The 60,948-nt window shown below is 51.2% G+C and overlaps 1 protein-coding gene across 12 annotated transcripts; it reads left to right on the top strand.

Moving 5' to 3' along the window:
• The first annotated feature begins 12,516 nt into the window (after nucleotides 1-12,516).
• Nucleotides 12,517-60,146, top strand: ZBTB40 (zinc finger and BTB domain containing 40). 12 transcript variants are annotated; one of them, XM_065038192.1, is made up of 19 exons: nucleotides 12,520-12,652; nucleotides 19,610-19,758; nucleotides 21,507-22,295; nucleotides 22,925-23,055; nucleotides 30,498-30,693; nucleotides 31,216-31,358; nucleotides 37,644-37,836; nucleotides 41,608-41,744; nucleotides 42,171-42,360; nucleotides 43,627-43,760; nucleotides 44,715-44,883; nucleotides 50,950-51,357; nucleotides 51,776-51,982; nucleotides 52,718-52,882; nucleotides 53,314-53,531; nucleotides 54,396-54,558; nucleotides 55,336-55,422; nucleotides 56,390-56,610; nucleotides 57,132-60,146. In XM_065038192.1, exons 3-19 carry the CDS (start codon nucleotides 21,566-21,568, stop codon nucleotides 57,321-57,323), a joined length of 3,684 nt encoding a protein of 1,227 aa, XP_064894264.1. In that variant the 5' UTR covers nucleotides 12,520-12,652; nucleotides 19,610-19,758; nucleotides 21,507-21,565; the 3' UTR covers nucleotides 57,324-60,146. The 12 variants fall into 12 exon arrangements, 10 of the variants coding, with proteins under 10 accessions (XP_064894260.1, XP_064894262.1, XP_064894263.1 ...); XM_065038188.1 differs by lacking the exon at nucleotides 19,610-19,758 and having other exon boundaries at nucleotides 12,517-12,652; nucleotides 22,922-23,055; XM_065038190.1 differs by lacking the exon at nucleotides 19,610-19,758 and having other exon boundaries at nucleotides 12,517-12,652; nucleotides 22,922-23,055; nucleotides 53,317-53,531.
• The last annotated feature ends 802 nt before the right edge of the window (nucleotides 60,147-60,948 follow it).

Genomic DNA, 60,948 nt, shown 5'->3' on the forward strand with positions numbered 1-60,948 from the left:
TTTATTTGTAAATTTTCTGGTTTCCTGAAATTCTTACTGATGAGTGAATGAATAAAAACCAACTCTCTGCCATGTTTCATCTGCTTCAGCGTCTGCAAAGGCACAGACCGCAGACACAGCTGCATGGGGTAAGTTCATCTTGAGCACAACATCAAGCTAAGCATCTCCCCAACTTTTATGTTCACCCCACATCTCCTGCTCCTTCCTCCCTGACGCTTTTATGTCCCCACCCTCAAAAAGACCGGGTGGAGCTTGCCTGGGGCTCTTGAGCCTGTTGCCCCGAGTGGCAGCTCTGCAGTGAGGATCCTGGTGCAGGACACAGCTCCTGTCCAATGCAATCAGCTCAGAGAGCGCAGCAGGTAACAGGGCAGGACGGGGCAGCAGTAGCATGCAGGTCCCTGCTCTTTGCAGCAAACAGGTGTGCCAGCAGCAGAGAGAAACCACTCCAGAGTGCAGGACCATGGCACAAGGGCTGCAGTGAAGGGACTCACCCGACCAGCTGCCGCACGCTCCTGCAGGCTGAACCATGGCAGGCAAGCACAGACCTGGGGGTCTCTCCTCCCAGGGAAGGAGGTGACCTGCTGACCAGGATCACGACTCGTGCAGAGTCCCTTTGCCATGGGCACAGACCCCAGGGAGCAGTGGGCGAGGAGACGCCCGTCTGCCCTGTTCCACTGCTCCAAGACCCCTGCACAGATGCAGATCCAAGCCTGTCCCCGCGCAGACCCTGCACAGCATGAGCGGGACGCTGACCTCTCTCTCCCTGCGCAAGGCTGGACACCACGGTCTGTGCTTTGGGACCCGCTGACTCATGTGTCTGACTCACACGAAGGCTGAATTTCCATCGCCCCAAGTTACTCTGTTTTGTCAACCCCTGAGTCCCCCCACCCACGGGGATCTCTCCGTGGCAGGGAGGCTCTCAGCAGGAGAGCAGCAGCTTTACTGAGAGTCACAAAGTGGCTGAGAAATGACCAAGGGGTCCACAGTTTGGCTGCAGCATGTGCAGAACAGGGCCGGTGCGCATAGCTGTTGTCTCTACTTGCTGGGGCAGCACAAGGGAGCTGGGGGGGCCAATTCCAGCCTCCAGCGTCAGCCTCCAGAAGGAAGTTGCCCAGGACAAGCGCTGTCTGACCGCACACACCTGCAGGTACGTGGCCTCAGACCAGGGCTCTGGCCCCGCAGCCACCCGAGGAACGGCACGTGTGTGCTCTGCTCCGAGCTGGCCATGTGCATCGCCCGTGGAGCACCTGGCTGGTGCTGCCCCGCGCTGCAACGCGGCCTTTCTGCTTTCTCCTCCAGAATGGGGCTCATGGGGACACACGGAGCAATCTGTCTCCCTCCTCAGGAAGGGATGTGGAGCCTTGCCCAGGTGGGAAAAGGGGCTGTGAGATGCAGAGCTCAGGAGGAAAGACAAGAACAAGACTGTGCCAGCTCAGAGCTGCCTGGGAAGAGTGGCTCATCTCGCCTCATGATTTCTAGTGCACTCTGTGCTTCAAAACCCAAGTGCAGGAAGAGGATCCACCCCAGGGGTGTGGAGAGCAGGACTGGCCCTTCATTTGTCCCTGTTGGTCCCATGAATGGGGTCTCCTCAGCCCAGCTTTGCTCCCAGCCCATGCTGCGGCACTGCTGGAGCAGCAAACCCACTGCGTGGAGGAGGGCAGGCTGGCTCACATCCGGATGGTTTGAGTTAAGTGGTGGGGATCTCTGGGACGCTTGTTGTCCCCAGAACCTCCCCTGCCTGCCACAGCACCTGCCTGTCCATGCTTTCTTGCAGTTTTCTGGCCAAAATTCCCACCAGATCTCACTAAGATGGAGAAGCTCCGTTCTGTCCCCAGGGCTTGGCCCAGGCTGGGGGCTCTCCTGGGAGGGTGACCAAATGCTCACCAGCCATCTGGTCTGCTGTCCCCACTCCTGCCCTCCCCTGGAGAAGGTCAGTCTCAGGAAGAAATGTCCACACCTGCCAGGTCAGGGCAAACAGCAGAAGGTCTCCAAACTTCTATAGAGGGGAAGGCATCTGGTTCACAATTCCCTCCCCAGGTGACCCACATCAACAAGCAGGGGTTTCAGCTGCTTCTGCTAACCCACTATGGTCACCTCTGTCTTATCTGTACTATCTCCCAGCCAGGCCAGTCTTATCCACACAAACATTGGAGCAGTTGTTGCTACAGAGAAGATGTCCAGCATTGCCCTCTGAGGGATTATGTGGCCCTCAGGGTCCGGCAGCCTGGCAAGATCACGGTAGGTCATCCCCCTAGCTCCAAATAAGAGCCCTCCTCTTCATGGATGGGGAGTTTGGATAGTACGGTTGAATTTGAAACCACTTATCATGAGTCAACCACTTTCTTCTTCTGGAGGTTCTCCATCCCAGAAGATCAGGCCAGATCGAGGTCCCTGCTTTCCACCCAGATGTGTCCGCCCAGTGACCCTCCACATACAAGAGTGTCCCAGCCCACCAGAACACGCGTCACACTTCAACCTTTGCTGCTGGAGTAAAAGACCTCCCAAGATTGATTAGAAATGCTATCTCAGTCATATAACCCTCCAACAAACCTCCTGGAGCTTTTCAGGGCACTGGAAATGTTTTGCCACCCTATTTCTCAGGCCGCCCTCCACTTTTGGATGGTGCAGATACCTGGGAGGCACAGCGGAGGTGCTGGTGGTGGATTCTCAGATGGTGACTGTTTGTAGAACAGTGCACACAGTACAGCCGGCGCAGTGTCACTGCCACCCTGAGCCAGCTCTGCAGCTGCACAACCTGTCCCCAGTGTGTGGGGAAAGGGCTAAAACAGAGCGATAAAACCCTTTCCTTGCAAAGAGCTCTGTGCCAGACAGACCTTTTTCAGGTCTGCCCTGTCCAGAGAGACCCCAAAATAAACATCCCTGAGGCACCGAGCCCCAGGGGACAGAGGAGCAGCGAGCAGGACCAGGCTGGTGCTCAGCCCTGCGCACAGGGCAGCCACACAGACCCACGCTGTTGACAGAGCCAAAAATAACCCCAGCATCTCTATTTAACGCTCTTTAGAAAAACCTCCCTCTCTGAGATGGTGAGCTTCCCCAAAGACAGGATCGATATCTATAAATGCTGCGACTTTCGTGCCCCAGTGATTTACAGGGGAACCTGTCGGGCAGGGCTGCAGCCCCGGCCGGGTCTGTGTGTTGGTAGCATCATTTCTGCAGCTCCCCGGGGAGCAGGACGGGCCGGGGCAGCCGCAGGTCTGGGCTGTGTGGGGAGGCTGCAGAGCAGGGGCAGCTCACCCCAATGCTAAATTTTCTGCCCACGTGGAAACATGAATTTTCGAGGAAATTTGGTGCCAGTGCAGACCCAGTTGGGTTGCTGTTGGCTGGTGGTAAAGCTGTTTTCCCACATCAGAAAGGGCTGCGGCTCCTCTGTGGAACCAGAGGGAGCGTTGGGCACCCGTGGACGCAGATGTCTCCATCCTCCAGCGCCCAGGATTCAGATCAGCTTTCCTCTTCCAGGAGCCTGTCCTGGCCACATGGAGAAGAGCCTGGAGGCCAGTGCCTCAGCTTTCATGGACACCACCAAAGTTGGAACCAATAAGGAAAACTGCAAAGAAATAACCATTCTGGGTCAATGTGAACTGTGTTTTCCAGATTGCAACTTTCCAGACCACGAATCAGCCCGTGAACACAGCACTGGCCCAGCCTGATCAGACGGCCGTCCCGTCCCACCAGGCCGGCTGGCAGCCCCCCTGCCCCTCTCACCACAAACAGAGAAATACAGCACGTTTTCCTGGGTGACAAAGACAGTTTTAATAATTTCCTTTCCCTCATGCCTTCCCATCCCCTCCAGTGTTCCCATCCAGCTGACTGTGGACTGCTGTAGAAAGCAGATGGAGGTTACATTTAACCCCCAAGACATCTCCATGGCTTGATCTTTAGCAAAAATATGTCAGCAGATGGCAGGGACAACAGGCTGTGGCATGAGGATGGAGGGATGATTACCAGCAACTCCATAACCTGATTTTCCCTGATAGGAAAGCCTCCTCTGCAACACCACTTCCCAAAATGTCCTTCCTGGTGTTTCGACTGGGATATCCAAGGGATAGCATACGGGCTCTGCCTGCATCAGCTAGGGATAGGTCTCACCTTGCCAGATGCCACCTATCAAGACCTCTTCTACTCGGCCTTCATTGATCCCACCACAGGACAGGTTCCAGTCCCTCAGAAAGGACCTTTTCGAAGTGTTTGGGACACTATTCACAGTATCACAGAACATCAGGGACTGGAAGGGACCTCAAAAACTCATCCAGTGCAATCCCCCCATGGAGCAGGAACACCCAGATGAGGTTACACAGGAAGGTGTCCAGGCGGGTTGGAATGTCTGCACAGAAGGAGACTCCACAACCCCCTGGGCAGCCTGGGCCAGGCTCTGCCACCCTCACCAGGAACAAGTTTCTTCTCCTCTTTCACTGGAACCTCCTGTGTTCCAGTTTGCACCCATTGCCCCTTGTCCTGTCACTGATTGTCACCAGAAGAGCCTGGCTCCATCCTCCTGACACTCCCCCTTTCCATCTTGATCCCCAGGAATGAGTCCCCCCTCAGTCTCCTCTTGTCCAGCTCCAGAGCCCCAGCTCCCTCAGCCTTTCCTCACACGGGAGATGCTCCACTCCCTTCAGCATCTTGGTGGCTGCACTGGACTCTCTCCAGCAGTTCCCTGTCTTGCTGGAACTGAGGGGCCACAACTGGACACAATATTCCAGGTGTGGTCTCCCCAGGGCAGAGCAGAGGGGCAGAAGAACCTCTCTGACCTACTGACCACCCCCTTCTAACCCACCCCAGGTACCATTGGCTTCCTGGCCACAAGGGCCCAGTGCTGGCTCATGGTCACCCTGCTGTCCCCAGGACCCCCAGGTCCCTTTCTCCTACACTGCTCTCCAACAGGTCGTTCCCCAGTTTAGACTGGAACCTGGGGTTCTTCTGTGATGGAAGCCTAGAACCTTCCCATGCAGGTGCAGAGGGCACAGATCTACCTGCATGACTGAGTGATGGGAGAACATCAAGCCCTTCTCTGTTCTGCAGCTCAACGCTGTCGCCTGGAAGCAGCCCATGATTCAAACCATGGCACTACCCGGGGGGACGGCAGGTGTTTCTGTCCCTTGCTCCTCCAGCAGAAAAAGCCAAGTACGGTGGGGGGAAAGACGAGCTTGCTTTCTGCTCCCAGCCAGCAGCAGGCATGGGCGGGCAGCTGCCTGAGTGTGCTGAGCGCCAAAACAGGGCCTGGCAGGAGTCTCTGCCCCAGCAGGAACGTGGTCCATGCAGCAACTGGGCTGGGACGTGCAGACGGACACGTGCTACAGGGGACAGTTTGGAGGGAGAGCAGCTAAATCAGCAGGCGAGCGCATGGCTGGAGACCTGCCAGCACCTGCCACCTCTGGAAATAGCTCTTACAGAGAACCAGGTGACAGGCGTGGAGTCCCCTTCCCTTGCATTATTATGCAGCACACGATACACGAACATGTTGGCAGCGGTCAGTCTAGGGAGAGTTGCAGCAAGGGAGGGAATGAGATTAATAGGAAAACAAATCAGCACCTAGAAACGGAGCAAACGGACAACATGGAGGGACACAGACCACCGGGGATGCTGGATCACAGACAAACCCATGCACATGCACGGAAGGAAAAACAGGCTGTGAGCAGAGCTGGCCACCGGGAGCAGAGACAGGAAAATGAAAGGAAACCCCTTTATTATCTAAATGGGGCTATGATTTCTGGAAGAACAGACTCTTCAGCCCAGGAATGGTGTCTGAAGCACTACAACAGCTGAGAGAGGTGCTGATGGGTGCTGTCACCAGAAAAAATGAGAGTATGGAGATACTGCTTTTTACCTAAAGCCAAGACATGGAGAAGAAATAGATACTTGATTCTGGAGCACGGAACTCTGCATCAGCGTGGGCCTGTGGAGATATAAAGCGGAACATGTAGGGTGGATGCTGTGAGAAGCAGATCGAACACAGAAGAAAACAATCAATAACAAGTGGTAGCTGCTGGCATCTGACACGCTGGCTGAGAGCGATGTACAAAGGACACAAGGGGACAGGGTGGACAGGAACACGTGTGGCTCTGGGCAGCAGCGGAGGAACAGCTCTGTGCTCGGTGCCCAGTGCAGCCTGCAGCGTGCACATCCCGGAGCAGCGATCCTGTTGAGCCAGCAGCTCGGTGCTTTGCCCACAGAGCGTCTCTGGACAGGAAGGGGGCTGCACTCAGACAGAGAAGGAGCTGCTGACTGTGTCCTCTGGAAGGGGAGGAACTCACCAGCTCACCGCAGTGCACATGCTGAGCGATCCCCGGTCACCATGATGAAGCCCCTACTGACATGTTTTGGAAATCAGCTCTGAGAAAAAAAAGAGTTCAAGTTGAGCTGGGCTCACCTTGCACTGCACATGCCAATGGATCTGCAGCCTTTTAGCTTGTTACAGCACTGGCACGGCTGGAAGGAGAGGCTTGAGATGTTACAAAGATCCCAACAGAAACGGGTACTGAGACAGGACAATAATTTGTACAGCAAGGTTGGTGAGATCACAGAAAATCAATGTGACTCATGCCAGCAGCTCTTACCAGCAGGTGAGGGGTGAGTTCTGGGCCACAATTAGGGTGGGATTTTGCTTAAAAGAGGCCAGGCACTAATACCAGGGGACTGAGGAGCTGACATCATGGATAGATGCCTGGGCATGCTGAGTTGAGGATGAAGGCATGTCTGGAGCACTGCCAGGGCTGGAGAGTGATGCTCGGCTGAAGGCAAGTGCTGTGCCTCATCCTGAAAGAAATCTCTGCTGCCTCCTGAAACTCCAACCTGTCCGTGAAAACACTGGGAGAAACCTGATCACATTTAGTAACAGATCACAGATATACAACCACTGTGACAGCAACCACAGAGTCCAGGAACTAGATTTTCTAGAAGCCACTGAAGTCAGAATCTGATGGAGAAGGTGAAGACGCACTTTGGGAAGCCTGATGTTCTCAACATATTCTGCTCAGACACTGAAACACCACACTCAGCAAGAGTGGATACAGTCTGGCATCCTGTGGGAACCCGGACACAAGAAATCTTTCCCCACACACCACACAGAAGGCAGCAGGAATGGCAAATATCAAGATGGTCTCCTTTGGGAATTGTGGCAATAAAAAGTAACAAGGTCAATAGCCAAGGAAGCTGGTGAAACAGAAATGAGAAGAGAGCACTAAGAAGTAAGTGGGGGTGCTGGTGGGTCACCTCTTGAATGAAAATTGAGTTTGGCTGGAGAAACACAGCAGTGAAGTACTCCAAACCCACTTAGAGTTCTTGCTTCTCAGTGTGAATGTTCCCTTCCCCTAAAGACCTCACCAGACTCAGTTTTGAGAACAATTTACCTGGAATGACAGGGCAACCCACAGTCTCTGAGTACAACCCTGGAATGTGCTGGCAAAGGCAACAGAGGGGACAGAGACTCCTCTGCCGTGACACAGCTGCTCCGCGGGGAGGAGGGGGAAGGCCTGGGGTGGGAGGAAATCTGGAGTTCGGTACATGGAGCAAGCACTTTGCTTGGTAACTCCCAGCGTCTCCTCTGGGACAGCTTGGAGGGGTTGTGCATGGTGTTCCGCTCCATTAGTAATTACTTTATGCCAGCACATGTAAATAATTATTCTGGCACCGTTTCCCAGCTGAGTGCTGTGCGCAGTCCTTCTGAGCCGCTGTAGCATTGACCCCAGAGCACAGCCGGCTCTGCTGGCGCCCGTGGAGGCCGAAACCACGAGCGATGAGGTTTGTGTTCGCACACGGACAGGCTGCAAGCCCCTGTATCAACAGCACTTTGGAAACTTACAGTATATGTGCAGGTGAAGTGTATTTCCATGTGATCAAATTCATCGCTTCTCCTCAAGAACTGTCTGCGCAGCCCGCCCCTCTCCCTGAAATCAGACGCTCAAGAGAGAAGCTCTGGGGTTAAAAAGACAGAAGGGAGAAATGCTTACAGGCAAAGGAAGATAAAAGAAGTCTCCATCATTTGATGTTTTCTGCAAAAGATTTTGCCTGAGATGAGGCCTTCATGTCAAAGTTATAAACCCCTGTGAACAGTGTCCTTGCAAACTGAAGTGCCCCTGCACCGTATGACAGGAAACAAATCATTCACCCACAAATCTGCCATTTTCCAAACTGCAACAGTGCCCTCAAGTGCTCAAAGGAGAAGCTGCAAGCCAGGGATGGAGCTTGCGACCAGCCAGGCTGCGGAGCAGAGCCGAGATTATGAGGGGACAGATGTGTTTCTGTGGCCTTGACCTTGGCTCACTGCTGTCCCTGCCTGTGCGAATCCGAAATGGCTGCACCCCCTGCCTTACTTCTGTTCCCCTGCGTGGGCAGATCTGCACCATGTGATGGTGCAGCTGTCACCAAGAGATGCTCCAAGAGCATCCAAAGCAGATCCGTGGTCTGCGTTGCCTGGAAAAGATGCACATGTCAAAAGCTTGTGAAAACAGTGTGGTTTGGATGTGAGCACTGCAGTGATCCCACCCAGCCAGATGCCCCAGAGCCGTCCCTCCAGAAGATGTGACCTCCTCTGGAGAGGAAAACCAAGTCTCGGTGTTTCAGCTTCGGAGGGGAGGTTGTGTTTCAACCCATCTCCTCCCCTGCTGTGAGCTTTCCAAGCTTCACGGAGACAGTTTTGGCAGAGCAAGGCAGGACAGTCCTTGTTCCTTCAGTGGGTTACGTCTGAGCAAGAGGGGCTCTTTCAGGGAACAAGAGCTAAGGCCTGTCAGTGTCTGCAGGACCTCTGCCTGCTCCCAGTGAGACGGTGGGAGCTGGAGCCACTGTACATGCTCACCTGGGCTCCTCTGTGTGACACACAAGTGACTCCTGGCACGATGGTGTACGCAGAAACAGCTCACCTTGCTCAGGTCTTCTCCTGTGGGCTGCCTGGAGAGTCACCCGGTGGAGCTTTATCCTACAATCCTACACTCTGGGGAAACAAAACACTCAGACGGTACATCTCTGCTCACAGGATGCGCTGTATTAGAATGAAGATGTTTTCAAGGGACAACAGGGTGTTACTGTGATGGGAAATAATAAGGGTGTATTGGGACACTGTTCTTGTCCCCTATTTCCTTGACCTTGTCTTATTTGGGGATGCTATTCTTAGCCTGGATCATAGCATTGGTTTGCTATACAATGCGTGGCCCCAAGACCTGTTGAGTTAAGCAACAGAGTGGACATAAACAGGCAGATGGAGAAGGGAACTTCTCAATCTACTTTTGCTCTTGTCACCAGAGTATCGTGGGATTGTCCGCTCTGTACCTTCAGCCCTTGGAGGGAAGCCTGCCTGGCTTCTCTGAAGGCGTGTTTGCTGTTCTCTTCCATCACTTCTCATTATGCTGCTGTCCTGTTGTCTCCATACACCACTGTCCATCCCCTCCAAGGCAGGAGACACAGCTGCTCTCTCAGCCGGCTGCCATTGACCCCTCAGCCCACCTCAAACCACAGACGCTGCCAAGCAAACATGATTTTGTCTCCAGAGCTGGTTTCAGCAAAAAGCCACCCCCCTATCACCCCTTTCTGCACTACCTTGATCTGGGCAGCGACAGGCATTCAGCTTTTTCCTCTCTCTAGGCCTGGTGAAAAGCTGCTGTCACAGGTGCCTGCTCCGGGCATTGCCAGAAGTACCACAACACAAAGCCAAAGCTGACACTACACAGGCAGGATCACAAACATGGAACCAAAACCTTATACCCCACTAGACCCCTTTTAGCACCAGAGCCGCAAGTTGCTTCCCCAAGGACCAATTCTCAAGACACCAGCACCATCAGGACCCTTCTCTGCCATCCTAGACTTTGCGGGAAAGGTGCCGGAGAAGGCACCAACCGCAACACAGAGCTCCTGCGCTGCTGGGGGTCATCGCTGCCTCAGGCAGCGGGAGATGACACTGGCAGCAAGTGCAGGTCTGACCGTGGTGAGGACGGTCTTTCTGGTGCTGCGGGCAGCACTCGCTTCCCTTCGTCTCACCAAAGCTCCTTGGCAAGCGCCAGCCTCTCCCCGCGGCTGATGTGGAGCAGGTTCTCCATCTGACACAGCCTGGTCATCATCTCCAGGTGTCACAGAGCAACAGACCCCGGTGACTTATCAGGGCTTCAGCATCAAGTTGCCTTGATCATCACCAGCCTGGGGATAAAAACAACCAGAGCCGGGTCAAGAGCTTTTTCATGGGAGTCTCTTCAGCACACAGAGGAGCTCTCACGAGAAAACTGGTGGAGTGGGAACTGACAGCCATAACAGAGACAACCAGCTACAGAAAACCAGCAAAGGACCACAGTCCAAACAGGTTGCCCAGGAACCTCTCTCCACAGCTCCGCAAGAAAATGGCCTGGCCTGTTTTTCTCGCTTTCACCAAAAGTGACCTTGAAACCTGCTGCTGCGTTGCCATTTCTGTTCTAACAGCCAGAATAGCTGGCTGAGCTGCTCATGGCCGAGGATCCCAGCCAAAAGTCATTTCCCTGGCAAAGGCAGGGGCCCTACAGCAGTGCAGGTCTCATCGTGATGTTGCCGGTTTCTAATTAGCACTCATTTGTTTGCAAGCTGATCTGCCCAACCACATTCCGGCCCCAGCATTTCATCGGCAGCCCTGTGGAGAGGGCTCCACGGTCACCAGGACCCTCAGTCCCAGGCCCTGCCGGCCTGACGCTACCAGGTCACAAACAGCCCGGTCTCAAAGCTACATAGCCGAGGATATTATTGTCCCTACCTTCATGCATTTATCCCCAAATTAGCACTTATTCATGCAAATGAGTCAGCTCATTAGACCTCTCCCTCAATCCACCAGTAGATGGCAGCAGACAGTGCCCTGCCAAGCCTGGGAACACAAATGTCAGTGTGTGAATCTGCTGCTTCCCAGCGAGCTTTTTTTTTCATGCAAAATATGGCCAAAATCTTTCTGCTTCCACAATGACAGGAATCACACGAATCTTCCCCAGAGCTGTGGGCAGAGGAAGCAGCAGTTTTGAGGTGTTTATGTTGGCACTGTCCACCTGTTTAGCTTTGAACGCAGAGAACACCTGGCTGATGTAGCACAGGGGAGGGATCACATCTTTGCTGGCCAGGGTATGATCGTGACATAGCCGGCCAGCAGGGACACGCGGTGGTCTCGCTGCCCAATGGCAGGGGCAGTGTTGCTCACTGGGGCCATCTGGAAGTTCCCAGTGCCCGCTGAAACAAAATGCACACAGAGACCCTCTTGGAGCGATGGGCTGCGTCTGATTAATGACAGAACATAAACACAGCGAGGTCTGGCTGGGGAAGAACAACGCACGCCCTGGCTATGCCACAGATTGGGGTCTCCTCGCCTCAGCCCCAGAGCAGGTTGGCCTATTCCTGCCACATGCACACTAATGCACAGCACACACGCACGGGTCCATGAACAGCACAGTGCCCTTCAGCACCTGCTGGCTCTTTTGCCACTTGCATTTCCCAGACAGCCCAGGGGACGCTGCTGGGACTGCCAGCGACCCCCCAATTCACTTTCTAGGCCTGGTGGCCTCCCCAGCCTGGGGTGCTGGGCTACAGGTGAGGATGCCTTGCAGAGGACAACAACGGTGACAGGGCTGCCAGGAGAGCAGACATCATGCCAGCAGGTGCTGTGCTGCCAAAGGCCAGTGGCTGGGTAAGTGGCTGAAGGGGCAGAAGATCAGAACCCACTGCCAGGACTGTGCTATAGAATCATAGAATAGAATCATAGAATCATTTTGGTTGGAAGAGACCTTCAAGATCATTGAGCCCAAAGATAACCTAAATCTAGCAACAACCCATGTCCTGAGAACCTCATGTCCATCTGTCCAGCCCTCCAGGGATGGTGACTCCAGCACTGCCCTGGGCAGCCTGTTCCAATGCCCCACAGCCCTTTGGGGAAGAAATTGTTCCCAGATCCAACCTCAACCTCCCCTGGCGCAACTTGAGGCCGTTTCCTCTGCTCCTGGCGCTTGTTCCTGGGGAGCAGAGCCCGACCCCCCTGGCTCCAAGCTCCTTTCAGGCAGTTCAGAGATCAGAAGGTCTCCCCTCAGCTCCTGTTCTCCAGCTGAACCCCCCAGGTCCCTCAGCCGCTCCATCACACTTGTGCTCCAGCCCCTCACCAGCTCCGTTCCCTTCTCTCCACTCGCTCCAGCACCTCAAGGTCCACCTGCCTCAATCCCCCCCACGGCCAGACCGCCCGTGACCTCGTCTCTGTCAGGCCCAGCACAGCCCAGCTCCGCCCTCGCCCAGCCCACGGGCGGGTTGATCCAGCAGGTCCCTCGCAGACGCACCGGGCTGCGCACCCACGGCCCCGCGTGGGCACCGCCGCCCTCCTCAGGGAACGGGCCCGCGCTCTGCCACAGGGGGACGGTCGACTGACCGCGGGGCCCGGGAGGAGCCGCCAGGACCGGCCGCTCCCTCAGGGCGGCCGCACGGGGGGCGGAACTCGGGCGACTCGCGCGTGGGAAGGACACGCGCGCGCCATAACTGCGCATGCGCCGGTGCCCCCCCCCCGACTCTGCTCCTCCGTCACGTGACGCGGGAGCCGGCCCGCCGCCGCTTCAAGATGGCGGCGCCCGGCGCAGAGCGCTGAGGGGGTGGGGGAGGGGCGGCTGTTGTTGAAGCTTTATTGTTCCGCGCCGTGTCCGCCGCGCCGCGCCCAATAAAGGTAACCATGGCGACGGGGCCGCCGGCCGGGCCTGGGCCGCCATCGGGCCCTTCGCTGTGGCCCGGGGGGCTCGGCGGGCAGCTCCGCTCCCACTCTGCCGGGCCCGGCCTCCCTTCCCCACCTCGGGGCCAAACCCGCGCGGCGGGCCCGCCTGGGCCCGGGCCCTGTTCGTGTCGTCCCGGGGCAGCGGGACGGGAGCGGCTGTTCCCGCCCGCCGGGAGGGACCGGGCGGACAGGGAGGCGGAGGGAGCAAATAAATATTTATTGTTTGCGTTGTGATAAGAAATCAGTGGTATGATCCATTTTCCTGTGTGATCACCCGCACAGCAGAGGAGCAGGGAGGAGCAGGGCTGCCCCGTTCAGTAGCAGCCTGTTCCCAGGTCGTGTTAGATTTAATATGGAAATGTGCTGAGGTGAGTCTGGGTCGATAAAACCCACGTCCTCCCCAGAGACAGGCTTGTGGGTGAACCTTGGGGGTAATTTCTTCTCGTGTGGTGGAAAGAAAGGCTGGGGCACCTGATGTATTGGCTCAGATAGGACATAGGGCAGCATGGTTCTCTAGGTTTTTGGTTAAGAGATACCAAGTGTCTTGCATTTGAGGAGGAATCTGGGTTTCAAACCGCAGTCCAAGGACAGGGTGATGCAGGAACAGCATGTTGGAGTGCAGACCAGAACAAGGTCGTCTCCCAGCTGACCACCCTGCCTCTGTGCCTGTGCGTTTGCTCTTGTTTAATCCCTCTTTCCAGTATATTTTGAGTTGACTGCCGTGACATGCAGCTTAAAGAAGGTGCTGAAAACGTTGTTGCCCAGACTGTAGCTCAGTGGTTATAGAAGTCTTCCAGGAGATGGAGGAAGCAAGTTGGCTTCCTGGGGTGAGTGTTGTTAGGCTTTTACATCACTGTATCCTTCCCTGTGTGTTGTGAAGCAACTGTGCTCGTGTTTGAAGAGCTGTCGGTCCTTTGGCCTTAGTTGAGTTCTGGGGCTGTGGACGTGTCTCTAATGGCCTGAAGCAAGAGGGGACCGCACTGGAAGTCCAGGTGCCTCCTGACTTGCTGTCTCAATAGGCTGAGCTCAGAGGAGTTCTGTGTATTTCACTAACAAGTCTGGGGGAATTGGTCCCTGTCCTGGGCTGACCAGCTTTGAAAAGCATCATTGTATAGCTTTTTTTTTTTCCCTTTATGTTTGGATCATTTGTGCCTTTGGATCAAGTCACTTTATGGGTGCATTGTCCTTTTCCTGCGATCGTGTGTAGGGACAAATGTCTTCTACACTTCTGCTGACAGCAAAATAGACTGCAAAAGCTGGTCAAAGTAGTGGTGGTTTTTGTTTGTTTTAAAAGGGACTAATAAATTAAAACATGCAATCTTCTCTGATGTAAACCGGCCTGACAAACAAGAGTTCGGATGTCCAGCTTTTGATTTTGAGGATGTTATTAGAACCTGCAAAATACAATTAGCACTTTCAGTGCACTTGGGCACAGTGAGACATGGATGAGCAGCTGCTGGAGCAAACTTCGGCTGCTGTTTTGGGTTTGTGCTGGTTTTCCACTGCGTGATTTTGCTCTCTTGTTGGGGCGGCCCCATTCCAGGGGGGACAGGCAGCAGCCATTGCTTTGAAGAGTAATAGGAAACTTGTTGTTCAGAGTTGGAGCACACCTGTTCATTTTTCAATCTGTTCTATTTCCATTCAGAGCATCAGTGCAGCCAGCCAGCCAAAGTGTTTAGTGCTTTTTGAGCAGTATATTCTGCTGCCTTTAGAGACCGTGGAGCGCTGAATTTAGTCAAAGTGTTGCTTATTTTCCTCTGTTATCTGTCTGCACTGATGCTCTGAACTGAAATAAAATAGATTGAAAAACAAATTGGTGTGCGCTGGCTTCTGATACCGATTTCACATTATCCTCTGGGAGCGCTGCCTGCTCTGGTCCTTTGGAACACCCCAGAGAAAGGTAATGACTCCTCAGCCTCTTTCAACACTTCAAAAAGTGGATTGCTTTTGGTGGGAGAGGTAAGAAAATTGAATTGCAGTACATTATTTTCTCGCTTTCCAATAGCCCTCTTTGTAAGGTCATCATCTTAGGAACAAGAAAACGGGAAACTGGTAAACACACACAAAAAGTATTCAGATTTTGATTTATAGCTGTCACTGCCCTTAAATCCTCAGAGCTAAAGCCAGAGAGCTGCCTGTCACTTGGAGGCAGCTGTGGTACCTGAGGGACACGAGAGAATGAACCTCGGCTTTGTGTCCTGCTGCGGTTACCAGTTTACATGAGTCTTTTGAAATAAGCCTTGGAGTAAGTGCAGAGCGGGGGGTGGTGGGGGGAGCTCCTCTCACAGGGACAGGGACCCGTCCTGGGCTGGGACCCGCGCTTGTCAGTGACCGCTGCGGATTTGAGCTTGAACAGAAAGGCAAGAGCACAGGAACGGGAGGGTTGGGCTGCTCCTGTGGGACCCTCCATCAGCTCAAACAGAACTGGCATTTACTTAAGAAAGAAAACTCAGTTTCTTCCATTTTGCTTAGCTCCTGCTGTCCACTTAATTATTTTTCCTGCCTGTTTTGGTTCATTTTCTTTAGAGCTTGCCCAGACCTCGCTTTCCGCTGGTTTTGCGGCAGGTGTGCAGGTTGCTTTTGGCTGGCTCTGTTTTCCGGCTGTGCGTTGGGTTGGGCTGTGCTGGCAGCAGGGGGAGCACAAGGCTGTGGGTTGGTGTTCCCTTATTTCTTTTTTAACCTTTTTCTTTTTTAAAGCTAAAAAAAGCCTGCCCCATGTGCATCTGTCGAGGGTTTAGATTGCGGGGTGACAATAAAACCCTGGCAGATGTATTGTTAACCTCCTCTACCCCCCTTTCCCCTTTTACCCCTCCCTCTCCCCTCTTCCCACTCAGGACAGGCAATCAGGAGGGAAAGAAGGACAGAGAGAAGAGAGTTGGAAAAATTACAAACGTTTTACTAATGCTACTGATAAAATAGAGAAAATAATACAAAATATACAAAACCAATCTTGAAAGTCTCAGCAACTGCAGAGCCGGCAGCCGAAGTCCTGGACTGGACTCTGCAGCCAACCGGAGCTGGATTCAGTCTGTCACTGGCCTCAGTTTGCAGGGACGACTCACAAGGTCCTCTCCTAATGTCGGCCATAAGCAGAAGGAAAAAGAAGGCAAAAGGGACGAGATCCTCGTGATCTCCCACTTTTATATGAAGTATTCATGTGAATGGAATGTTATACACATTGGTCGGTTTCTTGGTCACCTGTTTCTCATTGCCCCTCTCACGAGATGTGAATCTGTCCTTATCAATAAGTTAGCATTCCTGTTTAATGTAGCTTAAATAAAAATATGAGATCCCCTCAAACTGGGGGTGTGAGAGGGGAGACATACATAGGGAAAAAGAAGAAATAGCTGGAATTGGGTAACGCATGATCATGTTTGCTATGTTTACCAAAATATGTATCTGGTTCTCCAGGAAAATGCAGCTAATATGAAGCTTTAGCTGACAGGCAAATTCACTAAAAGAGAAACTTGTTTTTTAACAAAACCAGGACAGCATCCTAATGAACAATTTCAGGCATGGAACACATCTCCACCTGGCCACTGAGTCACTACTAATCAATGCAGGACGCACCTTTGGGCATTATTTTATTAACGCCAGCAGGTGTGTTTGCCAGCACCTTGGAAAAGCCCTTAATTATGCCAGTGAGGGACATACAGAATCCTTTTGCTGAGGCCACAATGGCATTAGAAATTCTTTCTGTGCCTTGTGCTGTGCTTTCTGGTGGCACAAGGAGTGTGCAGCCCTCCTCGGAGCATCTTTGCAGCACCTGTCTCGGTGGCGTCTAATTGCTAAAGTGCTGGGTCCTAAATTTCAATTATCTTTCGATGAACCTAGCGACGTGGATGGCTTTTGAATCTGTTGAATCTGGATCAAAGTAATTCTATGAAAAATGAAGAGAAGTAATTTAATTTGGAAGCTGCTTTTCAGTTATGTAGGTAGAATTGGGTGTTTCTTTCCTCCTCTGTGAAGAAGCCTTGTTGCTATCAACACATCCTTTTCCTGTTCTAATGTAGCTTAAATAAAAGATGTGATCCCCTCAAACTGGGGGTATGAGAGGGGAGAAATGCCTAGGGAAAAAGAAGAAATAGCTGGAATTGGGTAATGCAGGATCGTTTTTGCTGCAGACCCATTCTGGATCTCCTGTGTTGGGCAGTTCAGAACAAGAAGGGGTTTCTTTGCTGCGGTGGGTGTCCTGGGAGCAGTCACTGCTGCGTAAGGACAACAGGGGGACATTTATCAACACGTGGTCAAGTGGGGCCTTGGGAATTTTAGGCACTTTTGAAAATTTGGCTCAAATGGATTGACCTTGCAGTCTCGCTGCGAGTCTGTGGAATGCAAACTCCTGAGCTGTCTTGGTGTTCTTCTGGGGGAGCTGGCAGGACGAGGCTTAAGATGACCCCTGATGTTCCTCAAAAGATTCATTCTGCAAAGCCTGTTTGTTGTGCAGCTCAGAGAAGTGAGTACCTCTGTGTCCTCTGTCCCCACTTCTGACTCCAGTGGGCCAATATTTTGGAATAAGGTGGCGCTTCTGCGGTTTGGGTGTCAGAGGCCCCAGAAGCAGCCACTTAAACCATGTTTTGCTTCAAATTTGAAATTCATAAGAAATCCCCAGTGCATCTGGCTCCAAAGAGGATGCAGAGAAGCAGCTTTAAGCTGAAAAAGTTACAAATGGCTTTTTCTGGCCAGTGGTGCTGGCGGAGGCAGGTGGCTCGTGCTCCGTGAGCACTCGGCACTGCTCAGGTGTTTGTTACCTGCTCTCAGAGATCCCCCGTTCGGCCCCGTCCCCCAGCCAGATCTCCCCAAAGCCATCTAGAAGGTGTCTGTGAGATGGAGCCAGACACATTCAGGTAAGAAACAAGACCTGGACAGGCTGGAGAGTTGGGCAGGGAAAGATTTAATGAAAAATAACAAGGGCAAGTGTAGAGTCTTGAATCTGGGCAGGAACAACCCCAGGTTCCAGTGTAAGTTGGGGAATGACCTATTAGAGAGCAGTGTAGGGGAAAGGGACCTGGGGGTCCTGGGGACAGCAGGGTGACCATGAGCCAGCACTGGGCCCTTGTGGCCAGGAAGCCAATGGTACCTGGGGTGGGTTAGAAGGGGGTGGTCAGTAGGTCAGAGAGGTTCTCCTGCCCCTCTGCTCTGCCCTGGGGAGACCACACCTGGAATGTTGTGTCCAGTTGTGGCCCCTCAGTTCCAGCAGGACAGGGAACTGCTGGAGAGAGTCCAGTGCAGCCACCAAGATGCTGAAGGGAGTGGAGCATCTCTCGTGTGAGGAAAGGCTGAGGGAGCTGGGGCTCTGGAGCTGGACAAGAGGAGACTGAGGGGGGACTCATTCCTGGGGATCAATATGGAAAGGGGGAGTGTCAGGAGGATGGAGCCAGGCTCTTCTGGTGACAACCAGTGACAGGACAAGGGACAATGGGTGCAAACTGGAACACAGGAGTTTCCACTTAAAGATGAGAAGAAACTTGTTGGGGGTGAGGGTGGCAGAGCCTGGCCCAGGCTGCCCAGGGGGGTTGTGGAGTCTCCTTCTGTGCAGACATTCCAACCCGCCTGGACACCTTCCTGTGTAACCTCATCTGGGTGTTCCTGCTCCATGGGGGGATTGCACTGGATGAGCTTTCCAGGTCCCTTCCAGCCCCTGACATTCTGTGACTCTGTGATGTCATTTAGCCGTTAGGATAACTGTGGCAGTGGAGGGTCCTCCTGCTAAAAATGGGTTCTTGTCATGACTGGACCCCTTGCTTTAGGTAAACCCAAGTTACTGAGTCTGGAGATCCAGGAGGCAGTGACGGATCAGAAATCAGATTGCCTGTGGTCGTCCCTTCTGGCCGTAAGCTTTGAATAAAAACCTGAAGTGTGTTCCAAGTAGGGGGCAATTGCCTTGAGGATGGCCTTGGCCATCCACTCCTTAAAAAATTCTGTTCTTTTTGACAGATCTTTGGCTCCCTATAATTAAAGAAGTAAAAACAAATATGTCTGGTCTGATTGCTCAGGACACATTTTCTGAGTCGCTGTAGTATAGGAGGTGCTGGCAAGCTGCTTGGGACTTTCCTGTTTTGAGCTGTCACGGGCAAATATATCTTATATCTTCTTGCCAGAAATAGAGGGAGCAGACGGTGCTGCTGCTGCTTCAGCTTGCCATGGTGGAAGCGATGGGTTTTCTGCAGAAGGCTCTTCATGGCAAAGTGAGCAGACATCTCTTCCAGGACATCAATGTTTCCTGCTTGTCCTTTTGTAGGAAGAGCCACAGCTATTATTATTTAACCAGTAGACACGGTTTCATCTCAGATACTGGAAGTCCTTCAGCTCCAGGGAAGGAGTGGGTAGACTAAAACTGCTGTTACATGGAACCTGGCAAAAGAAACGGGTCTTTCTTCTTCCACAACCAGCAGCTACTCTGCTGATGGCAGCTTGGTTACTCGTGGTTTTCAGTGGCGTGGGAGGAAAGCAGAGCCCACGTGTTCAGTGGGCTGGAAGTGCAGGTGGCCCTGTGTATGGGTGAGGGGCAGATCTCGTACCTGCCGAGCAGCAGAGATGTGCTGCAGAGCACACGGCCTTTGGCAGCGATGCACCTGGGGCTGCTGTGGCTCCTTGAAGCAGGATGGGGGGGTATCAGCGACTACTTTGGTTTCCCTGCCTTCCAGAAAAGGACCCACCTACCCTGTGCTCTCACTTTGAAGGTTTTCAGTGGGAGAACATGACACCTCTGCTTTGAGGTGGTGCCAAAATCATCTGTGATCTGATGATTGAAAAGTGAGTTCCATAGTACTTTGTCTTTCAAGCACGGGGGAGCTCTTGGCTGAGCAGGAGAGCTCTCGTGCACGGGTGGTATCATCCACTGGCCAGGTGCTCCGTGTCTGCAGCTTTGGTATGAAGTGATGTCTCCTGGCTTCTCCTCTCCCCCCGCAGCCTCCGCAGGCAGTGCCACGCAGGACACCCGAGGTCCCGCTTCCTGCGACATCTGAACTCCAGAGGGGTTGGCATCTTGCAGGAGCGAGGCACCAGCACGCAGACAACCTGCACACAGCGGCTGCTCACACCTCGCAATTTGGTGCAAGGTGGGAGTTGCTCCGAGCCCTCTTTTGCGCAAGGCAGAGCTTCAAGGTCATGTATGAGCATCGACTCATTAAAGCTCATGCCCCAATGATAGACAACATTACTTCTGTTCTCTATGAGAGAGTAAGAACCTGGGTGCAAAGATGTTAAGCAGTTGAAGGTCATGTAAATTGTGCCCATCCAGGTGTTCTTCCTTTAAGGCTCATGCTGTTTTGTTTCGGCATCATTGCCAGCACCAGTGTTGGGGATCCTAGTGTGTAAAAGGCAGTAACATCTTTATCTTGTCTAGTTTAGATAAAAACTCCAGATACCCCGCTGATAAAAATTCTGTTGGCAGATGGCCTATCTGTTCTCCCTCCTGCAACAGGGGAAGGAGGGGACAGGAGTTAAAAAGAGGCTCTGGTAGATGGGACTAGAGCTGTGGACTGTGCAAAAAATTACAGTTTGGGGCAAAAGACTTGTAAATGGATGAGTTAGGACGGCGATGTGCTGGGGAGGGAGGTGCTGAAGGCCCTGGGCTGCAAGCACATCTCTGTCTCCAGTGCTCATGCGCCTTTGCTGATATAGCAGTGATGTCAGGAGAAAACTAATGGGTCTCAAAGCACTTAGTGCTTTACAGGTAAACCCCAACACCTCAGATTCTGCTCTGTGTTTGGTAGCTGGTCCGAACAGGCTTCTGCACTGCGTCCCCCCCTGCCCTTTCATAACCAGCTGCTGAATTCAGCATCAGGGCTGATTTCAAGAGCGTTCACACCTCCTTGAACTCTACTAGGAGCACATCAGGGAGTTTCTTCTCCCTTTTTATAACTCCTGGGACTCAGTGCTCATTTCCAAGCTCTTCCTGAAGTGTTTAGGTTTGGACAGTATCTTCAGCTCTATTGCTGAATTTGGGGACTGCATGTTCAGAAGGTTCCGTCTGAGTATAAGGAAACCATGGCAAGGATCTTTCTGTTTGTAACTTGCAACTTAAAAGCAAAGATGCTTCCAGCAGAATTTTGGCTTTACTACCTGTGAGCCAAAGCCTGGATACCACTGACTCCCAAAGCCGTTTCTCATGGGATGTGATTTAGGGGCACTTTAATCTGTGTCCCCTTGGGCAGAAGCTGTGAACCTCTCCAGAAAGTCTTTTAAAGATAGGCAGGGATCAGAATTACCATGTTCTAGAAGGACAAGGAATTACTGGAGAGAGTCCAGTGAGAGCTACAAAGATGCTGAGGGCTCTGGAGCATCTTTGTGATGAGGAGACACTGAGAGAGCTGGGGCTGTTGAGCTGGAGAAGAGAAGCTGAGAGGGATCTGATCAGTGGATCAATATCTCACGGTGGGTGTCAGAGGATGGACCAGACTCTGTTCAGTGGTGCCCAACGCCAGGGTGAGGGGCAACGGGCACAGACTGAAACACAGGAGGCTCCATCTGGACATGAGCAGAAACTTGTTTGCTGGGAGGTGCCAGAGCCTGGCCCAGGCTGCCCAGAGCGGGTGTGGAGTCTCCTGCTCTGAGACATTCAAACCCCCTGGACCCACCTGTGTGATCTGCTCTGTGACCCTGCGCTGGCAGGGCTGGGCTGGGGATCTGCAGAGCTCCTGCCGCCCAACCAGCCTGGGCTGCTGTGATTCTGTTTGCTGTAACCGCTGATGTCCAGCATAGTAAGCTATGAAGAAGTGTAAACTGGAAAGTAATTTTTACATGCTCTTTCTGTCTTGTTACTGTTTGAGCGAAGTGCTAACAGCATCCTTTGCTTTTTCGCTAGCTGGGCTTTGTGGAAGGTGTGCAGAGCACGGCGGGAGGAGGCCAGTGGGTCCTGGCGCCATGGAGCTTCCTGGTTACAGCCGGCAGCTGCTGCAGCAGCTGTACCCGCTCTGCAGAGAGCAGCAGTTCTGCGACTGCGCCATCTTCATTGGGGATGTTCGTTTTGGAGCACACAAGGTGGTTCTGGCTGCTGCCAGCCTGCTTTTTAAATCCCTGTTGGACAGCACAGACACCATCTCCATCGACGCCTCTGTGGTGACCCCCGAGGAGTTTGCGCTCTTGCTGGAGATGATGTACAGTGGCAAACTCCCCCTGGGGAAACACAACTTCACCAAGGTAATCTCTGTGGCAGATAGTCTGCAGATGTTTGATGTGGCTGTTAGTTGCAAAAACCTGCTCAGGGACCTCATCAGCTGCTCGACTCAGGACCAGGTAGCGAGAGAAGTCTCCAGCCAGGCAGCAGACTCATCTGGAAACCCTGCAGAGACTAATAACCCGCCCCAGTCTGAAAAACCTGCTGAAGGAAGAACAGATATTCTCCTCCTTCAGAGGGTTTCCCCTTCTCCTGGACCTGCAGAAGCAGAAATGGAAGCAGATGTTTCTCCTACTGGCCAGGACCTTACCATGGGTCACACTTGGGTTCAGCAGGGTGCAATGGCCAGTGACTCCAGATCCCTCCGGGAGGATTCGGGGTCTCGTCCCGCTCAGCCTGCCCCTGCTGAGCAGGGTGACAGTGCAGAAGAGGAGCCTGATGAGCCTCTGGAGGAGAAAGGAGGAGCGAGAGACTTAGGTGAGACTTTACAGGGCTCAGCACAATGTTGCCTCTTATTTGTGACTGTGTTGACTCACGTTTTTCTGTGATGGGGAATATTTTCTTCTGTGTTTGTTCTTTTTCGTTTGCTCTGGGTTGGGAGCAGCACCAACACGCTCCCCTTTTCTGCAGGGACTTTCTTCCTTTGGCACATTGCAATACTCTCTTTGGCCTTTGCAGTTGCTTCGCTCCCACCGCTTCATCAGAGCCATAGTGAGCAAAACTTTTTTGCCCACCCATGTGATTGCATGTGCTGTAAATGAGACCTGTGTTAGTGCAGGACATGAGGTTGATAAAGCAAAATCTGTATGACAGCAAGTGAACAGAGTTGCCTACTAATGCTGCCTTATCCTTTAGACTCCTATTCAGCACGGGAGGAAAACAGAGGCTGTACTGGGTTTAAAATAAATGTTCCATTTATAACTAGTGTTGAATAAACTGTTGGTTTTCCCTCCAGGCTGCGTGATCCTTTGGAAGGGATTTGTGAGTCACAGTTTCCCTATTATAGCCAATGTGCTGGTTACAAACTGATGCCTTTCAATCACATCACGCTTTCTGTGAATCCCTTCAATTAGCAAATAACTCATCTTGTTTCTATCACACAGCAGCAGAGAGCAAAAGCTGTAAACTGGATTTCTTTCTTCGATATGAAAGCGATTTCTCTGAGGCCCTTTCTGATGCCCGAGCTGTGCTGAAGAGACTAGAAGAGTGTGGAGAAATTGATGCCTCTCAAAAGGAGGTAGGTATGTTTACTTGGGTAAATGATACAAGATTTATCTTCACCCTGCTGAGGACTAGAATAGTTTGTGTCCTGTGTAGGAAATTGTTTCATGGGAAACAGGGGCTCTGGTGCCTGGTTGTTTGAAGGGCAACACGTGCTCACCTGAACAATGCCCAGGAGAGAAGCTTCTATAAGAGCAAGCGGCTTGTGCGTGTAGGTAAAGATGTATATGTCCTGCTCTGAAGACATATTGGTTGTGTTGTATAAAGCTCCAGCGCTGATTTCTCTTCTCCTGTTTTATGGGCTTTTGCTTCAAGAACTGTATTGATTTGTAAATGAGTGGCATATGAGATCCCAAAATAGAGCTCCCGAGCACCCGGTGAGGCCTTGCGACTCCATCTGTTCCGCTCTGCGTGGGCCAGGCTGCTCGTGGGGAGTGCGATGGGTTCACGGCTGCTGCCCCACGGTGCTTTAAAAGCTGTCGTTGCTGCGAAATGGTGCTCGAGTTCCCATTGGAGGGGAAATTGGAGTCTGGTGCATGGTCAGTGCTGAAGGATACCCTGAACAACAGTAGCCAGATCCCAGCTGTTGTAGCGGCTCAAAGCTGCTGCAGAAACAGCAGGTGACATCTGTGTGGGTGCAGGAGGACACGGAGCTTGGAGGTGATTGCAGCAGGTCTGGGTGGCATCGTGCTGGCTGCAAACTGCTGCGTGATCGCAGGGCTGTCGAAAAAAGAGTGAGGATGGGGCTGTGCTTGCTCCCCTCACCCCAGCTGTTTCTGCTGCATGAACTGCCCCGTGTACCTTTTCTGTACCTGGAAAAATGAGAATGTGACTGTTTTATTGCCGTCTCCTCGGTGGCTCTGTGGTTTGCTGACCTTTGGAAGCTGAGAAGTGCTGTTCCATAGATCGGGGCTGCGATGTTTCTAGGTTCCCGTGTGCCTGCTGGCTGGGTTCGGGTCACTCGGTCCCTCCAGTACCACTGTGGCCATGGGACATGGCACATTTTGGCCATGATGGCATTGTATGACAGCAGAGAGGAGAATTTTCTTGAGCCAGGGAGTGCAAGTTTCTGTTGAGCCTGTAAATGTTTCCGGAGGAAAGCCCGTGTTCCCTTAGCTACTGACCCTGCTGATGGTGTTGAATGTTACATCTCTGGGGCTTTGGGAGGGAGATGTGGCTGCTTATTGTTTGCAGTAGCAAGCCCAAACCTGGCCGGGCTGACAATTGTCTGTGAGTTCATTGTTCTCAGCATGACTGCGCGCCTGAGAAGGATTAGGTGTTTGTAAGTTTGTTCGTTGTCCTTATCGGAAAAATACGTCAGGTTTAAGGTTTCACCTATTGTGCACCTTGGCATTGGAGCAGAGCTGGGGAGGGTGTTGTGTGATGAGGATGGGCGCTGCCAGGAGGGGTTTGACAGCTCCACGCGCCTGTGCCGGCACAAGCACCCGAGCACCCTGCCTTCCCTTGTCCTCTTGTGCTGCCCGCACGGTCGCAGGGCAGAGCAGCACCTGCAAAGTGTCCGGGCAGGCGTGCTGCCTCGCATCTGCTCTGCTTAACAGCCCCATTTTGTGTTGCTTTGCAGTAAGTGTTTCATGTTTCTTCAGCACCTCTGAGACCCAGCAGGTGAGGTTCGCAGACCCGTGTCTGGCCCTTTATGCTCCCGAACGAGCTGCTGCAGCAGGAGCCAAGGGAGAGGTTGTGGAGCTCAGAGTCGGTTTGGGTGTCTGACTGCAAAACGGCAGCTGGACAATTTTTCTGCAGCTATAAATAAACGCTGAATAAATGAGAAATAGATTTTCTTTAAGCCTTCGCGAAAAATCACTTCTCAGCTGTGACGAGCATGAAAAGTGTCAGCGCCAGGGCAGTGGGGGACAGACCAGTGCCTCTCGTGAGCAGGCTTGGCCAGATCTGTCCCCCTCTGAGCTCCCCATGGGGCAAGTGGGACCTATGTGCACCAGCACCGAACCTGGCTCTGTTTCCAGCAGGTGCAGTGGCTTTTTCTCACAAGGGCCCAGTGTGTTCTTCAGGGGAAACACAGCAGTGTGTTTTTAAAGTCAGGCTTAAAGTGCAAGTTCAGCTCCGAAGAGCCCAGCTTGGGATGTCTAATTAAGGCTGAGGTTGTGCCGGTGGTAGATGTCAATAGATTTTTTTTTTTTAATTTTTTTTTTCCGTGTCTCCCTCTGCTTTTTGTATCATATCATTTTGCCAATTATTTGCTTGAAGTCTCTGAGGTGCCTTGGGGCAAGTGACGGTGGGTCTGGAAGCGGGTGAGATGCTGTTTCTCTGCGCTGAGCAGCCTTGCTTGGTGCTTCTGCTCAGGAGCCTTTGCTGGTGGTTTATTGGGAAGCGGTGATGTGTTTGGGACAGCAAAGCCTGGGCAGTGTGGGGTTTTTTTTGGGTGTTTGGCGGGGTTTGTGAACCTGCCTGTCGCCACTGAGGCTGTCCTGGTGTTTGGGCTCCTCTAGTTTTGCTGGTATTTTGCCTTGGATGTAGCCCCTCTATTTCTGTTCCTTTGCTCATGTGCTCGTCCCTGCACAGGTGCCTTGTTCCTCATGGTGCTCCTGGCTGCTTCCCAGCGCTGTTGCTGCTTCATGTCCTGCTGCCTCCAGTGGAGACTTGTTAGGTTGTGGGGTTTTTCACAGAATCCCAGAATGTCAGGGGTTGAAGGGCCCTGGCAAGCTCATCCAGTGCAATCCCCCCATGGAGCAGGAACACCCAGATGAGGTTACACAGGAAGGTGTCCAGGCGGGTTGGAATGTCTGCACAGAAGGAGACTCCACAACCCCCCTGGGCAGCCTGGGCCAGGCTCTGCCACCCTCACCCCCCAAACAAGTTTCTTCTCATATTTCAGTGGAACCTCCTGTGTTCCAGTTTGCACCCATTGCCCCTTGTCCTGTCACTGGTTGTCACCAGAAGAGCCTGGCTCCATCCTCCTGACACTCCCCCTTTCCATCTTGATCCCCAGGAATGAGTCCCCCCTCAGTCTCCTCTTGTCCAGCTCCAGAGCCCCAGCTCCCTCAGCCTTTCCTCACACGGGAGATGCTCCACTCCCTTCAGCATCTTGGTGGCTGCGCTGGACTCTCTCCAGCAGTTCCCTGTCCTGCTGGAACTGAGGGGCCACAGCTGGACACAATATTCCAGGTGTGGTCTCCCCAGGGCAGAGCAGAGGGGCAGGAGAACCTCTCTGACCTACTGACCGCCTCAAGGAGATCTGCGGTTCAGGGCTTGCTTTGGAGACAATTGTTGCATCTCTCTAAGTCTGATGTTATGTTCTGCTCCTTGGGCTGAAAAATGTGGCCGCGTTGCTTTTCTGTTTAGGGAGATGTGATTTTTGAGGTTGTTTTTGTTTTAGAGTCTCTCTGTGTATCTCACATAAACTATTCCTATCTAATTTGGTTCTGGCCTGGATGAAACCAGCTTGGAAATGAGAACAAGACTGAAATTGCAGTAATTTGGGGAAGCGTAGAAGAGCTTTGCTGGTGTCAAGTCTTATCTTCCTGTGCTCTCTTAGAGAAACTCAATTCAAATTATTGCACAGCTCATTTGTTCCCTCTACTACTGGGTTCAGATGAAGTGGGGGAGTGTTGATTCTCACACGTAGAATAAATGTCACTGTGCTTGTGGATCATTTCCATTGCCTATGGGCCTGTCCAATTATTGTCGTCCTTTGTTTGCAGCTGCAGGGATTTTTGGATGCGACAGAAGAAAAGTTTCCCATTATTTTCTGCATCCTGATTAGGAGTGATAGATGGTGAGGGTTTTATTTCAAAGTAATAGAGCTGGAGAACTTTTTTCCCTTCGTTCTGGTGTATTTGTGTGGACGTTTGGGCTGAGTTTTTGTTCGCGTTGTGTGGTCCAAGCAGGGGTCAGCGTTCTCCATGGAGCTTTCGCAGTGCTGGGGTTTCCTTCTGCAGTCACGTACAAATGCAGGGTTGAAATAAAAGCACTTTGGATATCTGCATGAGGAAAGGGAACCTAGTTTTTCTCTGATTACTGTGTGTGCAGTGACAGCTGACAGACCTCGTGACGCGGTCGTAGCCTCCGAGCTGCTCTGTGCTCCAGTTGTGCGGAGCGAGTCTCGGTGCTCTCCATCCCACCAACCCTCTGGGCAGCATCTCTGACCGTGCAGGTTTCCAATGGCTTTTTTAGGTTTCCTTCACCTTACGCACATCAAGAACCAGTTGGTATAAAAACCCAAAGCAGCTTGTGTTCACAGAGGACTGATGATTATGTCGCTGTGGTGCCGAGTTCCCTGTGGTCGGGGTGTCTGCGGCTCTCCTTGGGGAATGGAGGTGGCGTTGAGGTGCAGGCACAGGATTTACCACCCTTAGGGGTGACGCTGGTGACTGAATGTCCCTCGGCTTGCAAGGGGGGGTCTGGGGGGACCTAACTGCTTCTGTCACCTTCCACAGGTTGCTTTCCAGCCTGTGTCTTGCAGATTCCTCCCCACCCTCCTTTGGGTGCCTGCATTTGCTCTAAAGCCCATGCTTGAGGGAGATCACTCAGTAATCATAGAATCATTTGGTTGGAAGAGACCCTTAAGATTGAGTCCAACTATAACCTAAATCTAGCACTAAACCACGTCCCCAAGAACCTCGTCTATACGTCTTCCAAAGACCTCCAGGGCCGGTGACTCCACTGCTGCCCTGGGCAGCCTGTTCCAATGTCTCACAACCCTTTCCATGAAGAAATGTTTCATAATGTCCAACCTCAACCTTCCCCTGGCGCAACTTGAGGCCGTTTCCTCTGCTCCTGGCGCTTGTTCCTGGGGAGCAGAGCCCGACCCCCCTGGCTCCAAGCTCCTTTCAGGCAGTTCAGAGATCAGAAGGTCTCCCCTCAGCTCCTGTTCTCCAGCTGAACCCCCCAGATCCCTCAGCCGCTCCCATCACACTTGTGCTTCAGACCCCACACAGTCTCGGGCCATTGCGCTCTCTGGTAGAAGGTACATCACTTGCTCGCTTGGTCAAGGTCCTGTCTGGGTCCCAGACGTGCCCCAGCATGGCACACCAGTTTTCTTCAGCCCAGCCCAAGGTCGTTCCCTGCAGGGCCAACCACCAGCTGCTCTTCCCGCGTCCCTGTTCCCACCCAGAAAAACCTCATGTCATGATAGTGTTGGAGGGGAAGGTGGAAGTCCCAGAGGCACTGTCTTCCTCTGGGCATTGTGGGGTGGTGTGAGGAGCTCGGTCAGTGCCAGGCTGGCAGGACACAGAGCTCAGTCCGCTCTTGCTGTGCAGGTTGTGGCTCCGCTTGAGCAGCCTCGTGCATCTTCCTGGCCAAAGCCGCAGGGGACATTGGAGGGAGTGGAAGACAAGGAGCAGTGGAGCAGAGTGAGAGGTCCTGCAGTGGGACAAAGGGGCACAGCGGTGTAGGAGTTGATTATGTTAGGAAATACATCTGGAAAAACGTGGAAGATGTGGAGATGCTATGGAGATAGGAGGTGTACCTCCTGCAGCATTTCCTGCAGATGTTCCTGTTCAGAGCTTCCCTCGGGGCTTCCATGGATGTGGGGAGGTTTTGCATGAACTTTGGGGGCTCTTGTGTGGTGTCAGACCAGAGCGGTGCTGAGCCACCCAGTGAGGAGGGTTGTGGCCACCAGAACTGACACCCTCCGCTGGGACCCAACTTCTCACTGGGCATGGAACCTATTTGGTGGCACAGCTCAAGCTTAAGCCAGATCTCAGTGAGCAGGATTCCCTGCTCAGAGAGCCGGTCTCTTCCTCCAGCCTGGAGCCTGGGGCTGTGCTAGTCTGTGCTGATTTGTGACAATTTGGCCATGCAGGGTTTTCCAAGTGTCCCAGGTAGTGAAAACCTAATGGATCAGTCATCACACGGGCACATTATGACCGAGTGGAAGCTGGGATTCCAGCTAATATCAGTATTTCTCATTTCTTTCCAGGATCTTTGGGAACTGTTAGAGTTTGAAAGTAACTCTAGACTGTGCTGTGTGCTCTTTCAAAATGATGCTAAAATGCTGTTCCACTGAGCAACGTGTTCAAGGAAAGGCCTTCCAGAAAGAGACTATAAATAGCAGAGCCTTTTGGTTTCTGAAAACTCATTTCCATTAACCAAAGCCATGCGTTGACAGGGGATGTTACCTGGTGCTCTGGGTAGCAATGCTGTGCTGATTTTAATTTAAAAAAGTAAAAATTAAAAAATATTGTGACACTGCAAGTTACTTTTCATCCGTATTAGTAAAGAGATGTATTTGGCAGGGTGCTGAGCACCTTTGGGATGGCGAGAGCCAAGGGGATCGTTTTGATCTGGAAGGGGCCAGGTGTGTAAACCTTGAGAACAAACATGATCTGGTAATCAAGTCTCATTACAAATTAATGTTTGCATTAAAAAAATACCTTTAAGCTTGTTCTTTGGCACGTCTGCAGCAGCTCCTTTCTTCCTTTGTAACAGAGCCCTTCATGTCCCCATCTCTCTGTTTGGCAGGAAAAATGCCGTTAGCGGGTGAGAGCTGGGACTCCTGCAGCTTCCCCTCTGTGGATACTCTTTGCAATAGGTCATTGCACTGTCACGCTGCCCTAATATACGAGCGTTTACACCTGCTAGGAAAAGCCAGTCCAGCATCCCCCTGGTGCGGCCCCAAGCAGTTGCATTCAGTCTTTTTATCATAGAAATAAAAATGACAATGACAGCGGAAAATGGCCACTCTCTCTGGAGCTGGGCTAAGCTCCCCACTTCAAAGGTACTTTTGTAGCATCCCTGGAGTCTCTAATAAAGGACGCCTGCTCTGAAAGGCTGGCATCGCTCCTGGAGAGCTGGGACTGTGTGTCTTTAGGGGCAATATTTACAGCGTTAAAGGGCTCCAGGGAAATGGAAGCAAGAGGTACAGCTCATTTCTTTTCCTTTTATTTCCATAACTTGCCTCTGGTTGCTGTTTGGGGTCGCTGGAGTGGATTTTGGAGCCCTGGGCACGATTGCCGGGTGTGCTGAGAGCCCACAACGCTCGTGTGCCTTCTCTCCAAATCTTTCTTTAGCAGATGTGACTCCGTTGTGACTTGAGGATGGGGATTCCTGAAAGTTCTGCTTAAAATGCTCTCTGCCTTCTGTGCAAGAGAGCTCCTTGTTCTGCACTGAAATCTGGTATCCCCTGCCCTGGCCTTGGGCTTCCAAAGTAACCGTATTTAAACCACGTTTTATTAGGTCTCTTAGATTTGACTGTTAGGGGAAGAAATGACGAGATGTTTGATGCTGGAACCAGCTGCAGTTTGTGGGACTTGCTGTAAAGATAAGGGCTGGCAGGAAGGTTTTCTGCCCTCCTTCCCAGGGCTGGTGCCACAGACCACAGCTTCAGTTCAGTGATGTGTGTCTATGTGGTGGGTTGTTTTGGTTTTTGGTTTTATTTTGGTCCTCTGAACAAATCCCTGGCATTCTGCTCTTTGTATGGTTTGTGTAGGGCAATTCACTCTGTTATTAAAACCTCTCCCGCGTTTCCCCACTCTGTTGTAGGCTCTGGCCGCCTGTCTGGCGGAGGGAGGGGACCAGCCGGTGTTCCAGAAGCTGCTGAGCAAAGTGCAAGATGCTCAGACCCTGAGTGCTCAGACCCTCCTGTCTTTACTGAAGCTGTTTCAAGACACGAATCCCAAGCTGCGAGCGGCTTTGCTGGAGAGGGAAGGGGGTGGCGGAGAAGACCTGCAGCAAACAGGTAGAGAATTCGGTGCAGCCTGTGGCAAAGTGAGCAGGTAACCTTAAAGCAGATCTCTATAAACCCTGTGACCTTACACGGGTGCAGGAGGTTTATCACGTGCTGGCCAAGATCCTGGAGCGTTTCCATCCCGCAGCAGTGGGGATGGGGCGCAGGGCTCTCCCCGTCGCTGCCGGCGGCGCTGGATCGGTGGCTGTGCAGCCAGCGTGGTCAGAGCACGGCTGAGCCTCGGGATTGAAAGCTCCTGTCTTACTTGAGTCTGACACAAAGCAGTGGCCTTGCAAACCTGGTGTTAACCTCCAGCTTGCTTTATGGCTTTGTGCTCTGTTAGATAAATGAGACGTTTTCCTTTCATAGAGTTTAAAGAGAATAGTAAAGTGGTTTTCCTCCACTGCTTGTGCTTGGGATGAGCTTTGCTATTCACTTAGATCTTTCACAGACTCTCACTCGCTTCAGGAGCCTGTCAGTTCCTTCAGACTGACTTGTTTCTTCTCTTGTGTTTCTGAATCCTTTTCCCCCCAGAGAGTGCAGACAAGGGAGAGACGCTGACCGCTCGCTTGCTGGGTCACAGGGGGGAGCTGATCCAGAGCGTGACACAGCTGAGCCCCATCGTAGAGTTCCTGGAGGCGGCAGAGGAGGGATTCCTGACCGCCTCAGAGAAACGGGTAAAAAAAACGTGAAATAAGGAAACCTCTGTGGGCGAGGTGGGGTGTGTGTGTCTGCAAGGTGCTGTCTTACCGCGTGGTTTGCCAAGTAACGTGCTGGCCTCAGCTGGCAAACTGACCTCCCCTTCGCACAGCACGGGCTGCACGTCTATGTCGTCTCAGGTCCGTCTGCACTGAACTGTGGGAACAGAGAAGGCTGAGCTGTGAAGGTACGTCCAGAGGGGATGAACGCTGCCTGCCCCACTGCCCTGCAAGGGGAGCTGGGGCACAGGAGGTGCCTGATGCTCCTTGAGGCCCTGGAAGTGCCTTTTTGTGAGCCCGTAGAAGGCTCTGTACTGGAGTTTGGTGTCAGCAGAACCTCTAAAACCTCTGTGCTGTCTGTCTGCCAGTTGTGCTCTTGTGTACATTGGCTTAGTTTCAGCTGACCCTCCCAGCTTTAACTGTTTAATTCTTACCATGCAGTTTCCTGCAAGAATAGCACATCTGCTGACTTTTTTTGATGTATTTAGTGCAGCAGTTTGGCGAGGAGGACTGTTACTTTCCTGTAAGCAACTGTATTATGCGTGCTGATTTGCAGAAGCCATAATGGACCCAATATCACGTATAAACTGCTGTTTCCTGTGTTTTGGAGGAAGCTGGCTATATCCTACCTGTGCAGCTGTAACTGGCAGAGTGCCCCACCATGCTGCATCCAGTACACAACTCACAGACCTCCTGTCCTAGTTTGTCACATCTGTCACGTGATGCAGGGTTCTAGCAAGTGGAAAGCACTGTTGTGCTTGCTCACAGGAACGATGTCTGCTTTCTGTCTGAGTGAGCCTGACCAGAGCCATGACATGGCTGAGGACCTCTGCCCACTTTTTAAACCCCTCAATAACCCGTTGGTCACTTGCATGTGTTCCTGGACCAAGTGTCTATTATGGAGCATCCCTGGGTGTGGGTGCAGCTCGGTACCAGAGAAGGTGCTGCCAGCAGAGGTATCTCCCTTGTCCTTTTGGGCTGGGGGGTGACTGGCAGCTGGTGAATTTTCCCCTCTGAAAGCAGCACGGCAGAGCATGGAATGGGGGCGTGAGAGGAGAGCGGGAGGTGTGAATGCAGCAGAGGACTCAGCATCTCCTGGGGATATTGCGGCTGTCAGCAGAGCCCGTGCGGGGTGCCTGGAGCTGAGCTTGTGGCTGGGAAAGCTGCATCAGCAGTGGGGAGATTAGGATTTTTTTGTATATGCCTGTTCATGTTGCAGTGTCGCCTTTCTTTTAAAGGCTTCACCTTTTCCCTGCATTTTCCTTTTGTCTTCATGAAATGAGGTAGTTAAAATGCAGCCATTTTTAATCTCCTCACTGGAAAAACACAAACAAACAAACAATAAATGAAAACCCAGACCCTTCTGGCGCTGTAATTCTTCTCCTTGGGTACAGGATACAGCCTATAATTGCATCATTGTATACTATGGGACTCCTGCCTCATTTGGTGAAGGGGTGGTGTTATTCAGTGTCTTTTTATCCTCCTCAGTCACTTTACGCTGTGTTTGCTGCAGAGCCTCCAAACCCTGCTCCGAATACAAAATCCTTCTCCTCTCTATGACATCCCTTTGTGCTCTTTAGCTCACAGGTTCCCAGCAAATAACAAACGTATTTGGGGAGCTCTCCAGTGAGTGCGTCATGTTGTCCCTGTCGTGACACAGGAAAATAAGGCAGAAATTACCAAGTGTAAACTGACCTCGGGGGCTTCCCTTATTTTTCATTTTTTTTTTTTTTTTAAACAAAAACAATTGTTCTATTTCCCCTCAGGCAAGTGGAAAAGTACTTAATTATTTCAGAAGTTAAATTGATTTAAATGGTGGGCCTGTGGCGTATGTGCAGTTGGGGTCTCTGGTGTCAGGCACAGTACTGGGAAAACAAACGTGGAATTAGCAGCCACCTCTGAAGGTTTCATCTTACCCGATTCATCCAGCGTTGCACTGGAGCTCTGGGCTGGCAGGGGTAGGATCTGGTTCTCCAAGGGCTCATAAAGGTGAGGTTTCCCTCTTTCTTCCTGCAGTCACTGCCTCATTAGCTACACATTTATTCAGCAAGACAAGCAGGAGTTTTACAGCTTTTTTTCTGGGCAACTGGGTTCTTTCTGTGCCTGGCCCAAGCCGTGCATGGAGCAAGTCTGATCTGCTTTGCTGTTGTGAAGCCTCTTTGTAAATACCTGTTTTTCTGAGATACTTTTTTACCTAGCATATCTATTTTTTGAGGGCTTAGCTTCATGGCTTTATTAGTGTTTTTATAATGTGGGGAGATAAGGATTTGGGTGATAGCTTGGGTACAGATTCTCACGTAAGAGAAATAAACTTGGATGCAAAGGAAGAGCAGGTAACTGCTTGGTGTCCCATGGCTTAGGTCATCCCGGAGTTCAGAGCAACCTGTCCACTGTACAGCCCTGAATGTGGAGCATCAGAGTAGCTGGTGGAAACAGAATCCCAGAATGGTAGGAGTTGGAAGGGGCCTTTGGAGATCCCCCAGTCCAACCCACCCCCTAAAGCAGGGTCATGTCCAGGGGGTTTGAATGTCTCAGAGCAGGAGACTCCACACCCGCTCTGGGCAGCCTGGGCCAGGCTCTGGCACCTCCCAGCAAACAAGTTTCTCCTCCTGTTCAGATGGAGCCTCCTGTGTTTCAGTCTGTGCCCGTTGCCCATCACCCTGGCGTTGGGCGCCACCACCACCACCACCACCACCTGGTCCATCCTCTGACACCCACCCTGAGATATTGATCCACTGATCAGATCCCTCTCAGCTTCTCTTCTCCAGCTCAACAGCCCCAGCTCTCTCAGTGTCTCCTCATCACAAAGATGCTCCAGAGCCCTCAGCATCTCTGTAGCTCTCGCTGGACTCTCTCCAGTAATTCCTTGTCCTTCTGAAACTGGGGAGCCCAGACCTGGCCCCAGCTGTGCAGATGGGGCCTCCCCAGGGCAGAGCAGAGGGGGAGGAACAACCTCCCTGACCTGCTGCCCACACTGTTCCTCACACACCCCAGGTCCCATTGGCCTCTTGGCCACACGGGCACATTGGTGACTCACGGTCACCCTGTTGTCCCCCAGAACTCCCAGGTCCTTCTCTGCAGAGCTGCTTTCAGCAGGTCCCCCCAACCTGTGCTGGTGCCGGGGGTTGTTCCTGCCCCGGTGCAGGACCCTGCACTTGCCCTTGTTGAACTTCATCAGGTTCTTCTCGCCCAGTCCAGCCTGGCCAGGTGTCTGGATGGCAGCGCAGCCCGTGGTATATCACAGAATCATTTTGGTTGGAAGAGACCCTTAAGATCATAGTGTCCAGCCATAACCTAACTCTAGCACTAAACCATGTCCTTAAGAGCCTCGTCTATATGTCTTTTAAACACCACCAGGGATGGTGACTCCACCACTGCCCTGGGCAGCCTGTTCCAATGCTTCACAACCCTTTCCATGAAAAAATGTTTCCTGATGTCCAATCTGAACCTTCCCTGGCACAACTTGAGGGTTTGTATCAACCATTCCTCCCAGTTTGGTATCATCAGCAAACTCGCTGAGGGTGCACTCAGTCCTTTCCGTCTGTCCAAGTTCTCTTCTAGAGGACTTGGGCATTTTGAGCTCTGTGCTTTCCCTCCCCTCTGGCTCCAGTGCCTACACGACTCAATGTTCAAACCAAACTGCTCCAGAGCCAGGACAGATGTGAATGACAACTCCAGTGAGGTTACCAGCTGTTGCAGCAGCAATCCTAGCTGGACGCACCAGGGGATGGAAAAGTCCCGTTGCAAGCAGGGCATGGGTGTGTTTTCTGACTGTCTCACCTGGTTCTTGTCAAAAAGAGCCCAAAATGTCAGGACTGTGCCTGCCACTGCCAGAGCCATCACTTCTGTACCTGTCAACACCTGCCTGGGAGCAGCAGTAGGTTACAGCATGGGCTCCCCAAAAGATGCTGCTTTTGTACCCTTTTTTGTGTTCTCTTCTAAGACAACTTCAGACTGAGCGATCCAGAGTCAACTCAGTGTGAATTAGATGGGAAGATGTGTCAACAGGTTCACTAACAGAGTTTTGGCTATAAAAGGACAGATTTTTAGAAATGAGAGAAACTAATTAATGAGATCAACTGCTCGTAAGAGCATAGGAGGAGCTGTTGGATTAGTCTCTTTTATGTTAAAGGTAGGAGAACTGTCTGAAGTTTGCATCCTCTGTGAGAGGTTACAGACCTGCCTGAATCAATAACTCAAGGAAGAGCATTAGAACCTGCAAGGAAAGGCTGGAATGTCCGACAGGCAAAGAAATGTTCTTTGGAGGTATGAAGAGAGTCTTGAGGTACATCAGGCTGCTGGGCGTCACAACCTGTATTGAGACAAGCAACAAACATTTGTCTGATGAAGTAAAGAAAAATGAGATGACCCTCAAACTCGTGACTGAGCCTGGGGACAAATCCAGGACAGACATAGACACTGAAACATCCTGCGGCTGTGGTGAAACCTGAGTTCTGAGGGAGCCCTGGGCAGGCTGGAGGAGCTGATAGTGGCTGTGAGGGTGACAGTGATGTGTGTTGCTGTATTTTCCAAGTTGAAAGTGGTTCCTATGATTGGTGACCAGGACAAAAGGGGGAGAGGGAGCAGGGAGGTAGGCAGCCCCCTCTGGGTGCACAGGAACGTGTGTTGGGACAGGCTGCAGGACACGTCTACCTCAAGCACTACGTGTGAGCAAAAAATGGGATAAAATGCAGCAACGGGTGTTCAAGTAAATTGTTTCTGCCTGACCTGGAATCTTTATTTGATGAGATAAAAATGGGTTTTTCTGCCTCAATTTAGACTTCAGCAAAGCATTTGAATTTCATGTGAGGAAATTGTTAAACTAGATGAAGTGGTGGTATTAAAATGGGTTGTATCTTATTGGAGATAACTACAGATTGTGCTGAAGGCAGGACTGACAGCTTGGAGCAAGGTTACTGGTGGGATTCTTGGCACTTAATATTAACACTAATGTTATTGACACAAAAATATCAAAGCATGCTTAGTAAAACTTGTCGATGAGTGAAGCCGGGATCTTTTGTCCGCATAGAGGAGGATCTGCAAGAGGGAGAAGAATTTCATGGCTGGAGAACTAAGCGTTGAGAACTGGATGATGTGATGGTGCAAAGTGAAGGACGTGCATGTAGATGAAATAACGAGAACGAAGAATTAAGACCTCATCTGAAATTTCTGAGTGCAGTTCCGGTCTTGTTCAGAAGAGGTGGATTTGTATTGAAGCAGAGACAGATCTGCAGCTGTAGGATCAGGGGAGTGGAAAAGCTGTTCTACAAGAGGAGTTGCCTTATTTTGATGAGTGAAAAGAAGACTGAGAGGGAACATGATTGTGCCGTTATAAAGAAATTGGAGAGGAAGGATGAGGTAAACACCTCAGAGAGTTTCGAGGAGCTTTTTAAGCTAGAAGATAATGTTGGCACATGAACAAATGGGTATACACTGGCCATGAATAAATTTAAGCTGAAAATTAGAAGAATCAACAGGGGAATGAGACTGTGGAAGAGCTTTCCAACTGGGGGAAAGGGAGCAAAAATGTAACTAGTTTTAGGACAGATCTTAATAATTTTATCAATGGGACTCTGCCTATGACATCAGGGAACTGGGTGGGTGACCTGCAGAGTTTCTGCCCGTTCTGCATTTCAAATGCTCAGCACAATGTTTGCGGAGGGGACATCAACCTGTATTTGTCAACCGGCTTCCCTTGTATGAGCCTTGTAGGTGTTAACCCAGTGTACTAGAGATTTTCCAAGCTATAGTGGTTGCATCTCACATAAGAGAAGCCTCTTGTGGCCTTGTCATAGAAATAGTCATTCAATTAATAGGATGCTTATTTAAATAATGATTTTTTTTCTCCTCTCCATCCTTGTTTTTTGATGACAAGCAGAAAAATCGGGCAGACAAGGGAAAAGAGACTGTCAATTTACGAAGTATTTGCTAAAATATTAAACGACGTATTGTTTTACATCCTGTCTTATAGTCTTTTTTGTTGTTGTTGTTCCCTTTGAAAAGGTGTTTTTGCTCGTTAGCCATTTCCACGAGCTAGACTTGTTGGAAGAACCCACTGGGGCAGTTTTCAAGGTGACACGTGTCAAATGTACCTGGGATGTGTTTAGATGTTCCTATAGCACCCTGATCGTCTAATTAGTTGGAGCAGTGAATATGGATTTATTGCAGTAGTGTGCACTGTGATACTCTTAGTGTTTCTCTATCTCTGTTCAACTCCAGGAGTGTGTAGGAAGCTCTCACAACCAGGTTCTTGCTTTGTCACAGGTGGTTCTGGATTGCTGTGAAGGAGGCTCTCAGAGGGAAGCTGTGGACAATCTGCTCAGGAAAGTGGATGAAGAGAAAACCCTGAAAGCAGAAAGTTTGGTCAAACTTCTGGGGGCTGTGAAAGCATCATTCCCTGGTCTGCACCTTCTGCTAGACAATTTGATGACAACAGCAAACGTCTCTGATGGCAAAGGTATGGGTACGCCAAACTTCAGACACCTGGGGACGTGGTTCATGGAATTGCCAGGAGGTTTGGATGTGTCTGGACTTCAGTATGCTCTTATAATCTAACTTATGTGTAAGGCAATGGGATGGCCATTTTACACAGACAAAAATGGTCTGGGAGCACTGGGACAGGAGGACTGTGCCAGCAGGAAGGCCCCTGCTTTGCAATGAGATGAGCAAGGTTGGGCTCCTTCCTTGGGTTTGACACTGGTGGGGTAGAAACTGGGATGTCATATCTGGAAAACAGGAAACTCTTCCCTCCAGTGCCAAGTTACTTTTGGTTTTGAGTCTCTTAAAAGCAGCAGCATGTGTCTCCATAATAAATAGAACCATTTTCACATAATAAACACTTCATAGTTGAAGACATGTTTAACAACTCTGGTCTATAGGTGACTTAAGTCATGGTACTTACTGCCTTTTGAAAGCAAATACCTAAAACTTCCCCAAAGTTGTAGATGTCTTGACATTAAATACAGACAGTGTCTGACCTGGCTGCTGTCTTTGTGATCCATTGTCATTGAGGGATTGTAGGAAAATTTAGTCAGGCTGTGCTCTTCTTCTAAACCCAGGTGGCGTCTCTGCACATCATGGTCATGGACTTGTGGTCTCCAATGTGGACCAGAGTGCTGATGGGAGTCTCACACTTAGTGTCCCCATTTGATGTCCTTATCTTGGACAGCTAGTGCCCTCCTCCTTTTTGTTTTGGTGGGGTTGTATTGTTTGTTGCCTGCCTGTGGTGGTTCAGGGGTTCGTGAACCCTCATTTTTTGATGGTGGGACAGTCTTCCAAGTCTGGGTGGGCTTAGGCAAACCCCTGAGCAGTTCAGATGGAGGAGAAAATCTCACCAGCTCTGAAATCACTTAAAAATTAAAAACTAAATTAACATGCAGTGAAATGTAAATGAGTGTTTAATAGAAAGCAAAACTGTGCTCATAATGCTGATAATTTCCTTTCTAACAAACATTCCCGACAGGCAGTTTGCTTTGTCGTTTGTTAAGCACGGTTGCTTTCTTGAAACACCAGGCTCCCAACATGGTTAATTATCTAGTGGTAATACCCATTCCAAGGAGGAGCATTCCTTAATTACATAGAGCTGAATCTCCTCAAATTGCAGCTTGAACTAATAGAAGCACAAATATTTCTTGTGGTGGAAATGAAGAGGGAGGGAATTATTTAAGCCACTGGTGGCTTTGAAGTCCTGCGAGTGTAGGGAAGGTGTCTTGCTGCAGGGCACGCTCTGCTTGTGAAGCCCACCTTGGTATGGCAGCAGAACTGAGAGTGTGTTCATGATAACTCAAATTTGTGTAATAAGATCAGAAACGTTCTGTTGGGAGTAGGGGGAAAATATTCTTATTTGTAAACCACCTGTCACGGAGGCCCCCCGAGGTTAGTTTAAGGGACAACAGGGTCAAAACCAATTTTTATTAAACCAATGAGAAACAGGGTTTTAGCACTCCAAAAGTGACTTGAATACACGTTCGGATATCAGTTGAGGAAAATTATTAAGGGGCAGCAACTAATACAACAGGAGATCCACAGTGTGCATGCACGTGGCTGCACCAGAACAATGCCGGAGCCGTCCCTGAGTCCGGGAGGAGTCCACACCTGCCTGATATGGTGTGGGATTATTTTAAGCAGATACATGTACTCGTATCGAGTACGGAAAGTGTACACTTGCGATTCTGCAAGGGTAAATTTATAGTACACTCACAATCCTGCGAGGAGAAATACACGTGCAAATGTGCACGGAATATTACACGTGTTTATGTGGAAGCACAGGAGGAAAATACACCCGCTATTATGTGAGGATTAATTTTACACGTGCTCATATTGAGCATAGAAAGTTACACATGCAAATATGCACGGAAAGTATAAATACACTCGCAATCATGCGAGGGTTAATTTTACTCACACCGTGGCGGCGAGGCAAGCAGAGTCTCTATCCCACGGGGGCTCTGGGCGGCAGCATCTTGCTCGTAACTCCAAGAGATCCACGACAAGGGACGGAGTCTCGACAGAGTCCCGTTTCTATTGGCTGATCAGATCTGACTGTGGGCATTCCAGAAGCTTCTCTGCACCCCCACCCTGGCTGTGGGTGCCCCTGAAGCCTCCAAACCTCCCCCACACTGGCTGCGGGCGCCCAGCGGCTCCTGGCGCCTCGGCGCTCCCTTCTCCCTTCTCCTAACGGCCCTGGCCAGGGGCTCCGGGGCCAAAGGAAAGAAGCTGTTGGCCTCAAAGAGCAGAGAGAGAGGGAGATGTGTCTACTCCTTCCATGATGAAAGAGGGAGGGGGAGAGAGGGGGGTTTGCATCCTGCCATACCACCCCCTGATCCATGCGGGGCACATCCACGTCACACCTAAACCCGATGGAGCTCAGGTGCTTAATGACGTTCCCTCAGCTTCACCAGGGAGTTGACTCATCTCCAAGAAGTCTTTAACCAGGAGGTTTTTCAAATTAGCTCAAAGTCTTCCATTGGTTAGTCCCACAGGCTGCCAGTGCCTCCTCACCGCCCCGGAGAGCTTCCTCTCCTTACTGGCACTGCGTGTCTTCTGGGTCCCAGGGACTGTATTTTCTTGTTGCCAAGCTGTGTATATTTAGCTGCTTTTCTCCCAAGTAATGCTGTGCGAATAATAGATTGTTCTGTTTGGTACTGAACCAAAATGATTAAAAGACCTAAGCATACAAACAAAAAACACACGCAGGCGGCTTGGATGAACTACTGTTTTTTGGTTTGGTTTCTCCTACAAAATATAACTGTGCATCTTCTCTAATTTAGTAACTCCAACAGTGAAATAAATCCTTTTTTAGATTAATCTATTTGGAAATTTCCAGTTTTATTTATGAGCTAATCTGGTGACAAGTACAATCATATATTGCTTTTGGTACAAGGTGTATTTTGCCCAAGTGTCTTTGTTATCCTGAATAAACACCGTTCCTCTTTCTTGAATTAGTCCATTGTGTCCTTATGCTGGGATGTCTTTAAAGGGTTGTTGGGTTAATCTGGACTCATTGTTTCTCAGAGGGCAAACCTCAGCAGACCCAGCTTGGAATTAGATATGGGAGGAGGAAGGAATGAGGTACAAGTTGCATTTTTTTGGTGTAAGGGAGAGAAGAGGGTGTTATTGCTGCTTTGCAACCACAAGTCTGGTTTGTGTTCCTGTACCCAGGACAGCTCAGCCTGCTGGGTTCTTGATTACCTTGGACCATCTGAGTGTTTGTAAAGTGTTAGTATGTTTGATAGTCATACACCACTGAGATGGAGCGTGTTGCAGAGCTCCTTGGTGGAGTGGGTCAAAGACTCTCACTCTTTCAATGAAACTACAATTAAGAGTCAGTCATGGAGTCCCCTTGATTTCAGGGCACCAGAAGAGGCTGATAAACATCTCGAGGTGTTGTCTTCACAGACAGGGCCACATGTTTACCTGCTGAACATGGCTGAAAACTGAGACTTTCGTCTGGGCTCAGACCAGGACTGGGAATTGGAAGAGGTTTGAGGGCCAGGGATCTCTTTCCGTGGGCACATCTGGACAGAAAGCATTCTGTGTTGTCTTTGATTTGGAGAAGCTTCACTTTGTCTTGTTCATCCTCTGCTTGAAGGTGAATCCGGGTGTCCTGAGCCCAGGGCTGTGTTAGTGACCCAGGGACTTCTGCCTGCCCTGGTGGTTTCGGTTCCCTCGCGAGCAATCTAGGGAGGTGCTGCAAGCTGAGCTGTTCTTATTTTCATTCCCTTGCATTCAGCCAAATGTAACCCAGAGGATTATGGAACCAAACTGTTGAGACGATACCGAGAAAACTTGGTGGAGCTGCTGACGGACACACAGATGCTGCTGCAGGGCATCTCTGCTGCACAGAGCCTGGCTCCTGCTGAGAGAGAGGTAAGCAGAATCCTGTGTGTGCAAGCAAGTACTGAGCTTTATACCCCATTGGGGATCTCTGTCGAGTCCCGAGGACTTGATTTACTCCATCATGCCTTGGTTTGGGGCAGGTCTCCAGCAGGACTTGGTTTAATGATGTCACTCCTATAGCAGGAGTGAAGCAGGTAACATATATGAAGCTGAAGGCTGGCGCGTAGGAGTGGCTGATTTGGGCACTGAGGAGAGATGTTCAGCTTTGGAGTGAGTCGAGGTGTCTGGTGTGTTTGAGTGAAGGGCTGGGCTGCCAGGTGGTCACCACTTGAGTTGCAGCCGTGAGCCAGGTCTGCAGGACTGGAGCAGGGGAATGCTGGGGCTGGGGTGAGCCATGGCCATGGCTAAACATGGAGGTGGATCCCTCACTAGCACCTCACTGTGTGTCTTTCCAAGGCGATGGAGCAGGTTGTGAAGCGTGAGGCCGGCGGTTTTGCCTCCCTGGTGTCAGCGGCGCTGGAGGAGCAGTCTCTGCCCGTCTCGGCCATTTGGCAGCTGCTGCTGGCTGTGCGGGAGCCTGCACCACTGAACCTGCTCATGGAGGAGATCCGCAAACAACCCGGAGCAGAGTTATTCTTCCAAGCAGGTAATGTCCTTGGTGTCCCCTACGCCCTCCCTTGAGCTTCTCTTGCTGCTGGGGGGAGTTGCTTTCTGACTGCTCACCCTCTCCCTGACCAGGAAACTCTTCTCTTCCAGTGGGTCTCAGCACCCGTGTCCTTGGTGAAACAGTCAATTGGTTGGACTTGCACTTTCTGCAAGTGTGGCTGCTTTGCTTGTGGCTCTGTGTTTTTTAATGAATAAGCTGCTTGAGATCTGACCAGCATCCTGCGCTAAAAACCAGCTGGAGGCTCATCAGGCTGACAGCACAGGGGAGTCTGTGTGTCCTCCACGGAGCCTCAGCCTCTGCCTTTGAGTTTTCCTACTTGAAAACCAAAACTGTGCTTTTCCCCCAATGTTGTTGCCAAAGTGACAGAATTATAGAGTAGTTTGGGTTGAAGGGACCTTCAAAGGTCATCCAGTCCTACACCTGCCATGACAGGGACATCTTCACCAGCTCAGGTTGCTCAGAGCCCCTTCCAGCCTGGCCTGGGATGTCTCCAGGGATGGTTCATCCACCACCTCTCTGGGTACCCGGGCCAGGCTCTCACCACCCTCACGGGCAAAGATTTCTTATATCTGGTCTGAATCTCCCCTCTTTTAGTGTAAAACCATTCCATGCCAGTGTGAGGAGTGCTGAGGTTGGTGGTGGTGAGGCTGTGCAGAGCCTGGCTCTGCTGGACCTGCGGACACAGAGCCTGGGTCACCTGCCCATGTGGCACCAGCCTGCCTGCAGCAGATGTGGGACAGCTGTCCCTGTCCAAACTCCTCCACCCCATGTCTGCTCAGCCCTGAGAAAACAGCACTTGTGGTGTGTGATGTATCCAGCTGCCTTTTATGTGGCTGTCCATGGATGGGGCAAATTGTGCTTAGAAACTCCTGTTTCTCCACAAAGGTTGGAACAGGATGTCTATAATTGGGGAGGGAAGAAATTGTGAGTTTTGGGAGAATCATGCCAATCTTTTGAGGTTGTCAGTGCCTCTTTCAGCATTGTGCTTTGGAAAACCACATCTTCTCACCCAAAGTTGCAGAGGTAGTGAGAAGTGAGGTCTGCTGGGGTTTTATGCTGGATGTTAGTGCTGCAGTGAGTGTAACCAGAGCTTTTTGCTGCTTTTCTCTGTTTCCTGAGCCCTGAAGAAATCACTCCTGCTGTTAATGGCTCAGCTTCAGGAAAGGACTGGACAGAGCTAAGGCCTTCAGGTTCTCCTTGGGTTTTGTGTTTTTAAGTACCTTTACTTTTCATTTTCCTCCTCAGTGGCCAGCAGTGAGAGCACAGCCATTGGGATCATCCTGCGGCACAGCAAGCTGGTCTCGGAGGCCATCCAGCAGAGCACGGACATGGAGGGCCTGGCCCCGGGGCAGGCAGGACTCGCGGCGGCGGTGCAGGAGGTACGAGTGGAGCGTGGTTCGGGGCTCACGTGGTGGGCAGGGCTGGGCATGCTCTGAAATGAAGGGACATTACTTAGGCTGGGGAAGCCTTCCAAAGTTGTAGGTGTCCCTCTGCTGAAGAGACGGTGCGTTCAGTGTTTTATATAAATTCTGCAGGAGGTTTTAGGTAGAATAAATTACCAGTGAGATTCTCAGTGAAATGAAGGTATTCAAACAAAGAAAAACAGCTTCAGCTCTGCAAGGGTGCTGAAGTCCTAGAGAAAGCAGAGCTGCCAGGGGATGGGTTTCCATTTGTTTGGCTGTTCCAGGACATATGAAAATGAAACACCCTTAGAAAATGCACTGAAGATGCTGTGACTGGGTAGTGTCCCTGAGTGCCTTGTCTGTTTTGCCCTTGACAAAGAAAATGGGCTGTGTTAGTAACGTGCTGGCCTTTTCCATCAAGCAGTCTATGGTTGCTTGTTTCTGCTCTGGTTGGCTGCTGTTGGAGATCTGGAAGGGTGAGGTGTGGGTGGGCGCGCACAGATCCTCACCTTGGTTCTCCTTGCGGTGACTGGCTGAAGTGGGTTTGGTTTTGGAAGGGAGAGAAATAGCCCAAGAGAGTTGTGTATGATACACAGGTTTGAGTTAGGTAGGCTTGTAACGCTGTAAGGCATGGAGGAACTGCTTTTTCCATGGAACGGCGGTTTTAAATGAGCTAATACCAAACCAGGAAGTCTGAGAATTTAATTTGTTGTGACTTTTATTTAATCCTAAAATTCTCTCAGCTCATGCCCATACATCAGTGGAGAGGCAAAGACCTGTACGGAAAGGGATTTATTTTCTGGTTTCTCAGAGCAGCTTCCCAGCAGTAGAGATGAAACAAAGCGGATGTGCCCTCACTCCCAGACCATCTCGACCTTTTACAGCCCAAAATCTCTGTCATGCGATGTTTCCTTCTTCTTAATTCTCCAGCTCCTGAGTATTTCAGCTCAGAAGGAAAGTTCAGAGGCCTCCTTGAAAGCAGCTCTGAGTACAGCCCAGGAGAAGTCTGTCCCAGCCATCAAGATCTGTCAGCTGCTGTGCAACGTCCACGAGTCCTTCCCAGACCTGCAGCCAGTGATGCAGGAGCTGGGGCATGTGGGTAAGAAAAGCAGAGGCTTTTGTCCTTCGGAGCCTTTTACACATGGTTATGGGATTCCTGGGCGGTTTGAGTGGCAGCGGACCTCGCTGTCCTGGTGGCCTGAGGTCATTCCACAGAACGATCCCCTGGCCAAATGCTGGGCTTGTACTTGCAGGAGGATTGACAGGGGTGAGCTCTGGATCCCAGCCCTGGAATGGGCATTTCTCCTGTAGGTAAAACACACCAGCTTAAAGGTTTGTACGTTGTGAGGGTTGTGGAGACAGTAACTGACTCCAGACTGGTGTTCCTTAACTGCATTTGAGTTTCTCCATCCCAACCCTTGCACTGGAGGCATTTAAGCAATTTACAGAATCACAGAATCCCCGAGTGTCAGGGGTTGAAGGGCCCTGGAAAGCTCATCCAGTGCAATCCCCCCATGGAGCAGGAACACCCAGATGAGGTTACACAGGAAGGTGTCCAGGCGGGTTGGAATGTCTGCACAGAAGGAGACTCCACAACCCCCCTGGGCAGCCTGGGCCAGGCTCTGCCACCCTCACCCCCAACAAGTTTCTTCTCACATTTAAGTGGAAACTCCTGTGTTCCAGTTTGAACCCATTGCCCCTTGTCCTGTCACTGGTTGTCACCAGAAGAGCCTGGCTCCATCCTCCTGACACTCCCCCTTTCCATATTGATCCCCATGAATGAGCCCCGCCTCAGTCTCCTCTTGTCCAGCTCCAGAGCCCCAGCTCCCTCAGCCTTTCCTCACACGGGAGATGCTCCACTCCCTCCAGCATCTTGGTGGCTGCGCTGGACTCTCTCCAGCAGTTCCCTGTCCTGCTGGAACTGAGGGGCCACAACTGGACACAATATTCCAGGTGTGGTCTCCCCAGGGCAGAGCAGAGGGGCAGGAGAACCTCTCTGACCTACTGACCACCCCCTTCTAACCCACCCACCCCAGGTACCATTGGCCTTCCTGGCCACAAGGGCCCAGTGCTGGCTCATGGTCACCCTGCTGTCCCCAGGACCCCCAGGTCCCTTTCCCCTACGCTGCTCTCTAATAGGTCATTCCCCAACTTATGCTGGAACTCGGGGTAAATTTAGTTATATAATTTGTGTCTATATTAGGCTATTTTTCAGAATTTTAATCCTTAACCAGTGGGGTTTCTTTGGCTCTTCCCGTACTGTTGGACCTGTATGAACCTGGATTTGTATTACAATCCCTTAACTTTGTGTATGTGCGGATACTGCACAGGCTGATTGTGAAAAGGTCACATCGGAGTGCACTGGCCTTGTGCACAGATCACCACGATGGTGTGTTTTGTAGTCCCAGACTAGTTTGTGAGTTTGTTTTCTCACTGTGCTTTGGTCTTGCTGTGGATACCCCTTACAGAGCAGTTGATCCCCTGGGAGGGTCCCACAGCAGCAGGGGGATGTTACACACTGTACTAGTTTGGGAAAGGTATGAACAAAGCATATGCAGATTGCAATTTGGTGAACTCCAGAAACAAATGCATAGCAATAACCATGCATGAGACCCTGCCCTGAGCTGCGAGATGCTTTCCAGCTGAGCAAATTGTATCTCTGCATCCATCATTTGAAGGAAGAATGCTTAACAGAATTCAGTGCTTTAATGAAAAAGATAACAGAGGGCCAGGAAGGTAACTGCAGGTTTGCATTCTGTTGAAAAGGATGCAAATGCGACTTGCTTATTCTGTTTGCTTGCGTACATTTTTATTATATTGTGCTTCCCAGTGCATCCAAGTACAGATTCTTTGGGCTGTGGATTCCACTGGGATGTGCACAGTGTGATTTTTATCCAAGCACAGGCACCGGTTCAGCTCAATCCATCCCTGTTTACTCGTGGTGCCAGAGCTGCTTGGCTTACGGCGCAGTGCGGAAATACTAGCGGATTGCTAGGTAGTTACAGTAAGCAGCTTGTTATTAATGTCTCGTCTTTTTTAGGGATAGGATGTTTAATTGCTTTGTCTGAAAATTTGGCTCAGGGCCACGATCTGGCTTTGACACTCCGCATCATTTTGTGACAGTGACAGGCGAAGCTTCCCCGCGGACCGGGAAGGGGTGACGTGCCCCTCAGTCACTCTTTGCACTCTGGGTTCGTTACTTTCCCTGTGTTCTTGAGCCATGAAGAAATGTTGTTGGGGCGATGGATGAGGCTGGTGACGCGGAGCAGTGAGCTTGTGAGAGAAACTGAGGCCCTGGATCCCTGTCCTGGCTGGAGGGCTCGGAGGGTGATGGCACATGCTCTGCTCCCCTTTCTTGACTCAGTGGCCTTAGTGGTCTCCCTAGGAGATGTCCTACACTATAGATCCAGTTTTTATGCCTGGTTCTCCTCTCTTGTAACTCCACCAAGAGCTGCCACCAGTCCTGTTGGCTTTTTCACCTGGTCACAACTCTGATGACGATTTTCAGAGAAAAGGCAATACCCTCTTATCTGCCATTCCTTCTCCGTCTGATGCTGCAAACACTTGTCCCACATCCCCTGACCCTGTCTGACTGTGGAATGTGCCAGGGCTGATGCCCTGATGACCCTGGAGGAGATAAGCCAAAAAAATGGCACGTGCCTGTGAATGTGCGCCCACCATAGCTCCTGCGCACCTTGCTGTGCCCACCTGCGAGGGACCCGTGGAGTCGGCTGCATTGCGCTGGCAGATGCCGGCTTCTCTGGCACCAATATCAAAGCGAGCAGACTGCTGTTACTGAATGTCTTTGCAGGGCTTCAAGCCAAGGTTGAGATGAAATCAAGCAAGAAGCAACATCAAAAACAAGAGCTCCGGAAAAATGGTGTTTACTTGCAGAAACATATATTCCGTATGAAGTGTCCAGAGGAGGATTGCCAGTTACCAGCCCCTTTTTGGCACCATACAGATCTTTACACTGAACTTCCATACCTTACTTTCTAAGCCAGTCTTGTCCGCTCTGATATCGCTGCTTACCAGCCCTAAATGTTGCAGGTAGCTTTATGGATCAATAGCTGTGTGGCTCTTGGCATGAGGTGCGAATGATAACTGCGGGCCTCATGTTTGAGGGATGTGAGCTTCCACTTGAAACGGAGGAGATCTTACGTTTTGGAGGAACATATGCACTGCATGGAGATTTGTAGAGTTTGCATTTCCACTTGAAAGCAATAGTTTTTACATCTCTACCACCACCAAAAAAAAAGCCTGATACTTATTTCAGGTGAGCGGAGCCACTTGAAAAGCGCCAAGCATCCCTGTGGAGGAAACTGCTGCATCCATCCCCCCACACTCAGCACTATCAAAGTAAGGGGTTGGTTTCTTTGGAAGTACAACATGAAATCTGTTGGCTTCTCCTTGGGTCCCTTCTGTAGCCTGAGCACTTACAAGGATCAGGTGTGGCTCTTCCAGCCAAGTCCATAACCTCTATCCAGCTGCTTTCCAGGTCTCTGTACATTCCCTTCTTGAGAGATCATGTTTGTCAAGATATGCCTCATTTTCAGATGTCAGAAATGTGTCAAGAACTCCAGCAAAAAGGCTTTTCCTCTGCTTAGTCTTGTGTTTAAAAAAGACAGCATCTAACGTAGTACTGGGTCAGCCCCCGGAGTTGTTAAACTGTCAGGTTTGCAAGCAAAATGCCATTCTGTGCTATAAAGGTTCTGCTTTAGAAGCCACCATGCATGTCAGCAACCATCACAGATGCAAAGGGGTAGGTGGAATTTTCTTCCAGCTTAAGCTGAGGAAGTTGAGGACAGGATGGTCACACACCCAAGAGATCTTCTGCTTCTGGAGTATAATATTTATCACGATAGAGCAGCCACCAGGATTACAGACTTGGCAAACCACTTACAAAAGAGAAAGAGAACTTGGTATGAAATACACCATAATTAACAACAGGGTTTTTCTTCCAGTGCTGAATGTCTCTGCCACTAGAGAATGGAAAGTGATGCAAAGTCCAGGGTCCCAGAGGACCCTGTGGTCAGGAATTCATGTCTGGGCCCTTTCTGGTGCGTTTTTACCATCAGGCTCTGCCTGCTCCCGGGGGCTCAGCCAGGACTATGGCCAAGGCAGTTTGGTTCTGGCCTGCTAAGTTCCTGCCTCTCAAACTTGATGTGCAATCGCTTCTTCAGTCTGGTCTCATTTCTCAGGAGAGCACTTGGGTTCACCGTTAGGCTTCCTGCGTCTCCAGGGTGTAAGCTGACTGGGTGTTGCCTGCTGCTCGAGCGAGGTGTGAAATGTTGTCTTCACCCATAGGAGAGGTTCTGGGAGACATCCTGGCTGCCAAGAGGAAAGGAATTGCTGCCCTGATGTGACAGTGCCACATGTCCTTTCCTCTCTTCAGGCAACAGGCAACCCGTAGTACTTGATGCTGTTAAAGAAACCTGCAAGTTCAGCATCTGACACCCGACCTTGCTGCCACGTCAGCTTTGCGTCACGCAGTTCAGCATGTCTGCCATTCTGCTGTCTCATGGTAGCCAGACTTTTAAAGCCTTTTGAAACCCTTTGATACCCTTTTGAGGGTATATTCCACCATCAGGCAAGGTTTCTCCTGTCACCCAGGCTGTATATATTACACAGGACTACAGGGTGTAGGTACCTGGCCATTGATTTCATGTGAGATGCTTCAGCTTTCTTTCAAAACTGTTCTCTGGGAGCAGTAGCATCCCCCTGAAGATGGAGAGCTGTCCCTGGAGCCCCTTTATGCGTTTCCCTATGAAATGGACTGAGGTTGAGAGCTCCCCTTGCCTTGATACCGTTACAGGCTTGTGCTTACAGGTTTAGGCTAAAAGTTTGTAATCCTGAATGACATTTTCACAGGCATGACAGCAGGAGGACCGTGAGCCAGCTCGTGGTGCACTGGAGTCTGTGGCAAAACTCCACTTCATCTGACCCAGGTTACACCCCTGCTGCCATGACTCAACTTCTAGGCCTTTCCAGTCCTGGTTTCTTTAGTGCATGTATCTTTGTCCACACTCCTCCTGCCTGGCAAGATGACCCTTTCTGATGTTCAACATTTCTGGGAGATTTAAAGATACTTCTTCACCTGGTTTAAAAAAATCTGACAGTGATGGTTTTAGGGATGTAGGAAGAGACCTTAGAGGTGAAAGGCATGAATTGCTATCCTGACAGAGCAGGACAAACTGGAAGCCAATCTGGTTTTCTCCCTCGATATCTTAGAGGTCGATGGGTCACCACTTGACATCTTAAGATTTCCAAGTCTGTTGGAATATGTCACCTTGTTTCTAGTTGGCTGGAAATGCAGGGCAGTAGCGCTGTGCAGGTAGGATGTTTTACTGAGCTCTTTCCATAGTGAGAAAGGCAGAAATTAAGTTCTGCAAGCGTAGGCTGAATTTCCTGTGCATTGGCAAAAGGAGAAGTCTGCACTGGTTTCCATGGCCACACAGTCGCATGGTTCTCATTATAGCAAAGAAGCCAAATATATCTGTTTGTATTTTGATTTCTTCCATATGTGCATTCCCTGTGGGTCTTTTTTGTAGATTGAGATCCTGGGTGAATTTTCAAGCTTGTGCTTTTTGAGATGATGGTGTTACAGGGACTCAGAAAAGCATTAGACTTTGTAAGAAATTGATGTAATGAGCAATCTAAAATACCTCAGGGCCCTAACCAGAAAACTCAAAAGGGTCGTGGTGAGATTATCTGTTCCCTTTCAAAGAGTTTGCACTGGGGAAGTGTTCCTGAGGTTTTTTGTAATTAATGGCTGGATATCCACTCTCGGTGGCAGACGTAGACAGTATCATACCTGAGGCTCAGCTCTTCAAACATTTAAGCACAGCTGTAAGTTCACGTGTCTGAGCAGGAGGCAGGTGCTTGGAAGCAGCAGTTTGTACTGCTTGAGGAACAGTCTTTTTGGAGAATCTGGCCCTGGCTTTTGCCATTTAATCCAGCCCCCGGTGTGTGGTGGAGAGCTCAAGAACCACTTTTCCATGCATTGTTCCCTGCATGGCCACAGCCACTTTTGAGCAGAGCCAGTGCCACTGTTGTGATGGGGCAGCGTGTCCGATGTGTGTCAGTTCTTGCTGTGCTGGGAGACTGAGGGGCTGGTGTCCGGTCCCTCCGGTCACCACTGGAACAGGAATTGCTCTTTCCGTAGGTCTCTTGACTGAGGGAAATGGGGAGAAACCTGGGGTCAGGAAGTGGAAGGTGAACAGTGAATCCCAAGTTGAAGCTCTGGACAAAGATGAGGACAAGGCAGGAGGTGCCGGTGCCAGGGAACCAAAGGAACCCCAAGAAAAAGCTTCTTCCAAGAAGAATTTTGTCTGCAAAGCCTGTGATAAGACCTTCCACTTCTACTGCCGTCTGAAGGTGCACATGAAACGTTGTCGGGTGGCCAGAGGAAAGCAAATCCAGTGTAAGGAGTGCTGTGAGGTCAAGTCAACAAAGAAGGAGCTGGAGAAACATCAGCTGGAGGTCCACGGGGTGGTGGGGACAGCTAAGAAGAAGAAGAAGCGGCTCCCCGTGGCGTGCGATATCTGTGGCCGAGAGTTTGCTCATGCCTCAGGTAGGGTTGGTGGGAGCAGGGGTGTTTGTACACAAGTCGGGACAATACAGTGAAGTGACAATCTGAAATCTCCTCTGTGCAGCCCTGTGGGCACTGTGTGTGAGAAACCCAGCTCAGCTCATTTCTCCTGCCCCACTGAGCACAACTGCTTTCTGATTAGTTCTTCCCTAATTGGTTTTCCACATGGCTCATCAAGGAAGAGTGGGGCTACTGGCAAATTTAAAAGCCTCCGAAAATAGTCAAGCTGTTCCAGTTCTGCAGCTGGTTTAGGAGGACAAGTGAGATGAGTTGAGTCTCTTTGCCTCATGATATCCTTGTGAACCTCCAGGCTGGGTGAAGTGGTGTCTCTGCAGTAGGGTCAGGCAGGGCTGGCACTGGGTCCCCCCGCTGTCACCTCATGTCCTACCTGCCTCCCCAGGGATGCAGTACCACAAGCTGACGGAGCACTTTGACGAGAAGCCCTTCTCCTGCGAGGAGTGTGGGGCCAAGTTCGCGGCCAACTCCACGCTGAAGAACCACCTGCGGCTGCACACGGGGGACCGGCCCTTCACGTGCAAGCACTGCCTGATGACCTTCATGCAGGCCTCGGCACTCGCCTACCACACCAAGAAGAAGCACGCTGAGGGTGAGCTGTCCCTGTGGGAGCCGGCCATGGGCTTGGCTTGCTCTATCCATCACCCTGTGTCCTGTTCCTCCATCTGCCTCCTGGCAGCTTCCCCATCCTTTTGGGGAGCCCTGGGCAGGAGGCTGCTCCCAGATCGCCTTTAGCCCCATGGTTTTCCATACAGTTTCCCTCTCTGCCTTGCCCCCATCCCCTTCTCCAGGTCCTCCAATCTGTAAGCCAGTTACCCGTTTGTTCTGCATTAAGGGAATCTTCCTCTACCTTCCTTGATTTTCTCCTGAGTAGCTCCTCTCTGTCCCCTCACATCTAGACTCCTGTGACACATCCTTCCATCTGGTTAACCTGCTTTCTACTGTCCCTCCCTGTGGCTGAATTCCTCATAGTTTTTCATGCCAGTGCTTCTCCCGCTCCTGCACCCAGCCCCTTCCAGTACCGAGGCATAAACATGCTACAACTGTGTAGTTAATTCTCAACGTGAGACATGCCAACACGTAGTACCTCCAGAAGCGTGTAGTACCTCCAAATACTTGAGGTCTGTAGTAATTTAATACTCCCTGTGCAGGTGTGGTTTTCTCCAGCATCTCTAGGACCTTTTTGACCCTGCACTGAAATGCTCCAGCTAGCCCAGGAAAGCCTGTCTAGTTTGCGATCTCTCCCCTGTCCCTCCGAAGTGGGGTGTATTCCAGGCAGAGCTCCTGTCCCGCGAGGTGCAGGCTCTCACCCTGGGTGTCCCCGCAGGGAAGATGTACGCCTGCCAGTATTGCGACGCCGTCTTCGCACAGTCCATCGAGCTGTCGCGCCACGTCCGGACTCACACGGGGGACAAGCCGTACGTCTGCCGAGAGTGTGGGAAAGGCTTTCGCCAGGCCAACGGGCTCTCCATCCACCTCCGGACCTTCCACAGTGAGTGGCACAGCCTGTGCGGGATCATGGCAGAGACATCCTGAGGTTGTCATATGAGGACAACCGCTCGTCCAGAGGCTTCTGTGGGTGTTACTGGTGCCTGCAGGCTGCCTGGGTGTCTCCTGGTGAGATTTTTCCCTCCCAAGAAAAGCAAGACTTTTTGGTGCTATGAGTAGGGTTATCCCAAAGAAAATGGTAGGGCTGGCTGCCAGCAAATAAGCTGCTGGGAACCCACCATGGGAAGCTGGATGTGAGCAGGAGCAGCAACAACATCTGTATGCAAAGCCAAAATTCCAGTGCTTGTTTTCACCTGGGGAGTAGCAAGTGATTCTATCCCTTTTCTTTCTTCCTCTGTGAATTCTCCTCTTAATTCTTTTATCTCTTTCTCTGATTTCTTTGCACTCCGTGGTTTCTGTTGCGTTTCTGGGCAGCAGACATCGAAGATCCCTATGACTGCAAGAAGTGCCGGATGAGCTTTGCCACCCTCCAGGAGCACCGCAAGCACGTCCACGAAGCCCACTCCCGCGAGTACCACCCCTGCCCCACCTGCTCCAAAGTCTTCAGCGCCCCATCGCTCCTGGAGCGACACATGGTGACCCATGTTGGAGGAAAGCCCTTCAGCTGTGACCTCTGTGACAAAGCTTACCAGGTGAGCGAGGATTTGGTCTCGTGCTGGCAGTTGTCATTGCCCACTCTTGTACCAGGATGTCTCTCCTGGCCATGTGCACCGAGTGGAGCAGTTTGTGGTCAGCAGAAGGAAAAATTGCGCAGAGTTTTGTCATTGCCACTTAAAATAATGACTCCTGTCTGCACTTGCTAACCTAAAGATAAGTAAATCTTTTCAGTTTTAGGTCAGTCTGACAATGATAAGGGTGATTTGCAAAATGCCTCATCAGAGAGACTGACTTTGCAGCTTTAGACATTTTGAAGCCCACATAATTAGTTGGGTCTTGCTTTAATATGTATCTCGAGACTGTTGGATGAAGTTTCCTTTAGCCGAATGTTGCTCATTATATGTCTCTGTGTGCTACAATTTGGCTTTTTTGCACACCGGGTCACAGAACCCTGTTTTTGGGAAAACAAGAAGAGGCAGAGTCTGTTGGGAAAAGGCAAGTCCATGGAAAGAGATGAGCCATGACTTCACAGAGCTCCATAGCTGCCTGTCTGGACCCTCAGGAGTCTCTTTCACCTAAGTTTCTATATGCAAAGAAGCATAGGAATAAAAATACTCAGTGAGAGTGTGTGTGGGAGCACCTTCCTGCCAGGGAACAGAAATTCAGTGCAAAACGGGACCTGCAATGAGTGAGATGAGGGTGAGGGAGTCAGCAGTGTTCAGCTCTTCAGGGGCAATGAAGAAACAGAAGTGAGGTGTCGGCTCTTGTCCTGTGGGCAGGTCTTGTACCTGCTGAGCACAGCCCCACTGTTCCTGTTGCTTTCCACGTAGTCTCTTGCTGTCTCGATACCCCTGGAACATCTTTGAATTGTAACCATGATTTGATCCTTATCATTGCAGCAGTTGTCAGGGTTATGGTATCACAACCGGACCCACCACCCTGATGTCTTTGCAGCTCAAAACCACCGCTCGTCCAAGTTCTCCTCCCTGCAGTGCAGCTCCTGTGACAAAACCTTCTCCAGCACGACTGCTCACCGAAAGCATGTCAAGGCAGAGCACACAGGTAACGGCCCATTCATTAGCGAACAAAAACACGTGGTGACTGCCAGAAGAGATGCAATAATTCTGATAGGACAAGGCTGCACGTCCTGTTTTGTGGCGATGAGGAACGATGCATACAGACACAGACACACAGACACAGAGTTCTTGTCAGCAGCGAGAGCAGAGCCAGGCAGGCTGAGCAGAGCTGAGCCAGGCTGAGCTGACTTCTAGTAACAGTTCTCGGTTTATAGGTTTACAGATAACAGGCCTGGACCAAGAGGTTAGACAGGATGTTTTTTCAAAAACTGTTATTCCAAACACACCACACTCATGTTGTGACTGTTTTCAGTCACGTTCCCATGCGTATCTTTTGGATGGCGTTCCAACCCACTCATTCACATGCCCAGACCCAACATTCACACATCATACATTCGGTTTTCTGACCCGAGATATCATTCTCACTGGCCTGGCCTATCACTCCTTATAAAAAACATATTTCTGTATAACCTGTCCAAGACCCTTTAGCTGGAACCGCATGTCCTGCCGTTCCCACACTGTTCACCTGCAAATGGCAGCAGGTTCTTTGTGTCCTGTAGCAGTCTCTTCTGGCAAGTCTCATCTCAGCGTCTTGCAGCTCACTTGCTCTTGGCCTCTCCTTTATTTGCCATGTCTCCCAAGATGCTCCTCCTGTCTCTGTGCATGTGTGGTGTTGCTGAAACACTTAACAGAGCTCAGGTCTGGGAAGTCTCCTGTAGAAGACCTTGGGTGCATACTTTTCTATTCTTGACCTCGTTTGCAGATGTGAAGTTCCACGAGTGTGAGACATGCAAGGAGCTCTTTCCCACGCTGGCTCTGCTGCAGGTCCACGTGAAGTGCAGGCACTCAGGTCCGTCAGGTTTGCTGCTTTTCATGTTACCTTGTGAGCAGTGACTTCTCCCGTCAGCGAGTGATGTCTGAGCTGTAAGTGGGAGAGTGAAGATGGACATAATATGGAAGCAGAGAGTGAGGAAACAGAAAATATGGCTGAACTGTATAAGCACTGGTTTTGGTGAGGCTGGGATATTTGTTAAGCTTCTGGGTCCACTGGAGTCAAGGAGGGGTCTGGATTTGCTCATTACAGCAGAGAAGAGAGCTAGGTGTGGGTGTGGAGACATCGACACAGAGACGTGAGGAACTGAACCCTGAGCGTTGGGGCTTGTGGAGGACAGAGCTAGTGGGGGACTGGAAAAAAAGGCAGTTTAGCACCAGAAAGATCAGAGAGGGACCTGGGCTTGGGGAGGCCACATCAAGGAGCCTTTGGCAAGTGGGCAAGCTGAAGCAAGGCGGTGAGTGCAGAGTGACCTGGCAGACCAGGCTGCTATGAAAAGTGTGTCTGCAGGGGTAGCAGGAGAGGAGAAGGACCAGTAGACACTTGTGGGGGAGGCCAACAGCAGCCTGGAGAGTGAGGATGGAGAAGACCGAGATGTAGCTCAGACAGGAGAGAGTCCCTGAGGGGCATCATGCAGTGCTGAATGAGGAGATGCAAACCGGGCCATCAAGGAGCAGTGCTAAGGGAAGGGGGAGACAAGATGTTTGCAAGATGGGGCAGCTGCAGCAACAGTCAGATATGCCAGCCTTGTTTCCGAGCACCAGTGCTGCAGGGAGCTGGAGCTGAAGCAGAGCTGAACAGCCACTAAATGTTTGATAGACAGTGGTGTAGCCAGGAGAAGGGACACTGGCACACGCTGTGCCCTGAGTCGCTGGTGGGTTTCAGCCCTGTGTGTTCTGGCTGTTTGCAGCTCCCTGTGCCCTTGGGCTGCGTTGCAGCCCTGGCCGTGCTGCAGCCAGGCTCAGGGCAGCACTTCTCCCCACAGGCTCCCAGCCGTTTTGCTGCTTGTACTGCTCAGCCTCCTTCCCTGTCCCGGGGGCCCTGCAGAGCCACGTCGCCAGCGAGCACTTCAAGCAGACGGAGAGCACCTTCACCTGTGAGCTCTGCGGGGAGCTCTTCCCCTCCCAGGCTGAGCTGGAGGGGCACTGCAGTGCTGAGCACCCCAAGGTGATCTTCTCCCAAGCCACCACAGCCCAGATTGTGCAGGTAAAGACTCCTCTGTGCTGCAGCCCCCATGGGTGTTTATCCATCCTTCCTCTCCAACCCTCTTTATTCTTCCCAGATCAGCCCTGTGGCTCCCATCACTCCTTCTTCTCCCCGATTCCCCCTTCTTAGAGAGGTCCAAGGTGCAAGGCTTGGACCCCAGATCTCAGCCATCAGTGGAGAACAGCTCCTTGGATGAGGGAGGCAGTGTGCAAGATTCCCTGGACTGGCATTCCTCCAGTGGATAATCACATAGCATTTATTGTCTACAACTGCTTGTGGAGCTAAATTATAGCAATTTTGTGGAGTGAAATATTTAAATTACTCTCCTGTCTTCTCTTCTGCATCATTGGTGTGTGTGGTTTGGTGTTTTCCATTAGTCTCACACCTATTGTAATTGCAGACCTCTGGTGTGATGCTAAATGTTATTAATAGAGCTGGGGCTGGGAAAGATGTGAGTAGCAAAGTGATCGTGGGGAAGGTGGTGCTGTAAGTGTCTGACTCTCAGGTCGTCTTCCACGCAGGTGATTCAGACATCGGAGCAAGGAGCAGCAGAGCACATCATCTCTTTTGATGAGGCCCAGCTCACTGGCTCCCAAGTCTTTGTGACATTGCCCGAATCCCAGGTGAGCCAAGCTGGCTCTGAGCTGGTGGCAGTGACCATGGAGGACTTGTTTGATGACAAAGTCACTCTGATTTGTGAAGAAACCAAGTGAGAATGAGCAATGGGTGCCCGTGCATGGCCCCTGGCATCCACTAGACTCATTTAGAACCTATGCCGCATTGTGCTGCCCCTGGAGGGAGAGTCAGGGTTTCTTCGGGAAAACAGCCCTGGGTATGCGGCACTGCAGAAGAAATGTCGCGCAGCAAGCACAGTGTAGCCAAGGACAGGAGGGGTTGGAGACATGCACAAGGGCCTGGGAAGCCTCGCTGCAGTCAGCAGCTGCCAGCTCAGGTGAGCTGGACCTCCTGTCTCTCCAGCTCAAGAGAAGATGCAGAGGAACAGATGAGAATTGGGTGTGTTCACATGTGTTCCTCCACCGATGTGAGCAGAGCAGAGGGGAGGAGGAGGAGACTGGTGCAGGACGGAGCTGGGGTGGTTTGGGTATGTGAAACCAAAGATAAAACTGCCCTGAGAAATTGCGGCGGAGATTTTTGTGGTTGAATCAGTGATTTGCTTGCAGGCATCTGCTGCTCTGCAGGGTAAGGGCTGCTCTGTTTCTTCTGTTGCTTTTCCCTGTACGGTTGTGCTGCCTGTTGTGCCAGGTACAAGAGTCTCCAGCGCAGAGCTGACAATGGGGCCTCTGCTTGAGCAGAGGCTGCTCAGGAGTTGTGCTAAATGGCTCCGGAGCTGTTTATAAATCACCTTGTGTAGCACAGATCTGATCCCATCCATGTTTTTGCTGTGGCTGTCCCTTACAAAGGAGGGTCGTGGGCAACTCTTGGCACCCACATCATCCTTGCAAGCAAACAGTCCTGAGGTCTCACCCTCCTCTGTCCCACTGAGGAGATACCGAAGCTGCCGCCTCTGAGGAGGGAGAAGGAGCTGTGCCTGCGTGCCAGGGCCCCTCCTCATGGTATAGGTGGGTTGACACTAATGTGGGTATTTCTGAGTGTGCAAAAGCCGCTGTGCCTGCACACAGCTGGTCCCCGTGGCGCACAGAGCGTTGCTTTGTACCGTGTCTTCATATACCTACTGTAAAGTTTGCTTCTCCAGTACCAGCACAATGCAACAGCTTCACTGCAGCGCACTGGCCCCTTTAAGGCTACATTTCATAAAGTTTTTTTTATCCGCAGTTTCCTAAAATATAATCTGATAATTAATGGTTTGCTGAATCAATTATGAAGTGCAATTAGATAGATGCAGGGTTCCTGTGGCTCGGAGGGGACCGGTAGCATTTATCTTCCTTTCCCTTATACCAAAAGGTTGGACCCTGCCACCGGGTTATTTACATTCGGAGCGGTGATCCCCGCCGCATCCCGCAGCCCGAGGCCCCGCAGCGAGCAGCGCCTGTGTTATCACCCTGCCCAGAGCCACGGGCGTGCGGGAGATGAACAGATTGGAGTTTTCCAGCAGCATTTTGCACTGGCTGCTCACAGCCACCAGGCAGAGACGGCTGCACCAGAGTGTGCCAAGGTGGTTGTGCCAGTGACGGTTTGTTATTCCTCATACAGCTGGGAGAAAAGAAGTGAACAGTGACCCAGGAGAGGGGCCTGATGGAGCTGGTGTTCTGCGTGGCATTTTTTTCATGTGTGTGGCAGCAAGCACATGACCCTGTTGAAGTGTTGCACGCGTCAAGGAGTGCTCCCCCCTTCCTCAGTTGCACACACGGTTTGTCCCCCAGGCTTTGCGGTGACAGTGAAATGGAGGAAGCAGGAGGTTAAGTTGCCACTGAATCCAGGAATGACCAGGAGATGGTGCTCAAGGTCTTGAGGATTAGTGCTAGTGGCCTCTGCACCTTTGAAGCTCTTCTTAGCCATCCCAGGCCTTACCCAGCTCCTGGGCTGGAGGGTGGGAGACCTCGAGCCACCGCCAAGCTGAAGGACAACTCCAAGCCCTGGACAGGACACCTGCGGTCCCTGGATATTGCTGCTTAAAGAAGAGCCTGAAACTGGGCTGAGATCACCTGTGGAGAGGGTACAATACATCCGTAACTGAGGTGAAGCGGTGAAAATGCCTGGGACCCCGTTGGCCAGAGGGACAGCAGAGGGGGGACTGCTGGAGACCATCTCGTGCCTGCCTGGGAACAGGAGAGCTGTGCTTGATGCGTAGGATGAGCACGGGGATGGTGACAGAACAAGCAAGTACGTTTGGATGGTATCAGAGCAGATGTGTTGGGAGGTAAGTGGTGGATTTCATCCCGCAGGCTGGTGGAGATGGAAGCTGTAGTCCCTTTTCTGGCTCCATGGGGGCTAGAAGCTGTGGGAATCCTGCACAGGCTGGGTGAAGCTGATCTCTCTTTGTTCCTGAAAAACTCTGGAGGAAGACTAAAGGTTTAACAGGGTTGGGGAGAAGCTGTCTCATAATGCTTAGCTAGGGAAGAGCATGAGTGATGCATTTTGACTTTGATCCATTTCATCCCTGCTGACTGACTGTTGTCACAATTGAAGCGGGGATGGTGTAAATCGCACATCAGGAGCGGTTCAGGCTCACGTCTCCTGTTTAGGGCCATATCTCCTGCCTTTGTGCCCGGCAAGAGCCTGTGTGGACGTATCCTCAGCAGAGACCTGCCAGCAGCACACGCCCAGTGAGAGCTCAGCAGCTGTACAGAGACCATCAAGCATCTCTCGTATCATTATGAGAGATAATAACTCAGATCCCTCCGTTGCAGCTCTTTCTTGATGGGGGAAATATGCACGTCAGAGCAAATTGCAGTGTTAGCAGCACCGATGTCCTGCCCAGAGGGAAGATGCGTTTCCCAGGGCACATCTTGGTCTGGTGTGCGCAACGCTGGAGATGCCGATCACTAGTGATTTCTTGTTATGCTGCATATTCTTATTTTCTCTGTAAAAATAAAACATGGAAAATGAAAGATGTAGCTACACAGTGTCATGCAAAACAGTTGGTTGGAAGGAAATGTGATTTTTGCAAGTCTTCTGCCAGGTGCTGGGTGACCCATTGGGATACATGGGGTCCTGTGCCCCCCTGGACCTCGGTGCTACTCTCTGTAAGGAAACGGAGAAGCTCTTGTCAGGTCAGGCCAAAGCACAGGACCGTCCTGCCCTTTGCTGTGTCCTCCTGTTGCAGGTGCCAGATGCTTCTGGAAAAAAGGCAGAGTGCCTGTAACAGAAGCCCGGAGAGTAATGTCCCATGGAGGGTGTTAGATCAGTTAATGATGTATATATCTCTGTGCATTAATTGGTGCCATTTAGGGTGCAGGACTAAGCTTGGGACTGTTCGGAAATGTCTGTTTTCTGCACAGCTTCTGTTCTGAGCTGATGTCTGTCCTGTTCACCGAAGGATCCTTTGGAAAAACGCGAGGTACCACTGGGTACAGCAATGGCCGTGAGCAGCCTCAACTTGGCATTTCCCAATCCAAAGTGAAACTTTGCAGCCCCAGGGTGGTATTTTAACACAGTATTATATGCAAATTCTGTGCTCTGGGCTTCATTTTATTTATTTTATTTTTTTTAAACCTAACCCCTCTGTGATGAGGTGCAAAGATGCTGTTGCCTTGCCCAGGAGTGAGGGATGGAGGTGGTGGGAGCATGGAGAGAGCGTGGACGTTGCTCGAAGTCTCTGCTGGGGGAGCGGAGGAGCAGAGCGGGTACCAGCGTTCTGAAGACCCTCCATGTGACTCCTGGCAGCCCCTGCGCCCCGGCTGATACCGGTGTCTTGGC

This window comes from Columba livia, chromosome 21 (assembly GCF_036013475.1).
Source record: "Columba livia isolate bColLiv1 breed racing homer chromosome 21, bColLiv1.pat.W.v2, whole genome shotgun sequence".
NCBI classification, from domain to species: domain Eukaryota; kingdom Metazoa; phylum Chordata; class Aves; order Columbiformes; family Columbidae; genus Columba; species Columba livia.

Excerpts from the sequence above, each read along its gene's own strand:
- ZBTB40 (XM_065038185.1), top strand. The coding sequence starts at position 20,965 with ATGCTGAGGGCTCTGGAGCATCTTTGTGATGAGGAGACACTGAGAGAG. Across the intron at positions 22,296-22,921 it reads AGGAGGAGCGAGAGACTTAG|CAGCAGAGAGCAAAAGCTGT; the intron begins GTGAGACTTTAC and ends TCTATCACACAG. Across the intron at positions 55,423-56,389 it reads CGTGAAGTGCAGGCACTCAG|GCTCCCAGCCGTTTTGCTGC; the intron begins GTCCGTCAGGTT and ends TTCTCCCCACAG.